This window comes from Nicotiana tabacum, chromosome 22 (genome assembly GCF_000715075.1).
Source record: "Nicotiana tabacum cultivar K326 chromosome 22, ASM71507v2, whole genome shotgun sequence".
NCBI lineage: Eukaryota > Viridiplantae > Streptophyta > Magnoliopsida > Solanales > Solanaceae > Nicotiana > Nicotiana tabacum.
The window spans coordinates 138,097,122-138,169,210 of NC_134101.1; the positions used below are offsets into that span (position 1 = coordinate 138,097,122).

At 39.3% G+C, this 72,089-nt stretch overlaps 2 protein-coding genes across 2 annotated transcripts; both read left to right on the forward strand.

Moving 5' to 3' along the window:
• Nucleotides 1–13,781: 13,781 nt before the first annotated feature.
• Nucleotides 13,782–15,643, forward strand: LOC107817761 (large ribosomal subunit protein uL14-like). Its single transcript, XM_016643627.2, has 4 exons — nt 13,782–13,942; nt 14,030–14,314; nt 15,081–15,122; nt 15,362–15,643. Exons 1-4 carry the CDS (start codon nt 13,930–13,932, stop codon nt 15,442–15,444), a joined length of 423 nt encoding a protein of 140 aa, XP_016499113.1. The 5' UTR covers nt 13,782–13,929; the 3' UTR covers nt 15,445–15,643.
• Nucleotides 15,644–18,265: 2,622 nt separating this feature from the next.
• LOC107817760 (uncharacterized) lies at nt 18,266–27,796 on the forward strand. The gene is made up of 10 exons (XM_016643626.2): nt 18,266–18,569; nt 19,429–19,527; nt 19,686–20,158; nt 21,433–21,631; nt 23,653–23,823; nt 24,784–24,884; nt 25,012–25,080; nt 25,227–25,267; nt 26,026–26,134; nt 27,242–27,796. Exons 1-9 carry the CDS (start codon nt 18,273–18,275, stop codon nt 26,106–26,108), a joined length of 1,533 nt encoding a protein of 510 aa, XP_016499112.2. The 5' UTR covers nt 18,266–18,272; the 3' UTR covers nt 26,109–26,134; nt 27,242–27,796.
• Nucleotides 27,797–72,089: the final 44,293 nt, after the last annotated feature.

Here is a 72,089-nt window from a genome sequence, read left to right on the forward strand (position 1 = left end):
TATGCAAGCGATTGTTTGAATGTTGCAGATTCTGAAGATTGTATTTTTTCGATGATGAAATGGCAATTCTTGTAGGGTGAATCAGTTGTAAGTAAATGTATATAGGTATTGAGTACTTCATATGAAGTTACAAGCATTCTTTTAATTGTATTTAGTTTGATATCAAACCATACTTTTAGTGCATATCTGGTTGAATCAATATTTGCAACTTCACTAATTTTCTTCAGGAAACTATTGAATGATATCTGCTTATTAAGTAGAACAAGTTTTGTATCATGATCCAAGTATTTGAAATCAGGAGTCCAACTCCCATTGAAAGTTATAACAACGCAAATCGAACGCATTCTGCAGATTCATGTTTAGTGGAAAGTATTAGGAAAGTAACAGAAGAATTTTTAGGTTGTTTGTGCTGAAGTTTTTACAAATGAACTAAATCACTTAGGCATCTTTTGCTGAAATTTTTTGGAAAAAGATGTATGACATAATTAATGAATGTTGCACGGAAAACTTCAGCTTATTAAGTGCAGAAGTTTTTAGAAATAAGCTTAATAACTCCAGCATATCAACTGAAGTTTTTTTGAAAAAGCTGTATGACAGGGATTCATGAATGCAGGGAAAACAACTTCAGCTCATTAGGTGCTGAAGATTTTAGAAATGAACTAAAGAACTTCAGCACATTGGGCTGAAGTTTTAGCAAATGAATTCAACAAACTTGAGCATGTTTCAGCATTAATTGCATAGTATACATGAGTAACCTACACAATTAAAGTAGTAATTATATTGCGTTGGGGGTATGTGTTAGTGTAATAATTACATTCCTATCACATTCATGCACAATTTTCATTAGACAACGTTTAAAATTCTTCTTTGCCTTTTCATATACCATGCAGAAGTTTTTTTCCCCTATATAAGCACGCTATTCCTTGTGATTTTATTCACTCAAACACGTATATTTTAGCAGACATAAAATACAAAAAGAAAAAATGGATGCTGTCATCAGGCAAATAGTGGAAGAAATCAAGCAAGACATTATAGAGGCTTTTGAGTTGTGTCACGACCCCAACCCCGATTATGATGGCGCCCAACACACTGCTAGGCAAGCCTGACCAACTAACAACCTCGACCCATTTCTTATACAATTCATTATTAGCTAACACAGTTAAATTGCCAATTTATCATAATAAAAGTTTAGGACAACGAGTCAAATATGCGGAAATTCAGATGATAATACCACTACATAACCCATACAGATCTGGTGTCACAAGTCTCGAGCCTCTAGCACAAGTTTAACAGCCTAATACATAATCAGTTTAGGAAATGCGGATAAAACGAAAGGATAGAAGGGAGAGATCCGGGCTGCGGACGTCGTGCAGCTACCTCGATGCTCCCGGATATGAATTGATCGACTGAATATCCTCACTCAACCTCTGGAACACCTGGATCTGCATGCAAGGTGCAGGGAGTAATGTGAGTATTCCGACCCAGTGAGTAATAAGCATAAATAGTGACTGAGAATAAGAAATCACGGAAATCATAGAGTAATCTATAATGCGACAGTTTAAACAAGTAATATGAAAGCAATAAACCAATGGAAACGAAATATGGAGATGCTACAACAAATAAGCAGTTAAGTGACAGACATATAACGGAAATCAACACATAGAACGGTACCCTATAGTACCCACTGCGGTGTGCAGCCCGATTCGTATATTTATCATCGACGACGCTCACTGGGGGTGTGCAGACTCCGGGAGGGGCCTCTTACGGCCCAAGTGCAATATCAAGCCATTTCGTGGCATCAACTAGGCCTTCGGCCTTATATCAATATCAACATAATACTGCTGCGGCGCGCAGCCCGATCCCATAGTATCCTCACATCTGGCCCTTGGCCATACTCAGTCCAAAAATCATATAAGCCTCTCGGGCATTTAGTAAAACAGTAGTTCTCAGACCAAAACATCATTTAATATATCTTTTTAGTTTCAAAAACCGAGTAAACGTGGCTGAGTTGTAAAATAGTGGAAAACGGTATGACTGAGTTCAAATAGTAAGTCTAAACAGTGAGGAAATAGTGATAAAATTCTCCGGAGGGTTCAAATAGTTGGCACGAAGCCCAAATATGGCAATCAATCCAAATAATGAGGATAACAAATAAGCTTTAATCAAATAGGCGGTAAAAGCGTCACTCAAGACGGACCAAGTCACAATCCCCAATAGTACACGACCTCATGCTCATCATCAAGCGCGTGTATCACCTCAATATAGCACTACGATGTGCAAAACCGGGGTTTCAAACCCTCAGGACAACATTTACATTCATTACTCACCTCGAACCGGCTAAATCTCTAGCTCACTATGCCCTTTCCTCTCAAATCGGCCTCCTCGCGCGTCGAATCTGACCAAAACCAGAACGAATACGTCACAATATGCTAAGGGAACAAAGCCCAAGCGAAAACAATCGAAAAATGTCAAAAATCTCGAAATTGGCAAAACCCGAGCCCCGGACCCACTTCTTGAAACTCAGAAATTTTCACATCATTAGATTCCTTATCTCCCCACGAGTTCATACATATCAAAAACATCAGAATCGGAGTTCAATTGACCCCTCAAATCCTTAATTTAAACCCTCTTAAACTCAAGCCCTAAACCTCCATTTTTAGTCCATTAATTCCTTAAATCTCAGTCCTAATTCATGAAATACCACCATAGAAGTGTGTTTTAAGTCCAAAATCCTTACCTTATCGAAGTTCCTTTGAAATCTCTCTTCAAAATTGCCCAAAAACTCTAAGTCCGAAGTTAAAAATGGTTAAACCCTTTAAAAATTGTGAAGAAGAGACATATATACATTCTGCCCAGGGGTTTTCGCATCTGCAACCCCTTTACCGCACCTGCGGTACCGCATTTGCGGTCTAAACAACTGTTTCTGCGGTTTCTCATTAAAATTCTAAAAGCCGCTTCTGCGACTGGACTTCCGCATCTGCGGCTTCGCAGATGCGGCCACCTCGACCGCTTCTGCGGAAACTGCTCCCCAGCCCAAACTTCGCATCTGCGGCTTTTCCCCTCACACGTGCAGCACCGCACCTGCGGTTCCCAAGCCGCAGGTGCGAAAACACCAGAAGCAGCACACTTTTTGCAATCATTCAAGTTCAAATCTTCCCATTAACCATCCAAAATCACCCCGAGGCCCCCGGGACCTCAACCAAAAACACAAACATGACCCAATACCTTATTCAAACTTGTTCCAATCATCAATACACCTCAAACAAGACCAATCTACTAAATCACATCGAATTCAAGCCTAATTTTCTAAAATCTTCCGAAATACGTTTTCGATCAAAAACCCAACCAAAACACATCCAAATGATCAAAAATTTTGCACAAACATCCCAAATGACATAACGAAGCTACTGTAACTCTCGGAATTCCATTCCGACCCTCTGATCAAAATCTCACCTACCAACCGGAAATCGCCAAAATACTAACTTCGCCAATTCAAGCCTAATTCTACAACGGACCTCCAAAACTAATTCCGATCACACTCTTAAGTCACAAATCACCTCCCGAAGTTAACCGAACCATCGAAACTCACATCCGAGACCTCTAACTCATTAGTCAACATCCGGTTGACTTTTCCAACTTAAGCCTTCTTAAAAGAGACTAAGTGTCTCATTTCTTACCAAAATCACACCAAAAGTAAACCAATCAACTCGACCACATAAAACACGGATAACGAAGCATAAAGAAGCAAAAATAGGGAAAACGGAGCGATAACTCATGAGATGACTGGCCGGGTCGTCACATCCTCCCCAACTTAAACAAATGTTCGTCCTCGAACGAGTCAAGAAACATACCTGAAGCCTCAAATAGGTGAGGATATCTACTCCGCATCTCCCGCTCGGTCTCCCAGGTAGCCTCCCCCACTGGCCGACCTCTCCACTATACCTTCACTGAAGTTATATCCTTTGATCTCAACTTTCGAACCTAACGACCCAAAATAGCTACTGGCTCCACATCAAAGGTCAAATCATCATCCAACTGAACCGTGCTGAAGACGGGTCCCCAACATACTTCCGGTGCATAGAAACATGAAATACCGGATGCACACTCGAGAAGCTGGGTGGCAAAACAAGCATATAAGCCACCTCCCCAATCCTCCTAAGTACCTTAAAAAGCCCAATGAACCACGGACTCACCTTCCCTTTCTTTCTAAATCGCATAACACCCTTCATGGGCGAAACTTTCAACAAGACCTTCTCACCAACCATGTAGGATACATCTCGAACCTTCTGGTCCGCATCACTCTTCTGACACGATTGCGCTGTACGAAGCCTCTCCTGAATCACCTTCACCTTCTCTAAGGCATCCTGAACCAAATCTGTCCCCAATAGCCTAGCCTCGTCGGGCTCGAACCAACCAACTGGAGATCTACACTACCTCTCATACAAAGCCTCATATGGAGCCATCTGAATACTCGATTAGTAGCTGTTGTTGTAGGTAAACTCTGCAAGCGGTAGAAACTTATCCCATGAACCTCCGAAATCAATAACACAAGCACACAACATGTCCTCCAATATCTGAATAGTACGCTAGGACTGCCCGTCCGTCTGAGGATGAAAAGCTGTGCTCAACTCCACCTAAGTACCCAACTCTCGCTGAACAGAATTCCAAAACTGGGAAGTAAACTGAGTACCCCTATCTGAGATGATGGAAACCGGAACACCATGCAACCGAACAATCTCCCAGATATATATCTCTGCTAACCGCTCTGAAGAATAAGTAGTACACACAGGAATGAAGTGTACGGATTTGGTCAGCCGATCCACAATCACCCAAATAGAATCAAACTTCTTCAAAGTCCGAGGAAGTCCAACCACAAAGTCCATAGTGATCCTCTCCCACTTCCACTCGGGAATAACCATCTGCTGAAGCAAGCCACCCGATCTCTGATGCTCATATTTCACCTGTTGATAATTGAGACACCGAGCTACAAATCCCACAATATCTTTCTTCATTCTTCTTCACCAATATTGCTGTCTCAAATCCTGATACATCTTCGCGGCACCCGGATGAATGGAATACCGCGAGCTATGGGCCTCCTCCAGAATCAACTCTATAAGCCCATCCACATTGGGCACACAAATCCAGCCATGTATCCTCAACACACCATCATCACCGATGGTCACATCTCTGACATCATCATGTTGAACTCTGTCTTTAAGGACAAGCAAATGCGGATCATCATACTGGCGCTCTCTGATGCGATCATATAAGGAAGACCGAGAAACCACACAAGCCAACACCCGACTGGGCTCCGAAATATCCAACCTCACGAACCGATTGGCCAAGGCCTGAACATCAACTGCAAGGGGTTTCTCCCAACTGGAATATATGCCAAACTCCCCATACTTACTGCCTTTCGGCTCAAAGCATCGGCCACTACATTGGTCTTTCCCAGATGATACAGAATAGTAATATCATAATCCTTAAGCAACTCTAGCCATCTCCGCTTCCTCAAATTAAGATCCTTCTTCTTGAACAAATGCTGAAGACTGCGATGATCAGTGAATACCTCACAAGATACGCCATACAAGTAATGCCTCAAAATCTTCAATGCATGAACTATGACAGCCAATTCCAAATCATGAACATGCAAGTTCTTCTCATAGGGCTTCAACTGACGAGAAGCATAAGCGATAACTCTACCCTCCTGCATCAATACACAACCAATCCCAACTCTAGAAGTATCACAATATACGGTATATGAACCTGAAGCTAATGGCAAAACCAATACTGGAGTTGTGATCAAAGCTGTCTTGAGCTTCCGAAAGCTCTCCTCACACTCGTCCGACCATACAAATGGAGCACCCTTCTGAGTGAACTTGGTCAAGGACGATGCAATAGATGAGAATCCCTGAACAAACCGGTGATAATAGCCTGCCAACCCAAGAAAGCTACGAATCTCTGTAGCTGAGGACGGTCTAGGCCAACTCTGAACCGTCTCTATCTTCTTCGGATCAACCTGAATACCCTCTGGACACCACGTGTCCCAAGAAAGCCACTGAACTGAGCCAAAACTCACACTTGGAGAATTTTGCATAAAGCTTCTCCTCCCTCAATCTCTGTAATACAACTCGCAAATGCTCCGCGTGCTCCTCCTAACTACGCGAGTACACCAGAATATCATCAATGAATACAATAACGAACGAATCCAGATAAGGTCGAAATACATTGTTTATCAAATGCATGAATGCTGCTGGGGCATTGGTCAACCCGAAAGACATAATAAGAAACTCATAGTGACCATATCTAGTCCTGAAAGCAGTCTTAAGAATATCTGAATCCCTAATCTTCAACTGGTGATGGCCCGAACGGAGATCAATCTTAGAGAACACCCTGCTCCCTGAAGCTGATCACATAAAGCGTCAATGCGAGGCAAAGGATACTTGTTCTTAATTGTTACCTTGTTCAATTGCTTGTAATCAATACACATTCTCATTGTGCCATCCTTCTTCTTCACAAACAGAACTGGCGCACCCCACGGTGACACACTAGGCTGAATGAACCCCTTATCTAGGAGTTCCTAAAGTTGTTCCTTCAATTCTTTCAACTCTGCTGGTGCCATACGATACAGCGGAATAGAAATGGGCTGAGTGCCCGGCACCAGGTCAATACCAAAATCAATATCCTTGTCCGGTGGCATGCCCGACAGGTCTGCAGGAAACACATCGGGAAAATCCCTCACAACGGGAACAGAATCAATACTAGGAGTCTCAGCTCCAACATCCCTCACAAATGCTAGATATGAAAGGCAACCCTTACCAACCATACGTTGGGCCTTCAAGAAAGAGATCACTCTACTAGGAGCATAATCAGTCACGCCACGCCACTCGATCTGCGGTACACCCGGCATAGCCAAAGTGACTATCTTAGCATGATAGTCTAGAATAGCATGACATGGAGATAACCAATCCATTCCCAAAATAAGATCAAAGTCCACCATGCTCAATAGCAATAGATCAACTCGAGGCTCCAAACCCCCAATAGTTACAACACATGACCGGTACACACGGTCTACAACAATAGTATCGCCCATTAGGTAGACACATGAACAGGTAAAGCAAGAAACTCCCGGGGCGTAGCCAAATAATGAGAAAAATATGAGGACACATAAGAATAGGTGGAATCGGGATCAAATAATACAGAGGCATCTCTGTGGCAGACTGAAACGATACCTGTAATGACAGTATCTGAAGCAATAGCATCTGTCCTGCCTGGAATAACATAGAAACAAGCCTGGCTACCGCCTGATCGACCTCCCCCTCTTGGGCGACCCCTGGCTGCCTAACCTCCACCCCTAGCTGGTTGGGCGGGTGGTGAAGTAACTAGAGCAGAAGTCGAGGGCTGACCCCTCTACTGAGACTGACCATCACGAAGTCGAGGGCACTGCCTCCTCATATGTCCAAACTCTTCGCACTCATAACAACTACCCGGTGCTGGAGATGGGGACTGAAGGCAACCCCTCGCACCAGAGTGACTAGCAGATGCACTCGGCGCAGAAGAACCCTAAGCTGATGGGGCACGAGATGAACTCTGAGCTGGGAGGGCACTGAATGAAGGCTGGCCCTGCTAAGACCCATGATGACCATGACCTGAAGATGCCCCACGATACTCTGGACGGGCCGACTAAGCAGGACTAAAAGAACGACCTCTACCATAATGGAACTGGCCCCTCGAAGGAACACCACTATAATTGCCCGATCCTTGAGGCCTCTTGGCCTCCCTCTACTCTCGCTCCTGACGGCGAACCGTCTCAATCTCACGAGCGATATCAACCACCTCCTCGAACGTAGCACCCAATACTCTCTCTTTCTAGTCATCAGAATACAGAGATGGTAGTTAAGGTCATCCACAAATCTCCTCATCCTCTCACGATCTGATGGAATCATCCAAATAGCATGGCGAGCCAACTTAGAAAACCTCATCTCATACTGGGTCACGGTCATATTCCCCTATGTCAACCACTCAAACTGCCTACGCAGCTCCTCTCTGCGAGACTACGGTACATACTCCTCCAAGAAAAGAGCGGAGAACTGCTGCCAAGAAAGAAGTGTTGCACCGAAAGGCCTACGCCTCTCAATATCCTCCCACCAAGTAAAGGCAGCTCCCGAGAACTGAAAGGTGGTAAATGCCACACCACTAGACTCAAGAATCCCTGCTGTACGGAGCATCCGCTGACACTTGTCAAGAAAACCCTGGCATCCTCGCCCTCAGCGCCACTGAACGACGGAGGCTGGAGCCTACCAAACCTCTCAAGACGACGCTGCTCATCATCCGGCATGGCTGGTACTACGAACTCCTGAACTTGCACAACCGGCTGAACTGGAGGTGCCCCCAGCGTCTGTAGTCCCTGCACTACCTGCTCAGGTGTGCGAGCAGCGGGGGTCTGATTGCCTCCCCCGGCCTGTGAAGTAGCTGCTGCGGTAGTGGATGAAACTGCCTGAGCTAGGCCAGTGCAAACTAATAAGATTTGTGCCAAGGCCTCCTGAAGACCCGGAATCACAATGGGCACAACTGGTGCCTGAATTGGTGTTGTTGGAGCCTGATCTTAAGCTGGGGCAAATGGTGGATCAATAGGTGCTTCCCTCGCTGCTCTGCCTCTGCCACGTCCACGACCGCATCCACGGCCTCTAGTAGCCCCAGTGGGTGGCACTGGTGGTCATCCACCTCGTCCGGTAGCTCGCGTCCTCACCATCTGCGAGAGAATAGAATGACAGAAGTTTAGTTCTCGAATCAACAAAGTCGCACGACAGAATTTCAAGGATGTGAAGTTTTTCCTAAAGGTCCTGCATCCTCTCGAGGATAAATACAGACGTCTCCATACCGATCCGTGAGACTCTACTAAACCGGCTCATGACTTGCGAGACCTATGTAACCTAGGCTCTGATACCAACTTGTCACGATCCCAACCCCGATCATGATGGCGCCCAACACACTGCTAGGCAAGCCTGACCAACTAACAACCTCGACCCATTTCTTATACAATTCATTATTAGCTAACACAGTTAAATTGCCAATTTATCATAATAAAAGTTTAGGACAACGAGTCAAATATGCGAAAATTCAGATGATAATACCACTACATAACCTATATAGATCTGGTGTCACAAGTCTCGAGCCTCTAGCACAAGTTTAACAGCCTAATACATAATCAATTTAGGAAATGCGGATAAAACGAAAGGATAGAAGGGAGAGATCCGGGCTGCGGACGCCGTGCAACTACCTCGATGCTCCCAGATATGAACTGATCGACTGAATATCCTTACTCAGCCTCTGGGACACCTAGATCTGCACGCAAGGTGCAAGGAGTAATGTGAGTATTCCGACCCAGTGAGTAATAAGCATAAATAATGACTGAGAATAAGAAATCACGGAAATCATAGAGTAATCTATAATGCGGCAATTTAAACAAGTAATATGAAAGCAATAAATCAATGGAAACAAAATATGGAGATGCTACAACAAGTAAGCAGTTAAGTGACAAACATATAACGAAAATCAACACATAGAACGGTACCCAATAGTACCCGCTGCGGCGTGCAGCCCGATCCGTATATTTATAATCGACGGCGCTCACTAGGGTGTGTAGACTCCGGGAGGGGCCCCTTACGGCCCAAACACAATATCAAGCCATCTCGTGACATCAACTAGGCCCTCGGCCTCATATCAATATCAACATAATACTGTTGCGGCGCGCAGCCCGATCCCATAGTATCCTCACATCTGGCCCTTGGCCATACTCAGTCCAAAAATCATATAAGCCTCTCGGGCATTTAGTAAAACACTAGTTCTCAGACCAAAACATTATTTAATATATCTTTTTAGTTTCAAAAACCGAGTAAAAGTGGTTGAGTTGTAAAATAGTGGAAAACGGTACGACTGAGTTCAAGTAGTAAGTCTAAACAGTGAGGAAATAGTGATAAAACTCCCTGGAGGGTTCAAATAGTTGGCACGAAGCCCAAATATGGTAATCAATCCAAATAATGAGGATAACAAATAAGCTTTAATCAAATACGCGGTAAAAGCGTCACTCAGGACGGACCAAGTCACAATCCCCAATAGTAAACGACCTCACGCTCATCATCAAGCGCATGTCTCACCTCAATAAAGCACTATGATGTGCAAATTCGGGGTTTCAAACCCTCAGGACATCATTTACATTCATTACTCACCTCGAACCGGCTAAATCTCTAGCTCACTGTGCCCTTGCCTCTCAAATCGGCCTCCTCATGCGTCGAATCCGACCAAAACCAAAACGAATACATCACAATATGCTAAAGGAACAAAGCCCAAGCGAAAAAAATCAAAAAATGTCAAAAATCTCGAAATTGGCAAAACCCGAGCCCCGAGACCACTTCTCGAAACTTAGAAATTTTTACATCATTAGATTCCTTATCTCCCCACGAGTTCATACATATCAAAAACACCAGAATCGGAGTTCAATTGACCCCTCAAATCCTTAATTTAAGTCCTCTTAAACTCAAGCCCTAAACCTCCATTCTTAGTCCATTAATTCCTTAAATTTCAGTCCTAATTCATGAAATACCACCATAGAAGTGTGTTTTAAGTCCAAAATCCTTACCTTACCGAAGTTCCCTTGAAATCTCTCTTCAAAATCGCCCAAAAACTCTAAGTCCGAAGTTAAAAATGGTTAAACCCTTTAAAAATCGCGAAGAAGAGACATATATACATTCTGCCCAGGGGTTTTCGCATCTGCGACCCCTTTACCGCACCTGCGGTACCGCATTTGTGGTCTAACCAACTGCTTCTGCGGTTTCTCATTAAAATTCCAAAAGCCGCTTCTGCGATTGGTCTTCCGCATCTGCAGCTTAGCAGATGCGGCCACCTCGACCGCTTCTGCGGAAACTGCTCCCCAGCCCAAACTTCGCATCTGCGGCTTTTCCCCTCACACGTGCAGCACCGCATCTGCGGTTCCCAAGCCACAGGTGCGAAAACACCAGAAGCAGCGCACTTTCTGCAATCATTCAAGTTCAAATCTTCCCGTTAACCATCCGAAATCACCTCGAGGCCCCCGAGACCTCAACCAAAAACACAAACATGACCCAATACCTTATTCAAACTTGTTCCAATCATCAATACACCTCAAACAACACCAAATCTACTAAATCACATCGAATTCAAGCCTAATTTTCTAAAATCTTCCGAAATACGTTTTCGATCAAAAACCCAACCAAAACACATCAAAATGACCTGAAATTTTGCACACACATCCCAAATGACATAAGTCAACATCCGGTTGACTTTTTCAACTTAAGCCTTCTTAAAAGAGACTAAGTGTCTCATTTCTTACCAAAATCACATCAAACGCAAACCAATCAACTCGGCCACATAAAACACGGATAACGAAGCATAAAGAAGCAGAAATAGGGAAAATGGAGTAGTAACTCATGAGACGACTGGCCGGGTTGTCACAAGCTGAAACTGGATGAGCTCATACACAAGTACGATAGGGAGCTGGAAGAAATTAACAACAAGCTTGATACGCTTGTGATGTATGCAAGATTTGATAATCGTGCTTATGAAGATTCTCGTCCATCTGGTAGTGACGACGACGACGATGATGATGATGATGATGATATGGACGATTAGTTTTTCTTTTTGTTATTTATGTTTATTTTGTTATTTATGTAATTTAATTTATCTTTTTTGATATTTAATGAAATATTCAGTTTTTGTTTTAAGTTTTTTTCTGCGTTTTTTTTAATATTAATTCTATTCAAAGTCGAAAAATAGCCGAGGAAATGAACTACATAACTTCAGCAGGAATTAACAAAAACTAATCAAGCATTTTTTGGTATGAAGTTTTTTCAAAAAAACATAATAAAATACACAGTGCTTGATGAAAACTTCAAGCATGAACTAAAAATTCTTTTTAAACTTAGAAAATAACAGAACAATTAACAAAAATTTATCCGAAAATTACATATTGCACCACAAAATATTAAGCATTTTTAGCAGATGAACTAAAAAAACTTCAGCATACAAAAAATTATATGAAAAATATTTTACATATTCCTGAAAACATAAGCATTTTTTGGTATGAGGTTTTTCCAAAAACTGATAATAAAATACATAATGCGGGAGAAAAACTTCAGCTCCATTAGCCGAAGTTTTTACAGATTAACTAAAGAATTTTAGCACCTGTGCTGAAGTTTTTTGTGCAATATGAAATTTTAATTTATGTTTTATTTTTTACCCAGTGCAGAAGGAAAACTTCAGCTCCTCCTGCTGAAGTTTTTAAATATTAACTAAAAAACTTCAGCACTTATGCCGAAGTTTTTTGTGCAATATGAAATTTTAATTGATGTTTTATTTTTTTTACCCAGTGTAATAGGAAAACTTCAGCTCCTCTTGCTGAAGTTTATAAATATTAACTAAAAAATTTCAGCACCTATGCCGAAGTTTTTTGTGCAATATGAAATTTTAATTGATGTTTTATTTTTTTTACCCAGTGTAATAGGAAAACTTCAGCTCATCCTGCTGAAGTTTTTAAATATTAACTAAAAACTTCGGCGCCTATGCCGAAGTTTTTTGCGCATAGGCGTTTTAAATATTAAAACACTCATATAATATTTTAATATAATTTTTTCTTCGTTGTGTTATTTGCCAGCTCGTTTTGCTGAATTTTTTAGATATGAACTAAATAACTTCAACTTGTTTCAGCATATTTGTCGGATTAGAATGTTAGAATTCATCGTCAAATAGATTTAGAATGCAAATTCAACATATCAGTGAAGTTCGTCAAACAACTTCAATTAATCAATCAGAAAACATGTAATTCAAAAACTATTTTGAATTCTGAAGATGAATTTGAATACTTACAATGTATTTTGTAATTTTGAATTTGGAATTTGAATCTGGTTCAAATCTGATTTGCGAGAGGCGATCTCAGGAGAGACGGACTGATGAAGGAGATACGAAGAAGATCTGGAATTTAATTCTGGGTATGCTTGATGCATCTTTTATATATTTTGGAAGGGGTATAATGGTCATATTATTACGAATTTTTTATTAGTTGATTACAAAATCAATAGTTTTTAAAATAGGGTATAGGTTAAAGAGTGGCATAAAAATAGGGTACGACTGCAAATCACCCAGTTATATCCCTATTGCACAAAAATTTATAAAGTATACTCGCTCGGATTTGAAATAGTTCAATCTTTCCAATGCGACTTCATAAATCAAATATGAAGTTTTTCTATATTTCAAATGCGACTTCAGAAATTGGAATCTGAAGTAGTTCAATCTCTTCAATACAATTTCAGAAATCAAATATTAAGTTCTTCTATCTTTCAAATGCAACTTTAGAAATTTGAATTATAAGTAGTTCAATATATTGAATGCAATTTCAGATTTTGAATCGCAAGTTCTAAACTTATTCTTCGTTTCAATAATCCAATACATTATTCAATGTCCAAATCTAACCTAGATGAGCTCAAATTTGAAACATAACTTTCAAAAATCATAAAAACAAATCTCAATCAACAACTTATCAAAACAACAACAAATTTTGCAACTTAGAAGAAGAAAAAAAAAATGTATGTATGAAGTTATCCAAAAAATTGAGTATCAATTAATCTTTTTTAAAAGTGAACGAGTGACGCAAAACTGGGTGCCACATTACGTCCAAACTGTACAATTGGGCCAAACAACAGGCCTTAATTTCTTAATCATAACTGGGCCAAACGAGCCACCAGGGCACTGGACTGGCGCTCATGGTTATAGAAGAAAAACAAAGCCCTAATCAAATTTGCAGATATAGTTATATAAAACCCTAACGCCTCCAAATACCATTTTCTCTTCAGTTTTCGGTGCATAGAGAGAGGGCCGTGAAGATCGACACCGTCCGCAATGTCGAAGCGAGGTATCATTCAACCTTATTCCACTTCTTTCTATCATTAGTTGTATTTTTTTTTCAATTTCTGAAAAATGTGTTTTACTAACTTTTAAGGACGAGGAGGTTCCGCTGGGAACAAGTTCAGAATGTCACTGGGTCTGCCGGTGGCGGCGACGGTGAACTGCGCCGATAACACAGGTGCTAAGAACCTGTACATCATTTCAGTGAAAGGGATCAAAGGAAGGCTTAACAGGTTGCCTTCAGCTTGTGTTGGTGACATGGTTATGGCTACTGTTAAGAAGGGTAAGCCAGATCTTAGGAAGAAGGTTATGCCAGCTGTCATTGTTCGTCAGCGCAAGCCCTGGCGCCGAAAGGACGGCGTTTTCATGTACTTCGAAGGTATATTGTCAAAGTATCCTTGTCCTTATTTCGTTTTTGAAAATGTGCTTGAATATAGTGGATTGAATATGGGGGATTTGTGTAGTTGTATTTTGCTCTTGTCATGCGTTTCCTATTTTTTTTTCAAGTTACAAAGCTGTAATGAGTTGAATTTTTGTGTTTTCCTCTGTTAATATTTTGTTTATGGTTACTTGTTATGGCTTTATGATGAGTTTGAAAGGAGGTGGTGACTGTTATGATGCGGAAGTAGCTAGTATTATTTGAGAGATGTATCTAAAAATCCGACTAATTATATTAATGATGAATGGGTGGCTTTATTTCCTTATTCATTAACTGCTGGATTTCAATTTATATTGTTTGAGCTGCTACATTAGCTGTTATTTACAGTCTTTCTGCTTGAATGAACTAGAATATATTGGAATGGATATATAGATTCATATAGCCCAACCCAAGCCCCTAACTGATTCAGTATTGAGGCTCTTTTCAGGGCTTTGCTGTCATGAGTTTGTTTAGTCCCTCTTGCTGGTGCTGTTTGTTTTGGTTGACAAAAAGTTGATCGATCGATCTTTTCTGTCTATTCAGTCGCAATTCTGTCTCCCCTTTGTGAGATGGCTTGCCAGTTTTGTTTCTGTGTGAGCCACTGTGTTATGTTTGCATTAATATTATTATCTTAGTAGCTTAGACAATGTCAGTTTCTGCTGGTGCATGTCTTCTAAAAAGACACATGAAAACCTGTCTCTGATTCATTTGTTTTTGGGTTCTGCAGATAATGCTGGTGTGATTGTGAACCCCAAGGGTGAAATGAAAGGTAAACTCAGTCTACTTTGAATAGTGCAGATTTTTATTTTAGAGGGTATCATAAATACCCTTAAAAATACATGCTTGATTATATTTTGAAGTCTCCCTCCCTGAAGATTCAAGCTGCTTCGATTAACCCCTTAATACATTGCTTTCTTCTGTCGACTGATATTTTAGGACCTCAATTATATGAACCTGTCTTGCTCTTTTCCTTGCCTATTCTTATAATGTTTTATGTTTTATTTGTAGGGTCTGCCATCACTGGCCCAATTGGAAAAGAATGTGCTGATCTTTGGCCTAGGATTGCAAGTGCTGCCAATGCTATTGTGTAGAAGTAGGGTTGCTAAGTAGTTAACAGTTCTCGTTTTGTTGGTTTTTCATCAAGTTTTTGAATATCCAAGGGCTTTGTCTTAGTAAGAATTATTGCTCAGAATTTTGCAGTACTAATTGGTTTTCACCCATCAAAGAAATCGAATGTTATAATTTCCATGGTTTAGTGCATTTATCACAATGGATACAGAAGTATTAATATGTTTCTTCTCATTAGTAGTGGTAATTGCTCTTCTGTCAATGCTTGAATCTCTTCGATGAATGCTTGAATCCTTTCATGGCCTTTTTTGGAGATACAATAGTGTCTGTCTACCTAATCTGGATGGTCATCGAGACAGACAAGCATTTGAATCTTACTTAAGCTGCTAAGCATTAAGCATGTTCATTTGTCTCTCCCTATGTAGTTTATTTATCACTGTAGTCTTTACTGGTCTCCGGACTTGCTGATTCATTATGTAGGCTCTTCATTTTTCTTTTTGAAAAAGTAGTCTGTTAACTTTGAAGATTTATAAGGCCAAGGGTAAACTCACTGCCCTCCTCTTAAACTACATGGTGGACAATTATTTTTTCTAAAGATATTGTATAAGTTTTTATGTCCTGTCGTCAAATAACAGTATGATGTGAATCATTATTCACTTGAGATTAAGATCATGAATCCACCATTGCTTGTTGTGGTTCGATTTTACCTTTATATTTTACGATTCCCTTGTCTTTGGGGCTTTTTTCCTTGAAGGTTAAATATACTTGAATATGAGTGTCATGAGATTTTATTTCGAAATATGAATAAAATAATTAGAACTGTTTGTTCTTTTAGTATTTGAATTTGTATTTTGTTTTTATTTAAAAATTAATAAATATAGAATTTAATAAGAATAATAACCAAATATCATATCAGCAAAATGTTAGATAAAATCTCAAAACTAACCTTTTCATTACTATAGCTCTTCTCTATATAATGAAAATCACTTTTAATTACTAATTCCTTATTTGTATTTTTAATTTAATTTAATTTTAATAGAAGAGATGGGAAAGGGAAATAAGGAGTTTAAAATAAAGGAGAAAAGGTTGGTAGTGACGACGAGGATGGTGGTGGGTGGATGTAGTGTTTGTGCAGTGGGAGTCGGCAAAATAGCGATGGAAAGTCTATCTTCATAAGAATTTTGGATTAACAACACCCAAAGGCGTATTATAATAAAGAGGGTGGATCATAAACCAAAATTTATATTTGATAGGTTTAATCTTTAGATTCTTGTTATGAATTTATCAGACTTATGTATCTATTCTCTATAATTATATGATAAATATTCCAATGTTTCGTCTTGGGGATTTTGAAAGACAAAATCAAACAAAGAAAAAAAAAAGATTTAATTTTCTGAAAAAAGAAAGGAGAAAATAACAAATGCCTACGTGTAAAAAGAGAGAAGATTTATTATACATGATCTAGGAAAAGAAATATGAATTTAGGTGAACCAATACTCACCCTTTGAATACGCCCCTAACAACACCTATACGATATTAATAGCATGTTTGGTCAAGCTGCAAAAATCAGCTTATTTAAAAGTGTATTTCTTAAAAATGCTTTTTTCAAAAGTATTTTTGGTGAGAAGAAGTTTGCGTTTGGCTAATTAATTTGAAAAACACTTCTGAGCAGCAATTAGTATTTGGTCAAGCTTTTAAAAACTGCTTCTAAGTGTATTTTTCTCAAAAGTGCTTTTCAAAAAAGTGCTTTTGGAGATAATGGTTTCCTGAAAGTTTAAAACTGCCTTTGTAAATCACTATCCACTTCAAATTCTTAGAACAACTATGGTCCTGCCCCTCCAGTGTGAGCATTGCTTTGGAGTCCATGAAACCCCTATGAACTTTGACACACTGGGACTGGTTATTCCACACTGCACAAGCTGTTGATCTTTAAAAGGGCTTTGGTGTGAGCACTGCCCTAGGTCCTTGAGGCCCTCGAGAACTTTGACACACTAAGATACCCTCTCTGCTAGCTTTTCTTCAAAAACACTTTTTTTCATTCCAAAAGCTTGGCCAAACACATTAATTTTTGAAAAAAAGCACTTTTGATTTAAAAAAAAACATTTCTAGCCCAAAAAAAAAGCTTAGTCAAACAGGCTATAAGACTTTGTAAATGTATGATTCAACGAACATTCAATCAAATTAAAACAAAGAAGCGGTGGTAAAGAAGCAAATTAAATACACGTGTGGGTTGAGATCTAAACATTTAGAATAAGATCCCAATAAGTGAAACAAACAGTATCTTATGTTATGACTTATCACTTGAACAGCATTTATCATGAAGTTTCTCTATTCTCAAATTCAATTCAATACTTTACGACCTCTAACTTCTAAAACTCAACTTCTTGTTCCTATATCTCGGTTAATTTTTAGTTAGTGGGTTGCAAGATGTAAAGATAGTTGAAAAAAGAAAATAATCATTTGATTACTTTTTAGCATTTTTAATTTAGTTATGAGTTTATGAGCCTGTTTGGATATAAGAGTTTTTTTACTTTTTTTTTTCCAAAATTTTTCGTTTTTTTTTTTTGAAATGTTGTTTGGCCATAAAATTTGCAATTTTCACTTGAAATTTGAAAAATTTCAAAAAGCTGTTTTTCAAAATTTTCACTCAGATCACCCATAAAAATTATCAAAAACAATCCAAAATTATATTCATGTCTAAACATAACTCTAATTTTCAAATACTATTTTCACTTAATTTTTTTTTTTTTGAAAATTACAATTCTTATGTCCAAACGCCCACTATATTTATTATTTGTTATAATTGTATTAATTTTGTATATAAAAATTTATGCTCCAATAAATCTTAAGGATGGGTCCGCCGCCGCCCGAGTACAAACATTTAATTACATGGTTAATTGAGGGAAAACTGCTTCCACTCCCATTTCAAAGTACATCCGCCTCACTGAATAAGGCGGGAAAAGTATCGGCTGGGAAAATGGCGGGTTGGTCATACCCAGATTTGTCCCTGGAAGATTTGCTGAAAGCGGTGAAAGGGTTCATAGAAATGGTGAATCTTGCTTCTGGGTATCAATCATCTGGTCGTATTGCTCACTGGGATTCCCTTAATATCAATAAAGCGCTTCAATGGGCTCTCTTTCTCCAGGATGTCAGTGCCCCTCTTTAATCAAACGTTACAAAGTCCAGAATTTTAGTTCATTTTTACTCTGTTTTGTTATATGCGGAGAGTATTGTTGTTAAAACTGCGGTGAAATTGCTGTTAACCTGTCTGCTAAATTCTTGAAGTTGATGTTCTGCACTTATTTTATTTTTTTGAGATTTCTATGGTTGTAAAAGCATGCCATTAATGTAAACAAAGAAGTTTAAAGTTATATTGTAGAAAGGTGCAATTCCTTTTTCGAACAAACTAATAAGGAGTTAATGCCATATAAAATGGAACAAGGGAGTATGATATTATTATTATGAATCTAAAAACTGAAATTGAAACAGTTTTTATGTTAACTTCGCATGTGAAAAGCCCATAGTTGGTTCTAAGTTCAGGTAAAGGGGGAGGGTTGGAGTAATGTAAGGGTGGAATGGATAGAGAGAGGATTCATATGGTTGGTTCCAACTAGTTTGGGATTGCAGTGTAATTGATTGGTTGATTTATATTCTCCTATTATGCAGTCATCATCAATAGTTAACATTGCTGTTGGCTCTACCTTTTTTTTATATTTGTTTTCAAGAATAACTGTCTCAATTATGAAAAGAAATGAAGAGACAGTTCCTCAGTTGCAGTTTGTTTCCATGAAAATTATAGATGTGTTTTTTTGGTGCTAATGTTTGATCATAGATCACGAAATGCTTATTTTTGCTATTTTGGTGGAAAATATTGATGCGTTGGATTGGTCATTGAGATGTCTACTTTTGTTTTTTTCCGCATCCATGCTACTTTCTTGGAGGACAGTTCATATATAGAACTTTGTAGCTTTCCTCAATCTAATCACGTCGTTCTTCCTTTGGTACAGGTGATGAGGGACCTGAGTAGCTCAGATGACTATAGAGACTCTTTGGAGGAGCTTGATACAGCTTTATGTGAAATGGCATCTCATCCAAGTTTCCCCCAGGTAGTGGATTTCGTACATGTCCCTGATAAATTATCTTTTAGTTTGTTTTTTATGCTTTTGCATCTCCTATCTTCGTTCCATCAGTTTACATTATTTTCTCCTGCGACTTAATAATTCTGAAAAGAGGAAAGGCTTTCATAGCTTAATATTTTTAACAGGGTATAGCACATGTTTCCTCGAAGGTCCTTAGTAAAGCGAGGGATTTCATGTTAGAACATCTCATCAGTGCCTTCCCACTGAGGGATGGACACCTCAAAGCTTTACTGACTGCAAATGTTGAGATGGACTATCACATGCACCAGAAGACAGATGGTAGATCCCTCAATGGATATTTTGAAACCTTGATGTGTAATACATCTAGGAATGATTTTATTAATGAGAGAAATTTTCTAATGGAGGAATCCATAAACTCGTCGCCAAATTCTTCTCCAAGTGGACAAGCTGATGATTCAATAAGCTGTGGGTTTTCTCTCTTCACTGCACACACGCTTGAAAGGAGACAACTAACAATTTCATTGATATCTTCAGCAGAGACAGGCTTGGATGTTTTGTCTAGTGGCTTAAGAGATCTATATGAGAGGGAGGACAACAATGCCTTGAATGTAAAAGTGAAGCATACAACAAATTTCATGTAAGTTATGTAGACTCTCTGTCTTTTTAACTAACTTGAAGGCCATTTTTCAGGTCGGCGTTTTGTGTGTAAGCCTCATGAATTCTATAAGCATATGTGTCTTTTTCAAAGAAATTAAAAGTAAAATGTCTGAGCTTCTTCTACATCATGGCAAAGCTGGAGTAGTTTCTTATCGTGTTGTTCGGTCTTATTTGGGGTTTTCTTTTGTAACATAGGACAATTTTCAAACCCCAAAACCTTTGAAGTTAAATAAAAAACCATTCTACGCACCTTACGACTTTTCACTGAAAAGGAGCATGTTGCTCACATTTCTATAAACAATCTGGATTCTGTATGACGAAAAATCACTATAACAGCTCCGACTTCTTGGCTATAATATAAAATCCTTATTTCTTGCACCCAAAGGTGTGGTCTAGTGGTCAATGAAGTGGTTTGAGAACCACGAGGTCTCATCTTCAAATCCCAGCAAAGGCAAAAAGTACTAGGTGATTTCTTCCCATTTGTCTAAGCCATGGTGGACAGAGTTACCCGGTACCTGCTGTGGAAGGTAGTGGATACCTTGTGGAATTAGTTGAGGTGCGTGCAAGCTGACCTGGACACCACAGGTATTAAAAAAACCCGTATTTCTTAGTCCAGTAGCATCTGCATTCACAACTATCTGCAGTACCCTTTTGGAATAGTAAATCATACATGATAGTTCAAATTCAGTAAACCATCTATCAATTTAACCGCACATTAATCATACTTTTTATTTGATGATGTCTAACATGATCTCATTTTCATGCTACTTCTCTATAGTTGGTCGGAGAGGCTAAAGATTTAACCTCTTAAACTGTAAATGTGAGCTTTAATACTAAAGAATACAGTGGAGTGGCAGTAGTATGTAAGAAGCTTGATTACTGCCATTGTCAACAACAACAACAACAACAACAACTACCCAGTAAAATCCCACATAGTGGGGTCTGGGGAGGGTAATGTGTACGCAGACCTTATCCGTGCCCCGGTAGGACAGAGAGGCTGTTTCCGATAGACCCTCGGCTCAGAACGACGGATTTACTGCCATTGTCACAAAATCTGATTTGTTCTCTTGATCATGTATAGATGACTGGGTGTCTTTTGTAGAGAATCATGTTTTGATGTAGTTCCTCTACTTTTTTGCTATACCGTATACGGTAGCTTTTCCCATTATTAATAAAATTACTTTCCTTATAAAAAATATGAAATGTCATTGTAGTGCAGCAGAAAATAAAGTCTTTTCTTGTTAATGCCCCAAGGACTGAAGAAAGACCAATTGGTTCTGTGGCCTGGAATTCATGGAAATCGAGGAACCTCACATATTTGCTTGACAAGAGAACTATTAGACTGGTCTCAGGTGCCAGCCTGCTGTTTTCTGCCCCAAAGAGCCAATGGATTCAAGTGTTTCAGCGGATAGATCTATCATCTCAAACTGAGGATAGTTTGTGCGAAATAGTTGTAAGTCAATTTAGCTATCTTTTTCAAAGGATTACTCTGGTTCAATTTCTTTTGGATTACAGTTTCTTTTCTTTAAGATTTACAATTATACTGCCTCATTCTTGGATCTCAATTAATCACAAATTGGACTTTGCCAATATCTTACAAATATAACCAGCCAATCATATGAATCTTGCAAATTAGCCAATGAATGAAAGGGCTTAAGCAAGTTATTTGGTTAGAAATATACAAATTCACTTGAACCTTGACAATTTTAGATGATGTATGTATCATCCTTATAATCACAAAATTCCAACGGGTGATCTTTCTTGATGATGATTAATATGTCTATGGCCTCTTTTGAAGTTACATAATGCAAATAAAGATTCTGATATTCAGTTGTAAGTAATGCATACATAATTGTCTTTTTTTGTAAATTCAAGTGAAAAAGTGAGACCAATAGGTTTAGGATAGATCTGAGTCTATTTGACAAACACATCAAGATAATGAATAAGAAAAGTCATAGATTGATTTCTGACATCTAAGGAGCTTTATGAGGTGAAAATGTCTGTAATAGTTATGGACATGGTGACGTTATTACTATGATTATCTAACAGTTCAAGTGCACTTGATATAGTGGAAGTGCAGTCAAATCATGGTTTTTTGGGAGTGGAACACCTTCTGAAGGGGCGTTTTTGGGATTTTCTCTCTTGAATGTTGGGGAGGGGAATTTAGCTAGATACTAATAACCCGTTTAATCATTTCAGCTATAGACAAGATTAAAAAATGGAAAGAATTTTTTTCTGTAGTGGATTAGCAGTTTGGTTAGTTCTAATTGACTGAGGCTTCTTTCTACATTTATACAATACATGAAAGTTTTTGAGTATTTTACTACTCTGTTTCAATTTGAATGATGATTTTTGACTGGGCACAAAATTTGAGATATTAATTTGACATGTGTATTGTACTCGTGGAAGGGGAGCTTTAGCGTAACTGGTAAAGTTGCTGTCATGTGACCAGGAGATCACGTGTTCGAGCCGTGGAAACAGCCTCTTGCAGAAATGTAGGGTAAGGCTGCGTACAATAGACCCTTGTGGTCCGGCCAGAACTCCGCACATAGCGAGAGCTTAGTGCACCGGGCTGCCCTTTTATTGTACAATGACGATTGAAAAGTTAGTTTAATAAAGGAAATATCACATCAAAATTTAAAATCTTAATAGTTGAATTCTTGAAAGTCCTGGAAGTTGTATAACATAATATTATTCACAAAATGGTAAGAAACGTTTTAGAACATCCCAAAACAGAAATAGTGTTATATAAATTGAAAGGGAGGGAGGACTGAGGGGTAGTTATTCTAGATTTTTCTAATTTATTTTTTTCGTTTTACATAAGCTATTCCAAAACAAAAATCACAGGGAAGGAATTTGTTTCAAAAGATTACGATCTCTTATACAGTAGAAGGAAAGGATCAATCCAAGCGATACCAACTAGTTGGTATTAAGACTTAGTTGTTTGTTAGGAGCTTATGCCAGTGAAGGGATAATGGTGAGATTTTAGAAAAGTAATTTGCCCTGAAAGACAAAATGACAAATTAGTTACTCCTAGTGGAATGAATTTTTCTCAAATAGAGTGGAAAGTATATAGATAATTTATATAGCCGACCTAAAGTAGTATTGGATTGAGGTGGACTTGATGGATTGATTGATATAGGCTATTTAAACTGTACAACTAGACCATTTTTACCTTGACGCAGCAAACTGCTGAAGTTGCATCATTTGATTTTGTTGTTTTGAAGCATATGCCCTTTTAGCCAACATCTGTTTTTCAAGTACTACACTGGAATAATCTTTTGTGGTATATGGGATCGTTCTCTTTGATATCTTAATTATCAGTTCAATTTGAATAGTTACACTGATTGCTGCTGCAAATTCTTCTCAGAGTATGGGATTTCCTGATATTTAGCTGGATCTTCTTTGAGGGGAATGCATGTATTTTATATTGATATATGACTAGTTTTGTTTGTTGAAACCCAACTTCTGCAGGAGCTCTTGTTACTAGGATGTGTAGCAGACAGATGGAGTTCTCTAATTGACCGTTTGATGTTGAGCTTTTGTGAGTTCGTCACCAATTCGAGGCTATCCAATGAGGTGCATAGCTTGGTACTGAGAGGTTGTAGAAACTTTTGCTGTAGAGAGGAAATCATGAACTCAAAGGTAATTTTTTCTTGTAATCAAATCCCTTCATTGTCTATTAGCAAGAGCTGCACATGCATGCCAATGAATATGCATCTTGCAATGGTTAACTGAAATTGATAGTATTATTTGTTCATCATCTGTGTATTACACGGCTGTATAGATCTAGACATAGGTTAGGTCATCTTTTTTTTTTAATGATATATTTTGCTCATTACATGACTTTACTTTCTTACTTCCTAATATACATAAATTCTTTTTGGGAGGAAACTAAAATACTAACAGTATGGGACATGGTTGTATTTAGTTAGAAGATATAAATCATTTGAGAACTCTGATATTGAAAGGTATAGTTTATACTGTGTTAAACAACAAATCTGTACTTTATCCAACTATGTATCTATATTTTAAATATCATTGTCAAGACATAAAATTCATTTGAGAACAATGAAACTGAAAGGTCTGATTTATACTGTGTTAAACAACAAAGCTATGCTGTATCAACTATTTATCTGTACTCAAAAAATCATTGTCTTACATTCCAAGTAAGGCAAGGTCTACTTGTCTTCATATCACACATTTCCAGTTAGATGAACATTTCACCTCTTTTAATGAGGAAGTTTTTATGTCCTCTTTGATTTTATTCATTTTTTATTTTTTTTCTTTTTCTTTTTAAGTTTATCACTTATATTTTCTCTGGAAACTATACCCTCTACAAGTAGCATCTGCAAAATTGCAAACAGGCGAGAACATGAATGTTCACCTTGAGATATTCAACTTTTACTGCTCTAACATGTGGTGTATCTAAATTTTTCTCTAGATCTTAGAACCTGTCTTTTATTTAACTGTATGTAAAGTGTGCATTTATCTTCGGCATGCCTTCATTGTCAAGTTTGCACATAATGAGCATTCTTACGCTATTATTCTCCCTGTGGATGGTTTTATAGTCCCTTTCTTTCTTTTCTATATTTGTTATAACAGGTAAACGGAATTATAGAGTACCTTGAAGTTTTCTTACACAATCGGCTATATCTCTTGTGGGAACTATCTCCAGTCCTAGCAGCATTTGCAATTCCTTCCTGGTATACCTGTCAAATTATATGCTGTTACCTGTTGGGTTCTCATGTGATCAATTCTTTACACTGCTGAGTTTACAGACTTTATATTATTTCGGAGGTTATCAACGATTAGATGGTTCAATTAATGCAGGTCAAATTTGTTCAGAAAATATCTGACGGAGCTTGATGCTCAAGTTATAGGAGATTTTTCGTTGACTAGGTACGTAATTTCTTTCATGTGGCATGCCTCATTTGGTTATACTGATTTTTCAGTTTTTAAATATTGAATATCTTATACCTCAACTTCTTATCTTGGCTAAGAGCTTTGTTCTACTGATTATTCTTCCTTGCTTTTCTTTTATGCAGATCCTATAATAGTACTAAGGAAAGGAAGGAGCATAAAGAATGTGGGTTTGCTATTATTTCTTGCTATCTTCCTTCCTGTAATTCTGTACTAATGTTATATATAAATTGATGGACTATGGCAGTATCTTGCAAAACTATGCATTGGAGTGTTTCAGAGACTATTTTATCTACTTCTTGAAGGCCTTTCTGTGAAATATTGAGTTAATATCTTTCACGTAACCAGAAGTTCAGGTTTTATTATTAGGCCTTGGGGAACAATTTTCTCTTTTTAATTTATAGTTACCAGATTGTGGAAGGAACGCTGGAATACGGGTGGGTAGATTGGAAATCAAATATTCATTATAGCTATATTTAAGTAGATAAAAGTCTTCAGGCATAAGCAACCTTTCTTGTTTCAGTTACACCTAGCTGTAGGTAATATTACTTACCTTCTTGGTGGGGTTTCTCAGTTGTTTCCTGCCATTAGGATAATATTAATACCCTTCTAATACTGGTTTAGAAGCTGGACCTGTCAGCAGCTTTCTTTTGAGGCTGATTTGTCCGTGACATCATTTAAGAAGAGATCACTGAGGGACCAAGTGTAAAAGAATTTTGCTAGTGAACAACAACTGGTTGTTGATACCTTATCGGGATTCGGGCATTAAATAGTTTCTCTATGGATAGTGGGTTTTCAGAGGCTATAATAAAGTTTCTGGTTTCTGCTATTTGGCTTCTCATAGTTTATTTCATATTAGACGTTAATCTCTTTCTATTTGGGGGATACTACTCTTAAGTACTGATTTATGTTCAACACTTCCAGGTGATGTGGCTGAGAGAATTTGGTGCCTTCATGTTTGTCATGTTGGTGGTTCTGATATAGAATCTGCTTCATTTAGCACTTGACAATATTTCTCTTGTAGGAGTAATTGGTAAGCCTTGCTTCTTAAATGTGTTACTTGTGCCTCTTTCTTTTTGTGGCTTATTTGTTATATATACTGAACATCTCGCCATTTAGTTTCAACTATTGGTAAGGCGGTCATACTGATGGAAGAGCCTGGGTTTTATAAGCTGTGAAAGATGGTGGCATATAGACCCTTAGTCATGATAAAAACTTCACCAGAAATGTATTTCCGTTGCTTCTTGCTGTGTTTGCTTTAGATGGAATGTACAAAGTATCAAGATAAAACCTTTCCTTGTCAAGCTATTTACTGCTCTTTCATTTGCATCTCTAATTTGATTCCCTAAACTGTCCTCGGCTTCGTTGTCCAATATGAGTTCAACTTTTGCTTCATGTTGACTCTTTGAATTAGGATCATGTCTCATTATATTAGAAGGTAAAAGGTTAATTTTGGATATCTTCTTCCTTCATAAGGCTCACTTTTTCTTTTATATTTCTCTTATTCCAATTACAAGACAAGAAGAAAGAATAACCAAAACGGAACTCCTTAAAGCAAAAGAAAAAAGTGGAAAACAAAGAGAGACCCTGTGGAAAGATGCCGAAGCATTCTGTGACACGTATCCCCTTTTAATCTGTTCTTCTTTTGCTTGTTTGGAGATTAGTCCTTTCAATCCCGGGGGAAGGATGGGGAGACTCTTTCCGCATAAGTGCTGAGGTAGGCCTTCCCTTGACATCATAACGAGCTCCTCCTTTCATAATGATTTTGGGAAAGAAAATATGACGGACAATGAATGTGTTGTGTTGTTAAGATTCTATATATCTAATCCTTAATTAGTGCATCAGTACAAAAGAATGATGTTACATCAATAGGAAGAGCCTTTTGTTCTGTTTTGAAGGTAGGACCATCAGGACCTACAAGAAGCAACACACAGTTGTCGCGTTTGGTATGAGTGGGCCATTTCCACTCACTGCCTATGTGAAAAGGACATCCAATAGTAACGAAGCTGATGCCTACGAATGGAATATATACACTTGAAAAGCACATATATTATATTCCTCTTTACACATTCCATTAAAAATATGGTTTTGAAGTTCCCTGAAACCAATAGAGATCTACTTTCTTGTATGTGGTAAGCAGGTGAAGGTTGAAAATCTTGTCTTGATGATGGGAAGCTCGAAGAAGCTCCATATGTTCAAGTGTCAGGGATGGAGAGTCGCGCACTGCAGCTCTGCTGTTACATCGGTTAGTATTGAAAGAAGAGCACCCGTTAATTGTTTTCAAGGACTTTATATTGCTAGGCAGTTATATTGGAGGTTAAAGTCACGGTGGAGGCAACTTTTGTCATGGCGGAGAAGCTCAGTCCGCTTTAGCTATGATCCTTACAGCTACTCTCAGAATTTTGATGATGGTTGCTCTAAGGAACACCCATCACCTTTAGCTCCTCAGTAATTTTCATCTTTTTCTTAGAGCATTATAATCAACAAGTAACGAAAGGGTTCCGGCTTCAGTTCCCTGCTGACGCATGAAGAACGGCAGATTGCTCCTCCTCTCAGGGGTCGTTGGTTGGAATACGATTTATACCGGTATAAGTTATATTGAGATAAGTTGTGTTGGGATTGTTGTTTATCCATTGTTTGGTATGCTGTATTAAGAATGACAATTGCATAATTTCTAAGAACAAGGTATAAGTTATACTAGTGTTAATTACCCCACCTTCTATAAAGTATAAGCTATCCCAGTGTTAAAATTAACACCGAGATAACTTATACCTGGTTTGCTAACCAAACAGAGTATTAAGGTGGTATTAAATTTTTATACCACCATTATACCTTCTTATACCTCATACCAAACGACCCCTTAATATCAGGACTTCACCGGTAAAACAATTTGGCAAGTTGGGTAGAAAATTTGGTGATGTTTCCATTACATAAAGTTTTACATACAGCATAATTTTCTCAATTTATCCACTTGAGTACTATAAATTTCTCTGTACTTTGGTCTTATATATTGATTCTGTAGTTAGATCTGAAAATATATGTAAATGTTTAAAAGTGGAGACTTTCGCATTCACAGCTTAATACTGAATCAGAGCTAGTTGAACTATGGCACTAGTAAATTTTCTGGCTGAAATAGTTTGACAATGCAAATTAAGCTCCATTTCTCCTTTTTAGCACAGTATTAAACTTTTCGATGAACTTTATCAAAAGAAAGTGGCAAATGTGGCCCTCCGCTTTATCTTGTCAGTTTTTTTTTTACCCAAGGCGCATCTGCAGCGTTTGATTTACTTTTTGATTTTGAATTGCATTCGATAAGATTATCGATGGGAAAATGAGAGGAAATTATGCAGAATATGTGTCTTGCATTCAATTGTTTATGGGTGCTTTTTACACCTTTCATTTCGTCACTCCCTACCACCAAACAATTAATACCTAAGATAAAAAAATCTTCTTGTTGGTCATTTTTAGTATTATCATCATATACACTTACATATTTTGTTTGATATAAACACCAAATATAAACAGAACAAATGGGTGGCTTTTACACCTTTCTTTCTTTCATTCCCTCTCCCTACCACTAAACGACCTAACTCTGCCTAAAATGATTATTCTTTATGACTTGCCTAATTCTACACCTTCCTTTTACTCATCAACATTATCTTTTTTTTCTTCTATGAAAGTTACAAGTAATTTATAGTGTTTTGCAAAAAAAAAACAAAAAAACTATGCGTGTTTGCAAATGTTATGCATGTCCAAATCTCTGACTCTTCTGTGGTCTATATAATTTTTCTTCCTTTTACAGAAAGACATATTGACGTGAGTTATTACCGTGAGATTTTTAATTAAAGATTTCGTGAGAAAAAGAAGTTAGACATGGATTACCATCCACATGTTTCTATCATCCTTTTGATCATAATACTAGGTAATGGGTATACTAGATACTTTCTGAGCCTACCTGCCTGCCTGCTTCAGTCCAAACGGGTGAGTGTGACAATCGTTAATGGAGCCTAATTTCACAATCCCCTATTACATCATGTTCAAATTGGTCCACAATAAGTGATCAATTTACTTTTTTATTTTGGTCCAAAATAAATGTTCATTTATATAATCAAGAAAGAATTCAATTTATTTTTACAAAATTACATTTATGTACATATCCCTAAAAAGTTTTCTTACTCCTTACATTAAATATTTTTGATTAATGGTAGTTTAATCATACTAGGCTTTTTGTATAAAATTTAGTATTTTCTTAATGAGCGTGTCAAAAGGGAATTGGTCACTTATTGTGGAGCGGAGGGAATAATTAAGATTGACTTTTTATTAGGGAAATTTTCGTTCCTATACCACATAGGAAACTATATTACCAAATATGTTCATAGTTTGCATATTACCCGCCATGCTAATAGTATTTCTACAAGATATAGACAATTCATTAAATAAGGAATCATTGTAGCTGTAGGCTTCCTTATTTAGGCGCGCTAATATTGGGGAATTAAATATTCTTCCAGATATTTAACTACGCAAATCACACATTAATATTATCGGTTGTTTCAATTCAAAATTTAGCGACTCTGTTTTTGCGATACACTGTGTTTCAACATTTTTTCTGATTTCACAAATCAAAAACGATTAAATCTTCTACAATTCTTCTGCAACAAATGCAATTATGTCCAAAATCCCAATTATGCTACAACTGAATGTGAATTGGGATAGTTATAGGAGATTTAGAGAATTTCAGGTCGATGGCATTGTAGTCGATGAGGATGCGAGTTATAGTCTATTGATTTCTACAATAGCACAGCAATTAATGATTGATACATCCGAAAAAATTATAGAAATCAAATACAAAAGCAAAGGAAAAGAGAGCAGCCAATTCCACCATTGACAACCATTAAAAAGCTTTGAAGCTTTGAATTCGAATTTGGGTTTTCAAAAATCATTATTTGTTTGGATTGAGTGTTGTTGAAAATAATTGGGAATATGGTTTGGAGTTTATATCTCAATTTTGAGGGGTTTTGGTGAAGATTATACTTGATTTTTGCTGAATTTCATATTGAAACTCGAAGAAGAAGAAGAAAAAAAAGACATGACATACATTATATTGCAGAAATTGTAGAAAAATTGTAGACTGCTGTTTATTTATTTTTCTTTTATTCATTTAACTATTGTATGAAGGTTGAACAATATTGTATAAAAATTATATTTAAGTGGTATTATATTGTAGTTGTGTATACATGAAGACTAAAAAGAAAAATAAAAACTTAGGATCATATCCGCTATGTATAACTGTTCGCGATTTCAATATGGAATCGAGTATCACCAATGAGAACACAGTTGCAGGTTTGTGCTGTTACATTTTCTATCAAATTTTGGTTGTATATCAATGTCCTACACTTTATCTACATTTTATCTACAAAATAAACTACATGTCAGAGTAATATATATATATATATATATATATATATATATATATATATGGATTTTTACAACATCTACAAAATTTCTACATTATTATATAATAAAACTATATATCATTTGAAAAATTAATATGAAATACAGAATTTCAATGTTTCTACAAATTATCTACAAAATTTCTACAAACTGTTCATAACAGATTTTATCTTTATTTTCATGCAGGTTCGTTTGGAACATTAAAGTTACTTAATATGCCAACATCTCTCGTTATAGAGGAATATGAAAGTATAGTAATAACAGATAGTACACCAAGTTTTATTGAAGTAGGACAAGTATACCAAGACAAGCAAATTTCATACAACTAATTATACATAGTAAAAATAAATTTTATACAACTTATCTACAATTGCATACATTATTTCTACTCAGTTATATACAACTACAATATAATACCACTTAAATACAATTTTTATACAATGTTGTTCAACTTTCATACAATAGTTAAATGAATAAAAGAAAAATAAATAAACAACAGTCATAAATAAATTTTGTGACATGCCATATTTATGGTAGGTGTTTGAGCAAAAATGATTTTTAAGACAATGATAAAGTTTAGTTACTTTTAAGTGACAAAAAATAGTTGAGTGACTTTAGTGAAATTGAAAGATAGTTGAATGACTATCAGTGAAATTAACCCATACTGACAGTTTCTATCTTCTTCTTCTTCTTTGTATCCCCAATCGAATTCAAAGCTTCAAAGTTTTTTAATGACTGTCAATGGTGGAATTGCTGCTCTCTTTTCCTTTGCTTTATATTACTGAAATTTGGGATTGAGAGATAGAGAGAGACGTAGAGAGAATTTTCAATTGTTTGCAACAACATCCAATCCAAACAAACAAATGTCTTTTGAAAACCCAAATTCGAATTCAAAGCTTCAAAGCTTTTTAGTGGTTGTCAATGGTGGAGGGGTTACAGATTTTCGTTGGTTTTAGAAGAGGAAATCGTGGGGGATTGAAGAGAAAATCGTGGGGTGTGGTTTGATACGTGAGTTAGGTGGTGAGATTTGGAGAGAGAAACTTGGGGGAGTGAGAATATACGGTTGAGTAAAATTAGGAGACTAATTAATACCATTAAAATCCTAAAATGGTACATAAATGATAATTAGGTATATAGAAGGTAATTATATTAAACGTTAAGCATGAAGGGTAATATAGTTTAGTATATGGCATATGAATTAAAAAATTTCATTTTATTAAGGTAAAAGGGCAAAGAATAAATGAAGTAGAATTAAGACAATAAATCATGTGACAAAAGTGACGGGTATATGTTAGCCCCACCTACAAATTTCCATGACTATAATAGATATTGAATGATTAAAGTGAAAAAAGTTGAGCTGTATTCGTCAAACATGAAGTTGTTCTTTTCCAATAAGTAGAGCAACATCTACCCCATGTCACATGTGATGCATCATTAACACTTTTGCTAATCCCTAAGAAATTAAATTTTAATTATTTGTGAATCACTCAAATATTCTTCTGAATTTTTTCTCTCAATATTTCGATAGTAATAATATTTTCTTATACACACTTTTCACTCCACAATGGGAAGAAAACTAGTGTTTTTTCTGATTCTCAGAAGCCTATTGATTGGCTTGGGAGAAGCAGATCATTGGAACATCTTGAATTCAATAAAAAAAGACCAGAAATGTGGTTGGTGTTAAAACAAGTTTGAAGGCAGACCAAACTTTGTTTTATTATCGCAAATCATAATCCTCAACATAAATAAATTTGGTACAAAATTATTATTTTTATAATAAACTACATAATACACTATCACATGGCCGAGAAGGCAAAACAACATTATTACAAAATAATAAATGGTGGGCTCTTTTGTAAAATATAAAAGTTTGGGATAATTTTTAAAAAGTGTAATAGTGATATTTTGGGTCAAAACAAGCTCTTGAGTTGATTTTGGGATTTGAGTTTTGAGATTTGAAAATTTACCAAACATGTATTTGAAATACATTTATCATGGTAGCGGTAATGATGACAATAGTTGTGGAGGGAAAGAAAATTTTAGTGGTAGAAAAAAAAAATAGAAGGGAGGGGTAAAATGGGTTAGGAGCGCTGAGCAATATGTAACACCCACCTCATCAAATGTCAGTGCTACATAGGATTAGATGTCTATATTGGACAAACTTAACGGAAGAGGAGTATATTTGAACCAATAATAATACAGCAAGAATATATTTGAACCCAAAATATAATGAAAAGTATATTTAAACCTTACATGAGTATATTTGGCTCAGATACTATAGACCGTCGATAATATCTGTTTGTTTTTCTTTAACTTACTAAGAGGAATGATTCTTGTTAATTTTATTTTTAATTTGTCCTGGGATGAAAGTAAGGGAGAGAAGCTGAACCTATCTAGTTTCTAAGGGTGGATGAAAGAGACAAATGCACCAGCAGTAAAGCATGGTCTTAAACTCTATGATGAGATCAAAGCTAAGGGCTATAAAGCTTTCTTGATCTCTAGCAGAAGAGAATGCCTAAGGGATGCCACTGTTGACAACCTAATCAAGGTTGGTTACCACGGATGGTCTTATCTCATCTTGAGGTACATCTTTCTTTAAAAATTCATTCTTTTAATTTCTAGATAGATTTTAACTTATAGGGTTAATTTCACTAATTGTCATCCAATTATCTTTCAATTTCACTAAAGTCACTAAAATATTTTTTATCACTTAAAAGTAACTAAACTTTATCATTGTCACTTAAAAGTCATTTTGGCTCAAACTCTTACCATAAATATGACATGACATAAAATAATTAAAAATATCAAAAATTAAATACAACATAAGCTTAAATGGATCATACCCACTTTAGACTCATTTCTCCCTTAATGTTATTTGACCCATAACCCAAATGATTTCGATAAAAAAAGATATTAAATTCCACATTAGTTTAAAATGATAATCCTATACTACAAAATTCTTGCATTTTCTTTACATAATGCCCATTTATAATTATTCTATACTAAAAAAATTATCTTGTTTGTATGCACCATCTAAGTTGTTTTATAACTCTACTGAAGTAAAAATACTACTGTATCCAACTCACATAACATATTTATAATTTTTTAGTGAAGTTAAAATAGTATTGTATTCATCTCACATAACATATTAAGGTATCATAGTCACACAAGAATAATAAGGCTAATAAGAGTATATTTTCACAATGAACAAACAATTACTGACAACCTATTGCAATTGTTTAGACAAAAGAAATTTGTATAACATATTAATGTATCATAAGCACACAAGAATAATAAAGCTAATAAGAGTCCATTTTCACAATGAACACATAATTACAAACAATATATTGCAATTGTTTAGACAAACGGAAAATTGTATCTTACGATAAAACTACATAAAAAAAATCACAAGACCTAATTTTATTAAGTGTATGTTTTTCCCCCTATTGAAGCCCATTTGGGTTATGGGTCAAATCACATTAAGGGAGAAATGAATCTAAAGTGGGTATGGTCCATTTAAGCTTATGTGGCATGTTTTGGATTTTTTCCATTAAATTTTGTGACATGCCATATTTATGGTAGGAGTTTGAGCAAAAATGACTTTTAAGACATGATAAAGTTTAGTTACTTTTAAGTGACAAAAAATAGTTGAGTGACTTTAGTGAAATTGAAAGATAGTTGAATGACTATCAGTGAAATTAACCCATACTGACAGTATAAAGAATGTTTACATTATTCTAATCGGATATAATGGGTTATTAAATGTATTTTGAGTTTACCAAATTAGAATAACTATAGACAATCCCCGTACTTTTAGGTGATCTTAACATGATGGTATTAAAAAAACTGTACATTACCACTGCACAGAGGTTAATTTTTTTTTCTATATTTTGAGCTCTGATTATTTACGGGCATTTAGGGGTCTTGAGGATGAACATAGAGGAGTACAAAACTATAAAGCAGAGGCAAGGAAACAACTGGTGAATGAAGGTTACCGTATATATATCCGCTGGGCTAAAGAAGAAGTGAAGGAAAGGGTCCAGTGGCTATTTTGAAGATCTGAAAATAGTTCTGTTATTTTCATTTGAGTCCTTTTAGATTTAGTAGTCTTTTAAATTTCCTAAAGTTGATGTTTTCTATAACAACACGTGTATTGTCCTTGGCAATTGTACTGTTAGAATAGTACCTAGTCTATCATGTTTTAATTGGTGCAGTACATTAGCCACAGCTGGTGAAAACAGTAGTGTAAAAAGGCATCTTTTGGAATGAAAATCTTTCTTTAAATTTTCTGTCATTTATTTTCTTAAACAATTCATCTTTCCAGTAGCTGTTACGCTACAATTGGTAGGCTTTCCGCCAGAATTCTTTCAAAAATGGTAGATAAGGATAAAACAATTGATGATGGTTGGAAAAAGATAGAGCTTCAATTACAAGCTTTTATGAGTGAATCACAGAAAAGAATGGAGGTCTTGGAGAAAAGCCAAGCCAGTTTGAATGCTGATGTAGCACAAAGGCAGGAGGAAAACAATGGATGTTTAGATATGGTATTAAGCCAAATGGAGTCCGAAAGAAGGTTAGATTGGACTGCTTCTGGTAGGTTTGGGTGATTCACCAGCACCAAGAGGAGAATCTTCAGTAGGAGGAAGTTTCGGACCAACTCAGTCACCAGTGACTCCAGCTTCTTCTTTCGCTGCAAGGGGTATGTCCTTCACTGCAGCTCCCCTCAATCCCAATATATCCTTGCCTAGAAGTCAGTTTCTATCTTCTTCTTTATATCCCCCAGCCCCCATGTCTCTTACCAACCCAGCTATAAGCACCAATTTTCAAACCCAGTTGTGTCAACAAATTTCACAAAAACATACCCCAGCACTTATGTTAACCCTGTTACCACCCAAGGATAGTATGTACCCACCACTTTCCTTCCTCCTTTAGCTTACCAGGCTATTATGAATCCTTTTTTTGGGCAACCCAACTCACAAAACAATATTCCAACGAACTCCTTGACACCAAACACAAATAACACCTTCCGAGGGCCAAAGGTTAAGCTAACATTCCCTGAGTTTGATAGTAAAAATCCCTGAGGATGGATTATACCAAATTCCTCCAGTTGATAAGATGAATTATGTTGCTGTCCATATAAAGGAAAAGATGGATACTTGGTTTGATGTGTACATGATGGAACATGGAGGGGTTATATCCTGGGAAAACTTTTGCTTGGATGTGTGCCGTAGGTATGGTAACATTAGGCCCATGGACATTGTTATTGAGTTCAATAGGTTGCAACATTGTGCTGATGTAGAGAGTTACTTTAACAAGTTTGAAGAATTAAGATTCTACTTATTAATAGTTAACCCTTCACTCAATGAAGCTTATTTTGTATATTGCTTTGTTGGTGGGTTGAAATCTAATTTAGAACCAACGGTGAGGGCCTCAAATCCTCAAACAATGATGGATACAGTCGAAATAGCCAAACTTCATGAGAAAAATCTTGCAACCATATACAAGAAGGTTCAAACACCCAGAAATTCAAACACCACACCAAGAATCACTTATCCTCCAAGACCAAAAGCATCGGTAACCCACGTACCAAAAAGCTTACCACCAGTAGTAACCCACAATCACTTGAACTTAACCAAGGTCCCAAAGTTGGAAACTTTGAGGGAAAATAAGTTGTGTTACAATTGTCATGAAGAGTATTTTCCAGGACACAAGTGTAGAACCAAAACACTCAATACTTCAGAAGGGAATGAAGGAGAAACAATTGTGGAAGTTGGGGAAAGTTCAGGGGCTAAGAATGAACAAGAGACAGGGGGAAATGAAAATGAAGTTGAGGCAGGGGTAAGTCTAATTGAAGACAAATTGGATGAAGAAGAAGCTGCCATTAGTATGTTGGAAGGACCATTTTGAAGTTCAACGACCATTAAAATTTCTGGCTTACTTAAGAGTAAAGCAATTGTGGTCCTAGTAGATTGTGGGGCTACTCATAGCTTCATCGACCCCATTTAGCCGAAAGCTTGAACCTAAACATACGACCATTGCACAAACCTATGAGAGAGTTGCTAATGGTGATGTAATGTTGAGCAAGGCAATTTGCAGGAAAGTACGTTGTCAAATGCAAGGGGAAGGATTCGAATTTGAATTTAGGCTAATGAAAGTGGGAGGTTGTGATTTATTGCTGGGAATGGACTGGATAGATATGGTAGCTCCAGTAGTTTTTCACATCAGGCCCCACAGCGTTACTTTTATGAGGGGAAGCAGGATGGTAACTCTCATTGGCTATCAAGACTCTTCTGGGTTGGGCCAAAGCGATGTAAGACTGATTTCTAGGCTTCTGCGAAACGGAGAATACAATTGGGTGGCCAAACCTTCCATATGGAATTAGGAGGGGATGATTCTGAAAATATCCCAGCCCAAGTACATGAGATTTTGAACCAATTTGCATTCATTTTTAAGGAACCAACTTCATTACCTCCAACCCGTCCTTGTGACCATGCAATTGAGTTAATTCCTGATTCAAGGCAAGTCAACCAAAGACCTTATATGTATTCACATGAGCAGAAAAACACCATAGAAAGGATCATCAAAGAAATGCTGGAAGCAAAAACAGTGATCCCCAGCACTTCACCTTTTGCTTCACCAGTGATTTTAGTCAAGAAAAAAGATCTTTCATGGAGGCTATGTGTGGACTACCGAAGGCTAAATAATATGACCATCAAGAATGAATACCCAATTCTGGTGGTGGAAGACCTCCTTTGTGAGCCCCATGGGGCTCAATTTTTCTCAAAATTGGATCTAAGATCGGGTTACCATCAAATACGGATGAAGAATGGTCATGAATACAAAACGGCTTTTAAAACACATCATGGGTTGTGGGAATTCACTGTGATGCCTTTTGGGCTCACGAACGTACCAGCAACTTTTCAAGCACTAAAGCAAAGCATTTTCGGCCTTTACTTAAGGAAATTTGTGCTTGTATTTTTTGATGACATCCTCGTATATAGATCGTCATTGGCAGAACACTTGGAACATCTACTGATTGTGTTTAAAGTGTTCGAAGCAAATCAGCTGTTTGCCAAACGGCCAAAACGCAGCTTCGCTCAACCCAAGGTTGAGTATTTGGGTCATGTCATTAATGGAGAAGGTATGAGCACAGATATGGCAAAGATTGAGGCCATGATAAGCTGGCCAAACCTGGGTGCATTAAGAGTTTACGTGGCTTTCTTAGATTAACGGGATACTACCGAAGGTTCATTAAAAATTACGCAATTATCAGTAAGCCATTAACTTTACTATTAAAGAAAGGAGGATTTGTTTGGAACGAAGGAACAGATGAAGCTTTTAAGGCTTTAAAGTTAGCCATGACCCAAGCTCCAGTTTTGGCGCTACCAGACTTCAATGTTCCATTCGTGGTTGAAGTGGATGCGAGTGGGCTAGGTGTCGGAGCAGTCCTCTCACAACATAACAGACCCATCGCTTTTATAAGTCAAACCTTAAGCCCAAAGCACCTTGGATTGTCAACATATAAGAAGGAATTGATAGCACTTTTGCTAGCAGTAGAGAAATGGAGACACTGCCTTCAGCCCAACCACTTTGTAATTAGGATTGATCATTTTAGTCTAAAATTCCTGAGAGATCAACGCATCACCACATCATTACAACATAAGGGAGTGACGAAACTGATGGGGTTAAGCTACGAAATACATTACAGACAAGGGAAAGAAAATGTAGTAGCAGATGCATTATCTCGAAGAGGTGAGGAGACCAAAATAGATGGGCAGATTGCTGATTGTTTGGGCCTAAGTATAACACAACCAAAATGGGTTCAAGAAGTGTTAGATAACTATATGGGGGATGATAAAGCCCAAGAGTTAATCACTAAAATCAACATTGACTCAAATGTTGTCCCACATGTTTCCCTACAAATGGGTCTACTGAGGCTTCAATGCAAAGTGTGGATAGGCAACCAACAAAACTTAAGGATCAAATTAGTCAATGATATGCATTCATCCACATGGGAGGGCACTCATGTATTCATGCAACCTATCAAAGACTTAAATCAATTTTTTATTGGCCCAAGATGATCGATGATGTTAAGTCTGTGATTAGAGAGTGCGAAACATGTCAAAGAAACAAGGATGAAATTGTGGCATATCCGAGATTATTGCATCCTTTGCCAATTCCCAAGAGGGCTTGAGAACATATCTCAATAGACTTTATCGATGGTTTACCAAAGTCGAAAGGGAAAGAAGTCATACTAGTAGTGGTCGACCGATTCACTAAGTATGCTCATTTTATAGCTTTGAGCCTCCCATACAATGCCTCCCAAATAGCTCAAGTGTTCCTAGATTATGTGTGCAAACTACATGGAATTCCCTGCTCAATTGTCTCGGACAGAGACCCCATATTTGTGAGCTTATTTTGGCAGAAATTATTCAAGAATATGCAAGTGCAACTAAAGCTGAGTTCAGCCTACCATCCCCAAACGGATGGACAGACTGAGAGGCTAAACCGCTGTTTGGAATCTTACCTAAGGTTCATGACAGGCCAAAAATCAAAAGATTGGAGCAAGTGGCTTTCTTTAGCGGAGTTTTGGTATAATATCAACTTTCAATCCGCTATTGGGATGAGACCATTTCAAGCCCTTTACGGATATGAACCTCCACAACCCACATTTGAGTTAATTGCTCAGTCCAAGGTGGAAACAATGGACCAATTACTGAAGCAAAGGCAAATAATGAGCAAGCAATTAGAGGAAAACCTCATTAAGGCACAAACGCGTATGAAACAATACGCGGACAACAAAAGAAGTGAAAGAGAATTTGAGATTGAGGATCTAGTCTTCATCAAATTGCAACTTTACAGGCAATCATCCGTAGCTGTGCAGAAGAATTTGAAGTTAGCTTCAAAGTTCTTTGGCCCCTACCCTGTAATAAAAAAGATCAGCCCAGTGGCTTATGAGCTTCAGCTCCCAGACAATTCACGTATCCACCATGTGTTTCACGTGTCCCAACTCAAGAAGAAGCTAGGACCCAAAGTTTTTCCAACAAACAACCCTCCCCTATGTACTTCAGATGGTCAATTGGTTGCTGAACCCTTGATTAACAAGGTTCTCGAAGGAGAGTGGGATGTAGCGGATCTAGTCCGCTGGGCTAAAGAAGAAGTGAAGGAAAGGGTCCAGTGGCTATTTTGAAGATCTAAAAATAGTTTTGTTATTTTCATTTGAGTCCTTTTAGATTTAGTAGTCTTTTATTCCCTAAAGTTGTTGTTTTCTATAACAATTCATGTATTGTCCTTAGCAATTGTAATGTTAAAATAGTACCTAGTCTGTCATATTTTAATTGGTGCAGTACATTAGCCACAGCTGGTGAAAACAACTATATAGAGTCATTAACAGTAGTGTAAAAAGGCACCTTTTGGAATGAAAATCTTTCTTAAATTTTCTGTTACGCTATGGGGTATAATCAGTGGAGCAGTTTTAGTGGAACCCCAACTGCTAAAAGAACATTTAAACTCCCCAATTCCTTGTACTGCATTTCTTAATCATCAGTGGATCCAACAACCTCCTATGTTTCATATTAATATTAATGGATTTAAGTTATATATACTGATGGTGTAATTTTTTTTACGCAACCAGCATAGCTTAAACTCCAGTTATTCTACTTCTACGCAGCTGGCATGCATTCTTCCTAGGAATGATGGTTATTGGGTGATGTTAATTGTTCCATTTTTGATATTCAACAAATCCTTTTTTCGGGATCATGTTGTCATAGATTATTTCTTTTTCTTGTGTTTTTTTTGTTTGTTTTCCAGCAGTTTAAAAATTATCATACTATCATGTTACTCAAAAGGTATTTGCAGAAAACCTCACAAAAAAAAGTGGGATTTTATTTTCAATAATAAGACATATTAGGCAGAAAAAACTACATAATTTCTTATTTTCATTACCCTATTACTAGATTATTTTTCACGTCTACAATTAGATTAAGTCTTTTATTTACTAAAAATAAAAATTGTCCATTAATCACTTAACCGTAATGAATTAACATGATTTGGTGTAAACACAATATTTACCATAAAACTCTACCTACATCCAGTAATAGTCTCATAAAAGTAGAGTAGCAAATAAAATCGACCAAATGATACGGAAGAGGAACAACAAGGAAACAAAACTTTTATTGTCTCTCGTGTTCCATCTATCCTCAGCAATATCACACTCGTACTCTTAAGCTTTCAATAACAGAACGCGAACAATAAATCTTTGTGCAAAGGTAACTTTTGCTCTATCTATTTTCTCTTATATATGTGATTGATTGTTTACTCTTACATTTCTGCAAGTTAGTGTTGCTACAACTACTTAAAATTTAATGGCCAGTGTGCAAATAGTTGCAAGTCGTCATTAATATTTTTCTTTTTCTTTGTTGCTAATTGGATTTCTTCATGTGATAATGTTCTCTTGATACAGAACTAAAATACTATGACTGATTAGCCTTATTCCCTGAATCTACTGTGCGTCACCTAGCCCGTACACATTCAGATAGCTCTCCTATGTTGCTTACTCTCCATAGTCCAAAACTAGCTAAATCACGCATATTCGCTTTGAAACTATGTGAACCTCTCATCCCGATTTTATAAACGTACTCCGTGATTGCTAGCATCCTCCTCCCCTCATTACCGGAAGCCATAAATCACTTCCAAAATAATGTCCAAATTTGGAATAGAACCTCCTTTGGTAATATATTTAATAAAAAAAGATATTTACTAGCTCGACTAGAAGGTATTCAATCATCGCGAGACTGGATGATCCTACTGTACGTTCGACTTACAGGGAGCAAAACCAAGTAGCAGATCTGTTAGCAAAGCCTGGATGCAATATAGACCCCACAGTCAACATCATTGTTTTTGTACAGCCTCCACCCTTTATCCAAACAACTTTGGAAGACGATCGCTTAGGCACACCTTTTGTCAGAAGGGTTCCCTCACTAACCCTACAACAGTCACTCAGTTTGCAACATCCCCTGAGACCATCTTTTTGTATCTCCCGTGACACGGAAAACACTAGTAGTAGCTCTAATTACCCCAAAACCCCCTATGTAATGACCCAATAAGTAGTCAACCCCTTAGGTCAGCCTTTTCGTGTTTATATGCTTTCTGTACTCATTCCCTTAATATTATATAAATAGTTATCTTTTGAACCAAAAAAATGTATCAGAAGTAGTGTTTTCTTCCACTTATTAGAAAATATTTAAGGCTGGAAAAAACTTTTGGCATCGATTTTAGGGTGGATTATTTACCTTGTCATTTGCACCAAATAGAGAAATGTAACACAGAATCCACAGGTTGTATCCATTAAAATAAAGGTACACTTCAAGTTGTAGACTGAATAGACATAGTTAATTGGGTAGTACCTACAAGACGATTGTATTAGTCAAAATATGACCATCACGACCAGGTTGTCCAATACCCCGCGCCCAGTAACTGTACAATGAAAGTCAATATAGCCTGCTCCATTTCTCCTCTGCGACATTCGACAAGTCAAAAAGACTAATATTTAAAAACAAGACCAGGACACACTGACGACGAGAAAATGTCAAGTCAAGCAAGGGGTAAAGGGGTCTCGACTATATATAGCCAGAGAACTCTCAACACCCAGGGAGGGGGCTTCGCCATTCTCCCAAAAAGAGGACAAAAAAGCCCCTTTCTCGTATTTCTAAAGATGGGGAAATATCCCCAAAGAAGACATGTAAATCGATGGATGGGGAAGACAATGTTGAATCTTAATAAGATCGATCATGATTCTTTCGTCCCATATACATTCATTGTCATTAACGTTTTGATCTGGAATTAATTATATTTGGCTACGATTTACCCCTTCATCTTCAATTGATTTGTTCAAAAAGGTCTTAACATCTTTTAAGGTAAGCAATTTGGCGCCGTCTGTGGGGATTTCTTAGTGAAAACTCCTAGTTTTCCCAGATAAAAACTGAGAAACACAATTATTCACCGAGAGAAGCACGAATGGAGAATCTAACTCACGCGAAACATGGGAACAGTGCGTCAAGGGAAAGAGAGCCGAGTGGGTTCACCAAACCTAGAATTCCTCGCCCAATCAGCTGCAAATATTCTAAGCAAGGCAAATGGTGCTTCAAAACCAGCTCTCCCCCATCAAACCACCGGACGGAAACGAAGAAAATCTCACCATCACCTCCCACACTTCGTCAGGGCAAGCACATAAGATCCGCGCAGACGAATGTACACAAGGACATCTAGATTGAAGAACGAAAAGTACTTTAATACAGCCGAAACCCTCCCTGCCGGCAACATCTCCGAGCTGAACGGTCGGAGTCATACAAGAAAACTATAATGCGCGAACAACACGAGCCTATGCAAAATGCTGACGCCTCTTGTTCACCAGCATTGCACCATCTGTCAAGCAATACCAAACAAACTGGGACTCCAGCGAAAGATGCCCAACTCTCCAGAAATTGGGACTGGCGGCGGGCTGTTGTTTCGATAAGTTTGAAATAACACCATTTAAGGCTAAGAACCTTCGTCAAATGAAAAGAAGAGTTCGACCTCGATAGAATGACAACGGGTTGTTATTTCAATAAGTTCGAAATCACACCCTTTAAGGCCAAGGGCCTTCGCCATCAAAAAATAAAGGTTCGACCTTGATCGAACGACGACGAGCTGTTATTTCAATAAGTTCGAAATAACACCCCTCAAGGCCAAGGGCCTTCGCCATCAAATAAGAAAGGTTCGACCTCGATTGAACGACGACATTCTGTTATTTTGATAAGTTCGAAATAGGCGAAATGACTTCCTAGCCACTTAAACTTGTCGGGTTTTTTAAAGCCGATACATAAACTTATAACTTTCCCATTTGAACACTCGAACTCATTTTTTCCATAACTAATAAACACATCTGACCATTGACCATGTGCGCATGTATTACACATACACATACTTGTCCATCCAGTCAGCAAATGACCAATGGATGTCTTACACGTAAGGGCACGAAAAGTCAAGCAGCAACTCCTTCTCTTTGACTACTTTAGCGTTCTTCTTCATCAACCATTTCAAGCTAATTCCAACATCCCTAGCAACAGAAGAACGCCTATCTCTGCTACGCCTATCTCTGCTACGCCTATCTCTGCTCCTTTTTCTTCCCTACGACATAGTGATGAACGACAAAGAAGCAGATCAATTACAATGCAGTAGAAACATACCAAAATGAGTCAAACAGAAAAACAGTTTTAATGATAAATTAATATCTTCTGACAGTGCCAACATACACCTAGATTTTGAATGCAATTCTTTCAGCAATATCTCTCTTGAAGATGAAAACACAAACCCGGAAAATCACCCAAACTTCATCCCCATCTCAGCACAAGATAAAGAAAAACTATACCAACCATGATAACAATCCATCATCATCAAGCTGCTTGGGAAGAAGTTAGGGTACATCCAACTAAGGGACAAGCTTCATCGATTATAGAGATCATCGGAAGCTCTAAATTTAATAGATCTAGGTAATGATTTCTATCTCATTTCCACCATTTTGACGGTCTGAAAAATGAAAAAAAAATTGAAAATGGAGCTTCAGATTTTTAAAAATGGAGGAAGGGGGTATTTGTACTGTTGGGCGTTGGGAAAGGGTTTTTCACGCTCCTGTGCATTGTGTTCCTCACGCGGGCTGCTGATTAGGACCAACTGACACCACATGGGCATGGTTAATGGTCAAATGTATTTATTAATTATGGAAAAAATGAGTTCGAGTGTTCAGATGGGAAAGTTATAAGTTTATGTATCAACTTTAAAAAACCCGACAAGTTTAAGTGGTCAGGAAGCCATTTCGCCTTCGAAATAACACCCTTTAAGGCCAAGGGACTTTGCCATCAAAAAAGAAAAGTTCGACCTCCATTGAACGACGGGCTATTATTTCGATAAGTTAGAAATAACACCCTTTAAAGCCAAGGGCCTTCGCCATCAAAAAAGAAAGGTTCGACCTTGATCGAACGACGACGGGCTGTTATTTCAATAAGTTCGAAATAACACCCTTCAAGGCCAAGGGCCTTCGCCATCAAAAAAGAAAGGTTCGACTTCGATCGAACGACGATGGGTTGTTATTTCGATAAGTTCGAAATAACACCCTTCAAGGCCAAGGGCCTTCGCCATCCAATAAGAAAGGTTCGACCTCGATCGAACGACGACCGGTTGTTATTTCGATAAGTCCGAGATAACACCCTTCAAGGCCAAGGGCCTTCGCCATCAAATAAGAAAGGTTCGACCTCGATCTAACGACGACGAGTTGTTATTTCGATAAGTTCGAAATAACACCCTTCAAGGCCAAGGGCCTTCGCCATCAAATAAGAAAGTTTCAACCTCGATCGAACGACGATGGGCTGTAATTTCGATAAGTTCGAAATAACACCCTTCAAGGACAAGGGCCTTTACCATCAAAAAAGAAAGGTTCGACTTCTATCAAATGACAACGGGCTGTTATTTGATAAGTTCGAAATCACACCCTTTAAGGCCAAGGTCCTTTTCCATCAAAAAAGAAAGGTTCGACCTCGATCGAACGACAATGAGCTATTATTTCGATAAGTTCGAAATAACACCCTTCAAGGCCAAGGGCCTTCGCCATCAAATAAGAAAGGTTCGACCTCGATCGAACAACGACGGACTGTTATTTCGATAAGTTCGAAATAACATCCTTCAAGGCCAAGGGCCATCGCCATCAAATAAGAAAGGTTTGACCTCGATCGAACGACGATAGGTTGTTATTTCGATAAGTCCGAAATAACACCCTTTAAGGCCAAGGGCCTTCGCCATCAAAAAAGAAAGGTTCAACCTCCATCGAACGACGACGGGCTATTATTTTGATAAGTTCGAAATAACACCCTTCAAGGCCAAGGGCCTTCGCCATCAAATAAGAAAGGTTCGACCTTAACCGAACGACGACGAGCTGTTATTTCGATAAGTTTGAAATAACACCCTTCAAGGACAAGGGCCTTCACCATCAAATAAGAAAGGTTCGACCTCGATCGAATGACGAGGGGATGTTATTTCGATAAGTCCAAAATAATACCCTTCAAGGCCAAAGGCCTTCGCCATCAAATAAGAAAGGTTCGACCTCGATCGAACGATGACGAGCTGTTATTTCAATAAGTTCGAAATAACACCCTTCAAGGCCAAGGGCCTTCACCATCAAAAAAGAATGGTTCGACTTCGATCGAACGACGATGGGTTGTTATTTCGATAAGTTCGAAATAACACCCTTCAAGGCCAAGGGCCTTCGCTATCCAATAAGAAAGGTTCGACCTCGATCGAACGACGACCGGTTGTTATTTCGATAAGTCCGAGATAACACCCTTCAAGGCCAAGGGCCTTCGCCATCAAATAAGAAAGGTTCGACCTCGATCTAACGACGACGAGTTGTTATTTCGATAAGTTCGAAATAACACCCTTCAAGGCCAAGGGCCTTCGCCATCAAATAAGAAAGTTTCAACCTCGATCGAACGACGATGGGCTGTAATTTCGATAAGTTCGAAATAACACCCTTCAAGGACAAGGGCCTTTACCATCAAAAAAGAAAGGTTCGACTTTCTATCAAATGACAACGGGCTGTTATTTGATAAGTTCGAAATCACACCCTTTACGGCCAAGGTCCTTTTCCATCAAAAAAGAAAGGTTCGACCTCGATCGAACGACGATGAGCTATTATTTCGATAAGTTTGAAATAACACCCTTCAAGGCCAAGGGCCTTCGCCATCAAATAAGAAAGGTTCGACCTCGATCGAACAGCGACGAGCTGTTATTTCGATAAGTTCGAAATAACATCCTTCAAGGCCAAGGGCCAGCGCCATCAAATAAGAAAGGTTTGACCTCGATCGAACGACGATAGGTTGTTATTTCGATAAGTCCGAAATAACACCCTTTAAGGCCAAGGGCCTTCGCCATCAAAAAAGAAAGGTTCAACCTCGATCGAACGACGACGGGCTATTATTTTGATAAGTTCGAAATAACACCCTTCAAGGCCAAGGGCCTTCGCCATCAAATAAGAAAGCTTCGACCTTAATCGAACGACGACGAGCTGTTATTTCGATAAGTTTGAAATAACACCCTTCAAGGACAAGGGCCTTTGCCATCAAATAAGAAAGGTTCGAACTCGATCGAACGACGAGGGACTGTTATTTCGATAAGTCCAAATTAACACCCTTCAAGGCCAAAGGCCTTCGCCATCAAATAAGAAAGGTTCGACCTCGATCGAACGACGACGAGATGTTATTTGATAAGTTCGAAATAACACCCTTCAAGGCCAAGGGCCTTCGCCATAAAATAAGAAAGGTTAGACCTCGATCGAACGACGACGATTTGTTATTTCGATAAGTTCGAAATAACACCCTTCAAGGCCAAGGGCCTTCGCTATCAAAAAAGAAAGGTTCGACTTCGATCGAACAACGATGGGTTGTTATTTCGATAAGTTCGAAATAACACCCTGCAAGGACAAGGGCCTTCGCCATCAAATAAGAAAGGTTCAACCTCGATCGAACGACGACCGATTATTATTTCGATAAGTTCGAAATAACACCCTTCAAGGCCAAGGGCCTTCACCATCAAATAAGAAAGGTTCGACCTCGATCGAACGACAACGAGCTATTATTTTTGATAAGTTCGAAATAACATCCTTCAAGGCTAAGGGCCTTCGCTATCAAATAAGAAAGGTTCGACCTCGATCGAACGATGACAGGCTGTTATTTTGATAAGTTCGAAATAACACCCTTCAAAGCCAAGGGCCTTCGCCATCAAATAAGAAAGGTTCGACCTCGATCGAACGATGACGACGGGCTATTATTTCGATAAGTCCGAAATAGCACCCTTCAAGGCCAAGGGCCTTCGCCATCAAATAAGAAAGGTTAGACCTCGATCGAACAACGACGGGTTGTTATTTCGATAAGTCCGAAATAACACCCTTCAAGGCCAAGGACATTCGCTATCAAATAAGAAAGGTTCGACCTCGATCGAACGACGACAGGCTATTATTTCGATAAGTTCGAAATCACACCCTTTAAGGCCAAGGGCCTTCGCCATCAAAAAAGAAAGGTTCGACCTCGATCCAACAACGACGAGCTATTATTTTGGTAAAATTTGAAATGACGCGACAGGCCGACATTTCGATAAGTTTGAAACGACATCACCAAAGGTCGACAACCAACAGAAGAAAAGGAAAACCAGGACTCGTCAGACGAGCCTCTATCTTGCACCAAAGCCATGAACAATTGGAATAAAAAGTAAAGTAAAAGGCAAGTAGCGAAGGAGAGAACTTTTATTTATGCAAAGTCACAGTGCGGCTACCGCCACTTGCATATGGCCTAGGCCAACCAATAAAAAAAGGGAAGAAGAAGAAACGAACAAACGACAGTCGATAAACAAAATAAAAATAAAAACAAAGGACAACATTCTTCATTCGGCGCCATCACCGCCTTCACCATCACCACTGTCATCACTGACTCCAAGAGGTTCTCCATCACCATCATCCGCATCCCTATTAGCTTCGGGCGTTGCCGCGTCATATCTACAGTTAATGCGAGCCTCACGAGTTTTTGCCCGCGCTTCTTCATAAGCAGCCTCGGCCACGGTGCCCGCCTCCCACAAACTCTTATATATGTCCCGCTGGGCTTCAGCATAAACCCAGAGCTCATGCGTTCGGCGAGGAACGATAGCAGAAGATGACTCAACCTGAGCCCGTAATCATTCATTCTCCGCCTCTAGGGACATGACCCGATCTCCTAGAATCGACGCCTCCTGATCAATCACGCCAATGCGGTCCTCGAGCCTCACCTCCCTTAGAGTAGCTATCACTCTCTCCGACTCCTGTTCAGACTGGAGTATGCGAATGGTATTCTCCAGAGCCGTCGCCCTCACCAAAGCCTCAGACCAGGCTCTCTCAATGCTCTCCAAGCCAGCGACTTTGCTCTCCATTGCGGCCAGTTTCCTCGTCCATTCCAGGCTCATCACCTCGACCTTGAGCAAGTTCTGGTCCATCTCCGACTGCATCGACCTCAACCTACCCTGTAAATACTCGCACTCCGCCGTGACCCCCCTACCCAACTCGAGCTTCTCATCCTTAATGCGAAGTTGCTCCTCAAGCTCGTTCTTGCTGCGAATGGTCTGTATCAATTCCTGGCCCCTTTTCTCCAACTCCTCACCAAGAGCCCGATTACGGGGATCCGTCCTCAGCCGCTCGTGCATCTCGTGACATCTGTCATGGTAGCGACGGTATTTCTCCAACATCTTCAAGAAAACCCTTGCCCGGATGTTGGCCCTGCGAATGCTTTCCACTTCCACCATGTATGCCTGGAAAACAAAAAGACGGGGTTAAACTAATACTTTCGAAAAGGGAGAAAGCGTAAAGCAAAAACAAAATGTAATGTACCCTCAAGCCCATGACAGCCACCTCATCCTGCAATTCAGCATCGGGAACATCCCGAAGGGACTCATTCTCAACTTCGGAGCACAACAGGCTGAACTGTGGTACCAGATCTTCCCCCTCCGCCAAGAGATTAACGCCGGAAGGGATCTGAAGGATACGGGCCGAGCCCCTTGCATTAACCACCGAATGAGTGAGACCCTCCTCAAACATCCTAACATCGTTGGGGTCCAGGTCCGACTCAAACTCATGGTCATCGACCACCATGCTTTTTCCCCTTTCTACTGTTGAAGAGGAAACACGACCCGCTGCAGAAGATGAAGGCACGTCCGAAGTCACAACCGCGGCCCCAAAGGTCTGGTTCTCTACCACGACAAGGTGTTGGTCATCAACAAAGGCAGGGACCTCCGCATCAAACTCTACTCTCCGTCTTTTCGACGGCCCCTCCTCCTCTCCAGTAGACGGTGACTCGTTCGTGGGATGAACGACATTGGTTGGGACCTCGTCCTAAGAAGCGGCCCTCGCTGGAGTAACCAAGGCCGCGAATTCGACGGAAGCAACCCTCGATGAAGGTCGTGCAGTGGATACTGCGATAGGGCGAGCAAATGCGGTCGGCTGGCAAAAGCTAGTTAAGGTGACCTTACTCTACGCATCCTCCCTGACAACGACGAACAATGCTTGAGAAGCTAAACAAAAAAAGAGAAAAGAGAAAAAGACGGTACATAAAGGCGTCGTCTCACCTGTGAGGGGCCTGCATCCGAACCTCTCATGAAAGGCCGGCCATGTGCGAATTCCCATTGTATGGGGAAGAATGGCCTCCACCCATTCGCGAATCCCTTCGACGGGCGGCGGGGGTAATCTCTCAACTGCAAAGATGAGTCAGTTTGGTACTCAAGGAAAATGATAAAGCTTTTCACTGAATAAAGGTGCAAACTTACGTGTGAAGTTCCATCTCTCAGGGAATCCTGTTGGGTCCACCACAATGTGTTCGGTCCACACATAAAAGTAGTTCTCATAGAAACGACGGTTGGCCCTGTCGTCCATTTTTACCACCAAACTCCTCGACCCCCGAGGATGCATGTGGATCATCGAACCACGGATTAGTTGAGGAGCAAAGATGCTGAGCATATGGTCCAAGGTGACCTCACAACCGGCAAGTTCCACATACTTGAGCAGCATAAGGAACAACTTGTACAGATAAGGCGAAAGCTGGGGGGGGCACACTTCGTAGAAACAGTAAAAATCCACCACCAACATGGGAAGAGGAAGTGTGTACCCTACAATGAAGGGGTAAGCATAGAACATGCAGTACCCAGGACGGTCGAAGTGAACTCTGTCGTCCCTCTCCACCGGCCGCATCTCGACGTAATTGGAGATTACCCACCTTTCCCTCAACTCTACGATTCCCCTTTCTCTCAAAATGGAAGCGACGGGTTCCGGTTCTGGCTCCACTCCACCACCAAAACTAAAGTTAGTCGCCTCCCTTCCGGGGCGAGGCAGGATCTCAACCACCGAGGGAACCTCCTCATCCTCCACCGTGTCCGCCCCTCCGGTGACCTGAACAGGACTCTCTGGCACTGGATTAGCGGCAGGAAGATTGCCGCGAGAAGAATCACTGGTCATGTTTTAGCAGAGAGTGCACCGAAAGAAGTAATAAGAAGAAGAGATGAAAGATTTCAGTAAGCAAGGAGGTGAGCAGAAATTCAAGGTGTCAGAAAAAGCTATATCTGAAGAACTCACTCAAACGAAAGATGAAGTGAATCAATCAAATGACCAGTTCCCTCTATTTATAAGAGACATAAATTCCCCGAGCATGAAACCCAAGAGCCACTATTCGAATTTGATAAGGCATGAAACGAATCAGTTTCCCAGAAACGTATGTCATAATGGTGTTAACCACGAACTGGCGCTTCAGTACCAATCGACATTTCGATTCCGAATTCGCCGCAACGGTCCGCGAGGACTAAGAGAACCCCACCATTTCGTTAAAAATCCCCAGGACACAACTAAGGAACGGAAAGTCACAGGCCAAATTTCTCTCGACTGCGTAAAGAGCATGATCCGTCTGTTGAGGCCGACATAGGATGGCTTCGACAGACGGAGGGACTAACTATATTGGTCAAAATCTGACCATCACGACCAGGTCGCCCGCCCAGTAACTGTACAATAAAAGTCAATAGAGCCTGCTCCATTTCTCCTCTGCGACATTCGACAAGTCAAAAAGACTAATATTTAAAAACAAGACCAGGACATACTGACGACGAGAAAGCGTCAAGTCAAGCAAGGGGTAAAGGAGTTTCGACTATATATAGCCAGAGAACTCTCAACACCTAGGGAGGGGGCTTCGCCATTCTCCCAAAAAGAGGACAAAAAAGCCCCTTTCTCGTATTTCTGAAGATGGGGAAATATCCTCAGAGAAGACATGTAAATGGACTTTCTCATCGATGGATGGGGAAGACAATGTTGAATCTTAATAAGATCGATCATGATTCTTTCGTCCCATATGCGTTCATTGTCATTAACGTTTTGATCTGGAATTAATTATATTTGGCTACGATTTACCCCTTTATCTTCAATTGATTTGTTCAAAAAAGTCTTAACATCTTTTGAGGCAAACAACGATAGTTTTGTTTTGATTTTCCACCCGGATCGGATATCCTTGTTGAGGCTCTTACTAATTCGGACTTGTATCGTGTAAGATTCATTAATGAAGAAAGTGGTCTTTACTTATTTTTTTAGCATTCAAACTCACACATGTAGTTAAGGATGGATGAATCCTGCCGTTACAACCCTCGATGGTTACAAAATGACAGTTGGTACTCTATTTGAGACTGCTATATTCGCCTAAGCATAATCATTTGTTTCATTTTACAAAACACTATTAATATTTAGAGCGTAAAAAAGATTTTCCTTATTACCAATTTCTTTTCATTGTCAAATGTTATGAATTACTAATTTCCAAATATATAAATTTTATTTCAATAGACATTAGAGTATAAGTTCTATGTACATAATAAAAAAGATTTACACCACTAAATCACTTAAAAGGCAACTGTAGCTAAACCTTATAAAACATTAATTAGTAACTTCACAAAAATGGGAAGCAACCTTTCAGGACATATTAAAATATTAAATACACAGAGATGGTAAGAAAATCTTTAATACTAAGAATATAAATCTAATTCGCATCTAAATATATTTATTATTAAGCTATCATCACTTTCCTCTCTTTTATTGCAGCAACAGCAGCATGGAATTACATCACCCTTCCTTCATGGTAAGCAAGAAATATAGTTGGAGTTTTTTAACCTTAATATTCTCTTCTTTTTTGTTTTTTGACAAATTCAAATATTGGCAATTAGGTCACGGTTGATTTTTTCTTTTTCTTTTTCTTTTTCGGCAGACTTGTATCTTGAGGGTTGACACTAACGCTGAAAGCTGGCAAAAGACTATTACGAAGGTGTTAAATAATGTCCACGGTATTAATTTTCTTTTTCCTTTCGTCTTTCTGTGTATTGTTAAATAGTTTGGTTTTTATGGAGTGTAAAAATATTTATTAGGTAATTATATTGATTATAAGGTAATTATTACAAGTAAATTTTTATAATTGACAACTTAGAGAAAGTGGCGTGTAACTAGATTATTATCATGTGTTAAACTATATTAATGCAAAAAATCTTTACGTCAGTGCACATAACTTCTTAAAATTTACTCATGGTTATTGTACCATATCTTCAAATTGTTCATCAATGGATTTAATTTAAATACATTATTAATAGCTTTGGTAATGTCCCTTCTTGTCTATATTTGCATTAATGTGGTGCATATACTTTTCTGAGCCGAGAGTTTATTGGAAACAACCTCTCTATCCTCATAAGGCAGGGGTAAGGTCTGCGTATACACTACTCTCCCCAGACCCCACGGTGTGGGATAATACTGGGTATGTTGTTGTTGTATTGATAGGGTAAGAAATTTTGGTACTAGTATTATTTAATCTGTTGTAGCAAATAACTTGCTTTATTTTCTCTGCTATACTAATTCAACTTGTTATGTATGCGTTATATGTAGGTTACATAAATCTTTTACAATATCGCTGTATAGAATTTAATTAACTTTTAATCAATATATATGTATATGTGTAAGGTTGAATTTGAGTATGTATGATGCTACTATTTCAGAAGTGACAAACTTCAGAATGAATAAAGATGGGACGGTGGAGATATCAGGAACTGTGTATCCTAATCAATTCATGATAATGCTTAGAAAAGCAAGCAACAAGGCACAACTATGCCATTTCCAGTTTGGCGAGTGTTCAAGCAACTTGTTTCTGCCTCCTCGGACGATAGATGTTCCTGTAATTAGCAATAAATATGGAGGACCAAATAACATATTTTCTACCCTTATTACTAGCCAAGGACAAAAGGAAGCAGCAGCCTATTATGGAGGAAAAGATGGTAGATTTCTCCATTATGGTGATCAGCCTTCACTATCAAAAAAGTCCAACGATTCCTCAAAAGAAAACACTCACCACGACCACGGCCACGGCCAGGGTCGGGGCCACAGCCACGACCAGGGTCACGGCCATAGCCACGACCACGACCACAACAAAGATCATAAAAATCATGACAAAATCTTGCATGGTGCTGGGTACCCTGGAGGCAATGGGAAACATGTGGATTGGCATAAAAATGAAAAGAAATTAGAGCATTCAGCTGGGTGCATTAATGCAGCTCCAAGGCCAAAAGTGCAAATTGACAGTGAGAAACATGGAAAACAGGACAAACAGATGAAAAGGCCAGAGAGTCAAGGCGTCAATAGTTGCTGTTTGATGTGATATTTTTATCTACCTATATAAGTTAAAACTATACATATATGCATATGTATTTAGGCAATTAATTTAATTCTTTATGCTCTAGGTTTAATGCTTATAGTGGTCATTTAGTTTTTTTTTTCTTTTCCTTTTGGGTATAACCATCTATTTATAGTGGGTATCTAGGATTCCATTTTGGAAAAAATCAAACATCTCTTGTAGTCCAATTAATTCTATCTTTATTTATTAAGCAGATAATCAGAGATGCCAATTCAGCTAAACATTCTAAATTCAATATTACAAGCTGATATTCAGAGGACACAATCCGGTAGTTAAGAGGTTACAAAATCAAACCGCAATCTCACGAGTTGAAATTCTTATGACACTACTAAGCTATGGCCTATGTGAAAATATGATTGCAGAAAGTCGAGACTAATCTACAAGTCTAGGACATCATGTAATTAAGAGCTCCTGAAATGCACCATAATATTGTGTTTATACAAAATGTGTAGATGGTACATGTGTTATTATTTACCTTTATGTGAATGATATGCTTATTTTTAGTTCTAGTCTTGATTTGGTACATAAAACCAAATTTTTCTTATCTACTAATTTTGAGATGAAAGACATCCACGGGAGAAGCTAATGTTATTTTATGCATGAAAATTATAAGAGATGACAATAACTTGATGTTGACTCAAGAACATTATATTGAAAGAATTCTTAAAAAATTTGATAATTTTGACGTGGTACCTGTAAGCACTCCTTATGATACTAGTAGTCAATTAAAAAAGAATAAGGGAGATGCTGTAGATCAAAATAAATATGCTCAAATTATTGGTAGCCTAATGCATTTGATGAATTTCACTAGACTTGATATTGCATATGTTGTATGTAGATTGAGTAGATATACTCAAAACTCGAATCATGATCATTGGAATGCGTTAGTAAGAGTAATGAAATATTTGAGAGGTACCATGAACTATGGTATCAAATATAGTGGATTTCTCACTATACTAGAAGGATACAGTGATGCTAACTGGATCTCTGATTCAGATGAGACAAAATCCACTAGTGATTACGTATTCACCCTTGGACGGGGTGTTGTGGCATGAAAATTAGCGAAACAAACAATAATAGCTAGATCTACCATGGAATCTGAGTTAGTGGCATTGGCATTGGCTGGCAATGAGGCTGAGTGGTTAAAGAACCTTTTGCCAAGTATTCCACTAGGAATAAAACCTGCACCTTCTGTGTCGATGCATTGTGATTGCCAAGCTGCAATAGCCATTGCTAAAAATAAATTCTTTAATGGGAAGAGTAGACATATCCGATTGAAACATAATGTGATAAAGTAGTTGCTGAAAGATGTAATTATTTTCATGGATTATGTGAAGCTAGAAGTGAATTTGGCCGATCCTCTAAGTAAACCTTTGGGAAGAAAATTAATATCTGAAACATCGAGGGGAATGGGACTTTACCAATTTGAGTTATATTAACTATGATGGTAACTCAACCTATATGATTGGAGATCCCATGAAGTAGGTTCATATGGGTAATAACAAGCCATTAGTTGATCGAATATGCACTATTAAATTATATCCCTTCCTATGGTATATGTATATATAGTGCAAGACTGCAAGGAATGGGAGGCTGAGTTATTAAACTCTTAATCTAATCCATAGCCTTTTATAGATGGTGTACTGTGCTGCAAAATACACTTGATAGATGGATCTATATGAGTGTGGAACGGGGCTGCTCCTATGAAATTTATGGCAAAAAATTTCTAGAGCACTCATGAAAACCAGGCACGCATGGCCTATTAGCGCAAAACCGCGACAAACAACAAAGTGTGTGCGAGGTATAATATGATAGATAAGACGCTAAACTTACAAAAGAATTTTTGGTTCATAGAAGTTCTAAGCTTAACCAATTGTTCTATAAGTTTAATCTTATTTTATCTAGGTTTGATTCATAGTCCAAGAGACACCGGATTCGACGCATTATATTCATTTGTGAAAACCTAGCAAAATTTTTATTTCATTATAATATTCTTTTTTAGCTATATGGGGATTGTTAAAGAAAAAAAAATTAATATCTCAAAAAGAATATTTAAATTGATGTCTAGGTCCATTTTTTTAATGAGTCTTTATTAGACCAATCAATAGAATATATTTTAATATCTATAATTGAAAATTATAACATATTCTTTATCCTTTATTAGGCATGATTAATAAGCATTATTATAATATTATAACAAACCTTTTATTAGCATTCATAGCCTTTAAATTCTTTTTTGAAACCAGTGTCGATAACAATAGCCTTAAATGGCTTTGAAAAGTTACAAAACGTTAAAGATTTTATTTTGTAACAGTCATTAGCCTCTCATTATTTGTTAGGCCTTTAATGCTATATACGTTGGAGCTTTAAGCTAACCATCTGATGAGATGGTTGTTTTCTTATCTTTTCCAAGTTCTTTTTTGCTCTGAGGTGTGAAAAAAAAAACTTTCCATTCTTATTTCTTCTATTGTGCTGAGTTTATTTCGTTAATCTTTGTTGTTTCTGCTCCTAGTTATACTAGAAAAGCTTATTGAATTCTGGGGGATACGCCTAATTTTATTTGTCACAGTGTAGGTAAAATATCCTTAAGGACAATATCTTTGACATGCCTTACGCTAAATCTTATTCTTCATAATCCAATATTTTTCCAATAATCTTAAGAATATTTCACGTTATTATGGAGAATAACGCTGCTAATATTGTTGTTGATGCTACTACACCCACTGTACCTACTGTTTCTGTTGTTGTTCCATCACCAATTACTTATGCCAAACCTTTTTCTGATGTTTCAAAAATTAAGGTATTTGGTGAAAATAATTTTAAGCGCTGGCAGGAACGCGGCATTCTATTTTGAATATGCATGGAATTGCTTTTACACTTACTGATCCTAAGATAACTGAAGCAACTTCTATTCAGATGGATCAATGGGTTCATGCTAATAAGGTATGTAGATATACAATAGTTTTTACTCTTTCTAACGAATTGTTCGATGTCTACATTTCCTACAAGGAGGCAAAAGAAATTTAGGAGTCAATGATAAAAAGTACACTGCTAAAGACGCTACCAAACAAAAATTCGTGATTGGAAACTACTACAAGTGGGAGATGACGGAGGATAAGGACATAACTACACAAATCAACGAAATATCACAAGCTAGTTGAAGATCTCAAATCTGAAGATATATCTCTGCCCGAACAGTTTGTTGCTGGTATGCTTATAGAAAAACTTCCCAAATCTTGGAGTGACTACAAACAACAATTGAAACACAAACACAAGCAGTTGTCGCTGATGGACTTGGTCAACCACATTATAATTGAAAATACCAACCGCAAGCAAGCTGTTGCTGGCAAAGGAAAAGAGATTGCTACGAGAGCTAACCTTGTGGATGACAAAAAAGGGGGCATAACAAATCAAACAATAGGTACGATAAAAGAAATGGTTATAAGCCCAAAACCAACAATCAAACCTTCAAGATAAAAAGGCAACTACTTTGTATGTGGCAAACCTGACCATCATGCTGCTCAATGTCGGAAAAGGGCCGGGAATGTCAATCCCGCTAAGTCTAAAGTAAATTTAACTGAAGCCAAAGTGGATGACATAATTACTGTAGTTATTTCCCATGCGAACCTTGTGGCCAATATGAAAGATTGAGTGTTAGATTCTGTTGCCACTAGGCACATATGTGCTAATAAAAAAGACTTTGTGTCTTACACCCAAGTTGAGGAAGGAGAAGAAGTCGTATATCTTGGTGACACAAGGATTACTCCAGTTCTTGAAAAAGGCAAAGTTCTTCTCAAACTCACATCTAGCAAAACTTTGGCATTGAATGATGTGTTGCATGTTCCTAGTATCCGAGCCAATTTGTTCTCTGTGGGATTATTAGGAAAAGTGGGGGTGAAGGTTTCTTTTGAATCTGATAAGGTCGTGTTGACCATGAATAATAATTTTGTTAGCAACGGTTATTATAACCATGGCTTGTTTGTACTCAATGTTATGAATGAAAATGCTAGTTCTTCTGCTTACTTGATTGATTCTTTTAATTTATGGCATGCTAGATTAGGACACATTAGTTTATCTTATATTAAGAAGATGCATTCTGAAGGTCCTATTATTAATTTTTTAAATATTGATAAGTGTGAAGTTTATCAAAGCTAAACAAACTAAGAAATCATGTGCTCCTGTGTTTAAAGAATCTGAATTGTTAAGTTTAATCCATACTGATTTAGAAGACTTGAAATAAACTATGAATAGAGAGGAGGGGGGATATTATGTGACTTTTATAAATGATGTTTCTAGATATGCAAAAGTTTATTTGTTGAGAAATAAAGATGAAGCTTTTGATAAGTTTTTAATTTATAAATCTGAAGTAGAAAATCAATTAGATAAGAAAATCAAAAGAGTTAGATCCGATAAAGATGGTGAATTTATTTTGTTGAATGATTATTGTGAGAAAGAAGGTATAATACATAAGATAACTCCGCCATATTCTTCACAATTAAATGATGTAGCAGAAAGAAAAAATAGGACACATTAAAGGAAATGATGAATAATATACTTGTTAGTTCTGGTGCCCCGAATAATATTTGGGGTGAAACCATTTTATCTGCTTGTCATTTACAAAATAAGATTCTATGTAAGAAGAAGAAGAAGCAGCTCTTTTTTAAATTAAAAATCTACATGTCATATATTGATCGGGCCCTTTTTTGACATGTTAGGCGTTTGAGACTCACACATTTTATTGTTTTAAGAGGTTGTCCATTAAGTGCCCAATAGGCACATTTCAACAAACATTAAGTGTTTAATAGGAATTACTTTCAGTTCAAGTGCCTCAATAAAAAAAATGAGCAAATTTAATATGTAGCCCCTTTTTCAATTATAGTCACATAGGGCATATACGGGAAGGGGGAACAAAAAGAGGAAGGAGAAATAGGCCAAATGAGTACTACGTCTGCGACTGATGAAAGGGAATGAGGAATGGTCGGCTTAGTGGGGAATTGGAGATGGAATCTTATATTTGCTCAATTCAGGAATATATTCGGACAGGAAGCATCGACTAATGCTGTTTGAGATCCTCAAGTAGTGTAATGTGGTGCAGTGAAACAAACTTCCATGGTCTCGAGTTCAAATTTTCGATATTAAAAAGTGTTTGATAAAGAAGGCTTTCTTTTATAATCTGTCATATACAACATAAGTTTGAATTAATTGGACTACTAAATTTCGAATATTGAATTATTATGAAGAAAAAGGCGTCGTCTTTGAGCCTTTGATTGATCACTATCCTTATCCTTTTAGTTTGCAACTTTTGTAATTTGCAACGGCAGTCCACTTAATTGGACTATATCTTCTGTTACCTCTGCGCGAAAAGTGACAATGACATATTTGTACCTCTCAACTAAACAAAATTAGAAATATTTATTTATTTTAACAAGAGGTCCTGAATAAGTTGTCCTCATCTTTAACTTACGAATGGAAGGTTTCACGCTAAGAGAATATAAAGAATTATTGCTAAATTCTTTGAATGATCGGAGTGTATAGGTCCAAATTTGACCAACTACGACCTACAACGAGTACGATAAACGACAGGGTATCTTCAAGTCGACGTCCCGAGGGAGACGACCTTAGGGCAAAAGAAGAAACTGTACGACCCTTGCAGTAGAGTAAGCCCATTAGGGGACATTAAGAATATTCCGTCGAATATTCCTTGTATTTTGTTTCTTACAATTTAGAAGAGTTTCTCTCTAGTATATAATGGGGACAAAACCTCGTAATAGGGCATCGATACTCTTGGAAACTTACTATTCTTGAATGAAATGAAACTTAACAACCATCTTCTCTTTATCTACTATTATTCATTCTAGAGATTATTATCTTCAGCTAAGATTTACCCCTTCATCTTCGATTGATTTGTTCAAAAAGTTTTAACATCTTTTGAGTCAAACAATTTGGCGCCGTCTGTGGGGATTTCTATAGCTGAAATCATAGTTTTCATCTAGATCCTTGAAAGAAACGATCATCTCTCTTCAGCTCCATAAAAACCGACAATGGCGGGAAAGGGAGAAGCAAGGTTAAAGGCAATAAAGGGTGTCACAAATAACCTCCTGAATTCCCTCAACGAGGCCAGTGGAGAACACACTGAAAATGCGACACCAAGTGTTGTACCTGAGGGTGAGATCTCACCTCCTCCGCACGGAGATCTAACGATCTTGCGCGAGAGAGGAACCTCAACATCCTCAGCAAGAGAAGCGCCACCAGCTGTCAAAAGGCTACTAGAAGAATGGTTAATGAGTGCCTTGAGCAACATGCTTGAGAAACCCATTCAGGGAGACGTCGAAGACGCGCTACCCACAGAAATCGCAGCCAAGTGCTATACGAACAGGTAACACCCACACTGTTACTGATGCAGGTGACGATGCCCTTATGGCCATCTTAAAAAAATAGGAGAGATGGAGAATGAGAACAAAATACTCCGCGACCAGATGAAGGAACATCAGGAAAGGGTCGACAAAATACCAGGCGCTACGAAGCTGTTACCAAAATGCGACGTAGGTCGGTTCGATGAACAGTCATATAGCGAAGGGGTAGCTCCCCATTCTATTCCAAAGACCTTCAAAATGCCTCTATATTTAAAAATATATGATGGTACCACGGACCCAGAAGATCACCTGATCTATTACGTTACCGTAGTAAAGGGTAACGATTTATCAAAAGAACATGTGTCGTCTGTACTGCTGAAAAAGTTCGGCGAAACTCTGACAAGAGGAGCGCTGACATGGTACTCTAAGCTACCAGCACGATCGATATCCACATTCGAAGAAATGGCAGATAAGTTCGTCACCGCGCACGCGGGAGCGAAAAAGGAAGAAGCTAGGGTCAATGATATCTTCGACGTCAGGCAAACGATGGGCGAGGGACTTCGGGATTTCCTAGCCTGATTCAACAGAGTGAGGATGAGCCTACCAAACGTGTCTAAAGGGATGGCAGTAGCAGCCTTTCAAAATGGGCTAAACAGAAACGGGTCGAAAGCAACCAAAAAGCTACTCAACAGACTCATGAAGTACCCTCCTACCACGTAGGAAGAAATCCATAATGTCTATTGCGCCGAAGTAAGGGCATACGAGGACGACCTGAATGGCCCGCTTCAACGATTGACATCAGTCCAGATCGACACCAGGAGAGATCGCCGTCATGATAGGTGAATGGAGCAACTACCATGCTTCAATCGAGAAAGACACCAGCCCTATATCCGAGCATCTAATCCTCCACCTCCACGACATGCAGATGTCGCGCCTCAACATACCGTACCCTCCCAAAACGAAAGAGGTATGCCTCCACTACTATCTGCTCATAACTTTTGTGTTTTCCCTCAGAAATAGTGTATGCACTGGAGAAGCTCGGCACTAAGGTGCAGTGGCCGCAAAAGATGAAGTCAGACCCGAGCGCAAGGAGGTCAAATGTCCTATGTGAGTTCCACCAAGAAAGAGGACACAAGACCAAAAATTACATAGGTCTGCGGCAAGAAGTAGTTAGGATGTTAAACCAGGGGTACCTGAAAGAACTGCTAAGCAATAAAGGACGGGTCAACTCGCTCGAGAGCGCAACCCACCTCAAGGACCTCCAAAGCCACCATCACCAGCCCGTACCATACAAATGATCATTGGCGGCGGCGACGACACGGTAATCAACCATGTGAAGTTCACCACCACGCATAAACTCAAATGGACAGTCGCCCACGAACGGTATGACGACCTCAAAGATAGTATCATCTTCGACAAGTCAGATATTGACGGTTTGTCTTTCCCTCACTATGATGCTTTGGTCATAACTTTACGCATCGCTGATACCGATGTAAAAAAATCATGGTAGATGACGGAAGCGGCGCATGTATTGTTCACCCGCAAGTTCTCATGCAAATGAGGTTCGAGGATAAAATAATACTGCATTACATAACACTAACGGGTTTTAATAATGCAGTAGAGCGAACATCTGGAGAAATAGTACTACCCGTACTGGCAGGAGGGATTACTCTGGAGACGACATTCCACGTCATGAACTAGGAAACGGCCTATAACGCCATCATAGGGCGACCATGGATACACGCCATGCGAGCCATCCTGTCCAGTTTCTATCAAGTAATCAAATTTCCCACCCCATGGGGGATATTCAGCATCCGAGGCGAGCCACACACCGCCCAAGAATGCTACCAGATCGCCCAAGATTACACACACACCAAATAACTAAAAGGGGCAAGTGTAGAGGCATAGCAATCAGCTATGTCAGGAATCAAACCCGACATAGAAGTGGAGGCCATCAAAGACCTGGATATCATAGAAGCTTGCAAGGCAACCATAGAGGATCTCGATCCCGTCCAATTGGACGACACCGATAGCACAAAAAAGGCTTATGTTGGACACAACCTCTCGGAGCTAGGTAAGTATCGTGAATTTTTAACTAACAATGCCGATTTGTTCACTTTCTCCCATTCAGATATGCCAGGAATCTGGTCGAGGCCAACCCTGCACTACTATGGAGTAGCGAGAGAGGTTGAAGCATCTTTTACCTGATTAAGGTCGGAATCGATTTCCACAAGGAGTTAGATATTGGAGTCGGGTGTCTATCTAAAGCGGAGTTGCGTATTTGCTCTTAATTGCACTTCTACACATTTTTGGTTTTGATTATGATTCTAATTTTATAATGCTACAATGCTAAATTAAGCTAAATAAGACTAAGGTAAAACTATTGCGAGTTGTTCAAATGATTAAAAGGCACTAGGGCAGCGACTTTTGTCAAGGTGGTCAATTTGTAGATTCTTGAGTCTAAAGCTAGATTGTCACATTTGAAGAGTATGATATAACCATTTCACGATTCTACTCACTCTACACCTCTCGGTAGTTCGAGTGATTTTGCCCGAATTGACTTTCTCAAGACCAATTGGGTATGCAAATTTGTGCAAGCAATCAAGGTTCAAGTCGGGTATTACTATCTCTAGGTTTAACCCTTTAATTGGGGCTATCAATCTCTTGAGTACGCTCCAATTCCTTGTTGGACTAATTTTATGGACTTAGGCTCTCTTTCTCAAGAAAAGCTAAAGTCTACTAGGCATAAACTAGTGTTTGCAACCACTAGTTCACAATTAAAACCCTAAATTATCACAAATATCAAACACCCATAGACAATCAAGCATCAAAACACAAGACCCATCAATTACCCACACTAGGGTTGAGCCACAACCCTAGCTAATGGGTCTAGCTACTCATAATTAGAGAAGAAAACAAGGAAATAGATGAAGAGAAACTCATAATAATTAATTGCTAAATTAAACTTGAAGATTCAATGTTGAAATCGCACTAAAATTACTCGAAATAGCTAAAAAATGAAGTCACGAGCGCAGCTCTTGATAAAAAACTATTTGATAACCTAAAATGGGAAAAGAATCTATTTATACCAAGCTGAAAATTCTGGAAAAAATACCCCTGTGGGGCTAGTGCGGGCCGCACAAAAATGAGTGCGGCCACAGTAAGGCTCTGAACTTGAATACACAACTCTCTGAACTTGGGCAATGCGGACCGCACGAAATCGAGTGCAGCTGCGGTGGCTTTCATTGCGGTCCGCACAAAAAGGACCGCGGACCGCATTGAGCTTCAACCTCCAAAACACCACCTCTCTGAACCTTGGCTCCGTGGACCGTACTAAATTGAGTGCGGCCGCAATGATCCTAATGTAGACCGCACAAAACCCCTTGCTACCGCATTGCCTTTTGGCCTAAATAACAACCTCTCTGAACTTCACTTGTGCGGACCGCACAGAATGGTGTGCGACCACACTGGCCCTGTTTGACTGCGCTTTGTCTTGTTTTGGTACTTGTGCAAGTCTCACTCCTTTTTGAGCTGGTTTTTCACATCTTGTCACCTTGTTGATCAAACCTGCAATCAAGCACAACTTGTGAGCCTTTGGGACTATTTTGTGCATATTTCTAATCAAAACTTAAGCAAGAAGGAGTGTAAAATGAATCATATTTCCTAGTTATCAGAATCCCAAGGGATATCGCCACTCATAGACTGAATGTCGACCCACTTTATCCGCCGGTACGACAAATAAGGAGAAACTTCAATGCCACAATCAATAAGGCGGTCAGCGAAGAGGTAGATAAATTAATCGCCAACGGTTCCATCAGAGAATTGAAATATCCCCAATGGGTCGCCAATGTGGTCATGGTCAAAAAGAAGAACGGGAAATGGCGAATGTGTGTTGACTTCACCGATCTGAACAAAGCATGCCTGAAGGACTCCTTTCCATTACCTCACATCGACCAACTTATCGATGCGACAGTGGGGCACGAACTGCTGAGCTTCTTGGATGTCTACTCTGGTTACAACCAAAATCTAATGGCTGAAGAAGATCAAGAAAAGACAACTTTCATCACTCACCAAGGAACTTACTGCTATAAAGTGATGTCGTTCGGGCTCAAGAATGCAGGGGCCACGTACCAGAGGTTAGTCACCAAACTATTCAAAGAACAGCTCGGCAAGACCATGGAGGTTTACATCGACGACATGCTGGTAAAGTCAACAAAGAAAGAGGATCACATTGGCCATCTGAAGGAAGCCTTTGAGATATTAAGGCAGTACGGGATGAAGTTAAATCCCGAAAAATGCGCCTTCGGCGTAACTTCAGGAAAATTCCTTGGTTTTCTCATGTCACAAAGGGGAATTGAAGTCAACCCGAATCAAATCAGGGCCATCGACGCAATACCAGAGATACTGACCAGCAAAAAGCATGTGCAGAAGCTAAGAGGGCGAATAGCCCCCCTATCAAGGTTCATTTCACGATTCTCAGATAGATGCCACAAATTCTTCAATGTATTGAGAAAAGACCACGTACTGCAATGGAACGAAGAATGTATCGACGCCCTGAGAAAACTGAAAACGTATGTATCCTCGCCATCATTACTCGTCAAAACAGACCCAGGTGAATGTCTACTTGTGTATCTAGCAGTTTTCGAAGTTGCGGTAAACGCAGTCTTGGTCCGTGAAAATAAAGGTACGCAATCTCCGATTTACTATATCAGCAAAACTTTAATCGATGCCGAGATGAGGTACCCTCACCTTGAAAAGCTAGCTCTAGCATTGGTCTTGGCTTCACGGAAGCTTAGACCGTACTTCCAATGTCACCCCATAAAAGTGGTGACAACTTTCCCCCTAAGGGGTATCCTACAAAAACCCAAACTATCGGGTAGACTTGCCAAATAGGCCATAAAACTAAGTGAGCACGACATGATGTACCAACCGTGAACTGCCATTAAGTCGCAGGTGCTCGCCGACTTCGTCGCTGATTTCAACACGAAAATATTGCCTGAGGTAGAACAGGAAGCACTCCGCACTTCTACGCATACCGACCTCTAGGTCCTCTACACCGACGGTGCCTCTAATGCGTCAGGATGGGGACTGGGACTCGTCCTCGAGGTCCCTACAGGAAAAGTAATTTGCCAGTCCATACGATGCCCCGAGATGACTAACAACGAGGCCGAGTATGAAGCTGTAATTGCAGGTTTGAAGTTAGCCCTCAAATATGGCGCTCAACGACTCGTCCTCCACTGTGACTCTCAACTCATGGTGAATCAAGTCACCGGGACTTTCCAAATCAAAGACCAGAGACTACAAAGGTACCAGGCAGAAATCCACAAACTGTTGACGGAATTCGACGAATGCTGCCTCGACCAAATACCCAGGGCGCAGAATATTGAAGCAGATGGCCTCGCTAAATTAGTTGCGGCCAGCAAGAATATCAACAAGGAAAACGTGGTCACCCTCCTTCATTCCGCAATAGACCACATCGAGGTACATTCCATAAACTTAACCTGGGACTAGCGTAACCGCTTCGCAACCTATTTGCAAGATGGTACGCTCCCGCAAGATAAAAAAGAAACCAAAAAACTCTGGGTACAGGCAGCCCGATACAGCCTAGTAAACGGTGATCTCTACAAAAGAACGTTCGGTGCCCCCCTAGCCTAATGTCTTGGACCACATCAAACAAGACGAGTACTAGAAGAAGTACACGAAGGGCACTGTGGCACCCACACGGGAAACCACGCCCTCGTCTGATGCCTCATCTGCGCTGGCTACTACTGGTCTACCATGAAAAAGAAGCCGCAGACTATGTTTGGAGATGCGGGCAATGTCAAAAGTACGCCCCTATGATACATCAAGCAGTGGAACTCCTTCATTCCGTCACTTCGCCATGGCCATTCATAAAGTGGGGAATGGACATAGTCGGCCCCCTCCCAGCAAGACGAGGTAAGGTACGCTTCCATTTGGTTTTAACTGACTATTTTTCTAAATGGGTGGAAGCATGTGCATACACTCAGATATGCGAGCAGGAGGTCATCACGTTCATATGGAAAAACATTATATGTCGTTTTGGCATCCCCAAAGAAATTAGTTGCGACAACGGACCTCAGTTTGTCGGAAAAAGAACGATTGAGTTTTTCGAAAAATGGCACATCAAACGAATTCTCTCCACGCCATATCACCCTGCCGCCAATGGTCAAGCCGAATCCTCCAACAAAGTAATACTGAATATATTGAAAAAGAAACTTGAGGCTGCTAAAGGGCTATGGCCTGAACTAATACCGGAAGTGTTATGGGTATACTGTGCTACACCAAAAACTAGCACAGGAGAAATACCATATTCACTGGTCTACGGGACTAACGCAGTTATACCTGTCGAAGTCAGAGAACCCAGTTTGAGATACTCCAACGAGAGTGGACCAAGCAACGACGAAAGTAGGCTACAAGATTTGGATGAAGTCGAAGAACGGAGAGACATCGCCCACATAAGAATGGTAGCCCAGAAACAATAGGTAGAAAGATACTACAATAAGAGAGCTAAGGTGTGACCACTCAAAATCGGAGACTACGTCCTCAAGGCCAAAACACAAGCATCAAAAGACCCTAATGAGGGAAATTGGGAACGAACTGGGACAAACCATACAAAATCATAGTTGCAGCAAACAAAGGAGCATTCCAGTTAGAAACAATGGATGGAAAATTACTCCAAAATAACTGGAATGTCGCCCACCTCAAGTACTTCCACTTCTAAATGAAGGTGTTACCTAAGTCGTACTCTTTTTCCCTCACCCGGGTTTTGTCCCAATTGGGTTTTCCTAGGGAGGTTTTTAATGAGGCGGCAAGGAAGATGCCTCAAGGATCGAAGTGTTGTTCATTACCTCGACCCGTTGACATGGTCTCCGGAACGAGGTAATGAAGGGACTGGATATAGACAGTCGAATCTCCATTGAATGTGCAGAGTCGACATGTGATTCTCACGAATTTAATCAAATCTCCATTGTATGTGAAAAGTCGACATGTGATCCTTACAAGTATATAATTAAACCTCCATTGCATAAACAAAGTCATGTCTTCCTATGGGAATACGATCAAAATCTCCAAGAAGAAATGTCCAAGGCCATCGATGACAATATAGGTTCGACCTCGTTCGAACTACGCCGGGATTCTACTTCGACAATAGCTCGAAGCAATATCTCAATGGCCAAGGCCATCGACGATTATATAGGTTCGGCCTCATTCGAACTATGATAGGATTCCACTTTGACGACAGTTCGAAGCAACATCCCAATGTCCAAGTCCATCGACGACAATATAGGTTCGACCTCGTTCGAACTACGACGGGATTCCACTTTGACGATAGTTCGAAGCAACATCCTAATGGCCAAGGCCATCGACAAAAATATAAATTCGACCTCGTTCGAACTACGATGGGATCCCGCTTTGACGTTAGTTCGAAGAAACATCCCGATACCCAAGGGCGTCAACAATATCATGGGTTCGATAAATGCAAGAAAGAACAAGTCGACAAAGTAAATTTTACATTACAGCAAAACATTATTTACACTTGCCCCTACAAACGGGCTCAAGTATGCCCCGTGCAAAAACCCTAAACAAAAACAAGTACAAACAAAAACTACGCATCATCCCAAGTAGGGTAAGCATCTTCGTACCACGAATCTGAAGCAAGACGGTTTGCATGATAAGAGTTGATATTATCCCTGTCAGGTGTGAGGGGTTCGTACTCGCATGCCTTACGAGCTGCACGAGCTCGGTGTGCACAACCTGAACTTCCGCCTCGGTATCCTTTCCTCAGCGTGAAAAGCCTTATAAACATCAAGCTGAGCCTCCTATGGACCCACAACTCGTATAAACGATAGGCACAACTAGATCGGCTAAGGCACGAGACATAGAAGGCTGAGAACATCGATTCGCATTCTCCACCCTCAGTGAGGCCATTTGTCCATTTAGTGCAGCCAGCTCCGCCTCCATCTCTTTAACAAGCCCTTCGAGCCCTGCAACCTGACGACCGGAGGCTTCCTTCTCTTTAGTCAACTCCGACCTAGAAATGCGGAGGGCATCTTCCAAAGATACCGATTCAGAAATAGATGCCGCCGGTTTATCAGTACCAACGCTCAGCTCGCACTTAAGCCCCTCTACCTCTGTTGCTTTCACATTTAGCTCAGTGGTTAAACCGGCCACCTTTGCCTGCAAGTCGGCATTTTCGACCATCACCCCCTACTCAACTCAATCTCGTCGTCCTTCACTTTGAGGGAAGCCTCGAGCTCGCTATTACGAGTGACAGTTTTCATGAGCTCCTCATCCCGCTCCCTCAACTCTTCAATCTTACGCTCTAATTGATCCTCCCGCTGTTTGAGCCCCTCACAAAACAACTAGAACTCGGGGTCTTGATGATAAATGTCGGCCACTGCCCGATGCTTAGCACGATATTGCTGATATTTGGACGATATATTCTCATAAAGGCTCATCCTTTTCCTCTCTCGACGCTCTCTCTCAACCTCTATGATGAGGGTCTGACAAAAAAGAGAAGGGCAGAAGTTAGAAACAAAATACAGAACGATGACTACCGCACAAACCCAACGATGAAAAGGGAAGGAAAGGCGCCTACCTGCAGGGCCATACCAGCGACCTTCTGAGACAACTCCACGTCACTCATCACCCTAAGCATCTCGCTTTCAGGAGCGGCACGTAGAGCAGTTAGGGAAGACACCACTTGCTCGCTGTTCAACAGTAAGTTTTAGTCCTCCGGAATGACCATATGACGATCAGTTCCGTCCATCCTAACCTCTACATAGGTATGGAAACCCACAAACCATTAACATCCTATGGGTCAATATCCGAACCTGAGCCGCCACCCTCAACACGACGCCCTCCAATGTTGGATGACGCACCACCCTCAACAGAGCGCATTGAACCAGCTCCTAGGCAAACTCCTTCTACTTGGGGAGATCTCCTTGACAAAATGGCGTTGGCCATGAATACGAGCACAGGGACTGTCCGGGATGCCCTGCTTCTATCAGCATCCGTAGCCACACCTTTCCCAAGCTCCAGTCTCCTTCTTTTCCTCGACAATGGCTCATCCCCGTTAGAGGATTCATCCAAAAGATGTGAGGCCGGTACCGAAGAAGCCTCTTCCCTCGCGGCCACGACTCGAGGCGAATATCCCAATTGAATAGGTTGAGGACGACCCTCTCGAACAGACTCACTCAAGACAAACTGTGTATCTGTAGTAGCAAAGGCTCGTCAAAAGGTAGGGACAGGCGCCCTTCGCCTGGAAGCTCCTAGACCTGCCATCACAAAGGGTCGTACCATTAAATAAGGTCGCACGGCCAACAAAGCAGTAAGTAAGACATTTACCAGAGGGAACTTTAGGGATGTAATGCTTCATGAAGGTGGGCCAAGTTCAAGTTTCTACTTCATGAGGCAACATACGGGCTACCCAATCCCTGATATCCGCAATAAGGCGAGGCAAACAGCCCATAGCTGCAAAACGACAAGCAAATAAACTTTACAGTGAATATTGAAGAAAGGGGAATGAAATGAGTGACGACACTTACGAGCCTCATTCCACCGCTCTGGGAATCTAGCGGAGTCAGAAACGACATGCTCGGTCTTGACAAAGAAGTATTTGTGTTAAAACTTGCGGCTTGCCCGGTCATCCGTCCCGACCACCAGCCCTTTCATGCCACGAAGCCTCAAATTCACCATGGTACCCTTGAGGAAGCCAGGTGTGAACAGGTGCAAAAGGTGGTGGACAGAAACGCTACATTCCGCCAACCCTACATACTTGGTCAATAGCAGAAGCACCTTGAGTATATATGGCAAAAGTTGTGCTAGGCAAACTTGGTAGAATCTACAGAATTCTTCCGCTAAGGGGAAGAGAGGAAGAGTATAGCTGATCATAAAAGGGTATTCATATAAAGCGCAGTACCCAGGTCTGTGGACGTCCACGTAATCTCTCCCCGTCGGAACTATTTCTATATGAGTAGGAATGCCATACTTTACACGAATGGCATCGATATGGACCTGCTCTGTCTCAGAAAATACGGGGTTCGGGGTCGGAAAGGGATCTTTGAGGAAGTCACTCCGGGATAAGGGGTGTCTTGGTAGTAACTCCTCCACCGTAGGAGGGCTGTCACCCTCTTCTACCACCATATCTCCTCCGCCAGGAGGAGGCACCGTGGACGATGTGGTGGCTTCAAGAACCTCTTCACGAGAACGACGAGACCTCATCATGATATTGTTCAAAGGAATATCAACACAAAAGGATGAAAGAAGAAGGAGCTTCAGGTGAGGAACGAAAGAAGAAACAGAAGGATATGAGAGCAAATGAGGAAGAGTGAAAGAGGTTATCAAGAGAGAAATGGCTAGAGTTTTTCGAAAAATCAAATCCTTAACCTATTTATAGGTTGGGTGGCACCAGAATCGAGGCGGCAAGTCTCCAAACCAGTGCAAGAATAGAAGCACCAAGCCGTCAATCCCTACCTCGAAAACCTGCATAATGATGATGCACATAAAGTTGACATCACTTCCCGGTAAAGTGTACCACTCGGTGTTTTACTGAACATGATGACCATCTCCCGTTGGCCACGTCGTAACGTTTCAACAGGTAAAATTTCTCCAAAAAAATGCATGAAGTTCGCTCATCAAGGATTCATCCGGTTGCAACCCCGACGAGCGGAGGGACTAACTGTATGGGTCCAAATTTGACCAACCACGACCTACAACGAGTACGATAAACGACCGGGTATCTTCGAGTCGACGTCCCGAGGGAGACGACCTTAGGGCAAAAGAAGAAATTGTACGACCCTTGCAGTAGAGTAAGCCCACTTGGGGATATTAAGAATATTTCGTCAAATATTCCTTGTATTTTTGTTTACAGCAAATCCAGGGGCCTGATTCCCCATGTCATAGAATCGTCTCGGGGTCGTGCCCCTCGAAGCTTGAAGCCAAGGTCGAGAATCATCCTCGAGGCTCGATGTATATATCGGCCCGAAGGATATCGTATTCTGACATGTACAGTAAGCTATGACAGGCAGGAGGGGAGTTCCCGAGGCACGCGGCTTAACCTGACATGGTTGGTCTATCCGGGGTCTATTTTCAAGATGTCATGTCTAGCCATCCTATCTTCATACCTTTACGATTAACACGTTCTGTACCTTAACGGATTCCTTTCCTATATAAAGTGGATCCCCATTACATTGTAGACTCGACGAATGTTGCTCCATTTCTCCAGTGCAATAATATCTCTCTCTCTCTCTCTCTTCTTTCTAACTTGTTTGTTCTCACTGGCCAGAGGTCGCCTCGATATCCGTCGCTTTCTTACTTGTTCTTCATCATATAACCTAGTATTGGCCATAAAGATCCTTGTTTAATTATATCTTCAACTGTTATCCCATCTCCGACTATCCTCGATAGCTCGAACTCGACCCTGACATCGATCCTGAGGTCCCTCATCGACCAAACCTATATCCGGGCAGCAGGCCCTTCGGTTCTATTATTATCTCGTTTTAGCTTGTATTTAATCTTTAAACTCCATATTATTAGCATCAACTGCTTTAACAACTAGCTCGGGAATATATCACGTATTTTTAAAATCCCATCTACAAATTTAATTGTTGTTACCATTTTTACGGTAAACAGTTTGGCGCCCACTGTGGGGCTAAAAATAATAGTGATTATTTCCTTGCTAGTTCCATTGCACAAACGCACGTTATTTTTCACGCTTTTTCTCGCCCAAAGATCTCTTTTTTCAGGACGAAGCGCCTGGTTCGACTAGTGAAATTGGAAGCCGGAACCTCAAAGGCGACGGAGAAAAGGGCACGACCGACCGAGAGGCCGGTGTCCACATGATTATTAGGGGAGCCAACGTTCC

Bases quoted from the DNA above. Each gene is read 5' to 3' on its own strand.
- LOC107817761 (XM_016643627.2), top strand. The intron at 14,315-15,080 runs GTATATTGTCAA...TGGGTTCTGCAG, and splicing joins CGTTTTCATGTACTTCGAAG to ATAATGCTGGTGTGATTGTG. The intron at 15,123-15,361 runs GTAAACTCAGTC...TTTTATTTGTAG, and splicing joins CCCCAAGGGTGAAATGAAAG to GGTCTGCCATCACTGGCCCA.
- LOC107817760 (XM_016643626.2), top strand. From the start codon at position 18,273: ATGGGTCCGCCGCCGCCCGAGTACAAACATTTAATTACATGGTTAATT. The intron at 18,570-19,428 runs GTCAGTGCCCCT...CCTTTGGTACAG, and splicing joins GGGCTCTCTTTCTCCAGGAT to GTGATGAGGGACCTGAGTAG. The intron at 25,081-25,226 runs GTACGTAATTTC...TCTTTTATGCAG, and splicing joins GGAGATTTTTCGTTGACTAG to ATCCTATAATAGTACTAAGG.